Consider the following 72,089-nt stretch of genomic DNA (forward strand, 5'->3'; position numbering starts at 1 on the left):
AAATGGATTTAACAGTGGCTGGATAGGAGATACCAGAGAGTAGTGGTGGATAACTGTTTGTCAGGTTGGAAGCCGGTGACTAGTGGTGTGCCTCAGGGATCTGTACTGGGTCCAATGTTGTTTGTCAAATATATTAATGATCTGGATGATGGGGTAGTAAATTGGATTCGTAAGTATGCAGGTGATACTAAGATAGGTGGCATTGTGGATAATGAAGTAGGTTTTTCAAAGCTTGCAGAGAGATTTGGGTCAGCTGGAAGAGTGGGCTGAAAGATGACAGATGGAGTTTAATGCTGAAAAGTGTGAGGTGCTATATTTTGGTAGGACTAATCAAAATAGGACATACATGGTAAATGGTAGGGCATTGAAGAATGCAGTAGAACAGAGGTATCTAGGAGTAATGGTGCATAGTTCCCTGAAGGTGGAATCTCATGTGGATAGGATGGTGAAGAAATCTTTTGGTATGCTGGCCTTTATAAGTCAGAGCATTGAGTATAGGAGTTGGGATGTAACGTTAAAATTGTACAAGGCATTAGTGAGGCCAAATTTGGAGTATTGTGTACAGTTCTGGTCACCGAACTATAGGAAAAATGCCAACAAAATAGAGAGAGCACAGAGGAGATTCACTAGAATGTTACCTGGGTTTCATCTCCTAAGTTACAGAGAAAGGTTGAACGAGTTAGGTCTTTATTCTTTGAGCGTAGAAGGTTAAGGCGGACTCGATAGAGGTATTTAACATTATGAGGGGGATAGATAGTGTTGACGTGGATAGGCTTTTTCCATTGAAAGTAGGAGAGATTCAAACAAGAGGACATGAGTTGAGATTTAAGGGGCAAAAGTTTAGGGGTAACACGAGGGGACGCTTCTTTACTCAGAGAGTGTTAGCTGTGTGGAACGAGCTTCCAATATAAGTGGTAGAGGCAGGTTCAAATTTGTCATTTAAAAAAAAAATTGGATAGGTATATGGACAGGAAAGGAATGGAGGGTTATGGGCTGAGTGCAGGTAGATGGGACTGGGTGAGAGTAAGCGTTCGGCACAGACTAAAAGGGCCGAGATGGCCTGTTTCCGTGCTGTAATGGTTATATGGTTATATGGCACTGTTTTAAGGTGCTTGGGAGTAGGTACAGAGGAGATGTCAGGGTAACTTTTTTACACAGAGACTGGTGAGTGTGTGGAATAGGCTGCTGGAAAAGGTGATGGAGGCAGATATGATAGGGTCTTTTAAGGGGCTCCTGGATAGGTACATGGAGCTCAGCAAAATACAGGGCTACGGGAAACCCCAGGTACTTTTCAGGTAAGGACATGTTCGGCAGAGAACTGTGGGCCGAAGGGCCTGTATTGTGCTGTAGGTTTTCTACGTTTCTATGTTAAAGAGTTTGTAAAGAATAACAAAAAGAAAAGGGCCTATTTTACTCAAACAGTCAAATGTTCACAAGGTGCAGCTCATCTTGAACTTCTCTGCTACTCATGCGCTGGGCCTTTGGTCAGCGTGAAAGCACACACCATCTCCGAGCGTTGCTCCCAATCCATCTCGAATGAGCTGGTCTACCACTGAATCGAATGCTATGACCGGTTCTCCCCAGCGTCTTCTCTCTCCATCTCCCACCGAGCACAAGCCCAAGACCTACCTTATTGTCCCTCACCAAGAAAACCTCCCACTAATTGGATGACACACATTCCACAACATCACTTATCTTCATCAATAACCCAAACAGACTGAAAGCAGAACAAACTGCTCCTACAGAACAGATAAATGAAATACCAGCAGCATAACAGTAAAGATGTGAACCAGGGTACTACAATAGAGACCAGAATTGCAGATTGCTTATAATTAGAAAAAGGGAAAATTATAATTAATTGAAAAGGAATGCTCAGAAAAACCCATTACACTGGCATTTTGCTGACAAGTAGATCACTTCTATGGCTAAGCAATGCTTATGCAGGAAATGCTTCAAAATTGCTTTTATTTGCCTCAGTGTTATCAATAGACTTTGAATTTGACTTTCTAGTGATAATAACGAAGTAATGGATAGTATAAAGGGTTGTCAGGTCGAACATCAGAGGCAACAACGTAGATGCAGCAGAAGAACCACCGGACAAACTGAGAAAGAGCACAAATTGCTTTCCATCCAATGACATCATGAGGTAAAGGACTTTTCCTTGCAGTTTATCTTTATATTCAGACTATTATAGAGGAGTTTTATGAAAAATAGTGGATCATAGTGCACTAACTTTGAAATACCCAGAGTGGACACACACTGGCTAACACGATAGTTGAATGACAGGACTGTAGGGTGATCCCTACGTTACTCTGCTGGGGTGTAAACAGTGCAGGGAACTGCAGAGCTTTACTATTATTTTTTGTTATTAACATCTAATAAAACGTCTGTAACCACAAGATTTGCATCTGATTCCTGACTTCTGAAGAACCTTCTATATTGTATGATCACCAGATCCAACAGGAAGTACAAGAGATCAAAAATAATCCTTACTCACGACAGAAGAGGCAAGAGGAGTAGGAGAGTAGGAGTCTGACCAAGTCAGCTTATCTGCATTTGTCTTCCTCAAACAGGGTGTTTTTTGGTGGAATATGACTGAGAGCAATGACATTATTTGAAAAACTTAGCAGTCACTGCAATCAGTTTACCACAGATTGATTTCCACGGTAATTTGTGAGGAACGTGGATATTCTCTCTGTGACTGTGTGCATTTCCTCTGGGTGCTCCACTGCCCTCCTATATTCCAAAGATGTACGGGTTAGGGTTAGTGAGTATTTGGTGCCAGAAACGTGGTGACACACTTCCCGACTGTGCTGCGTAATTCTTTTTGATCTGATATGATGCCAAACGATGCATTTCACTGTATGTTTTGATGTACCTGTGACAAAGAGAACAAATCTTTAATCTTTAAAATTTTTAATGTAGGAGTTGATTCAACTGTGCCATACACTACAGCCGTGTAGATTTGAGCACATTGGAGCCTTGGGGAGCATTCAGTATTTAGGTAATACACCAGAGGAACATGCTACTCTAAACTGTCATAATTTCCAGCCCCTGGCAGCTTTCAGGACGGGATGGAGAGCTGTATCCATGCTGTGGCAAATTCATCTCCTTTGGGAGAAAGCAGGAAGTAGAGTTGATCTTAGAGTAGGTGCAAAGGTTGGCACATCATGATGGGCTGAAGGGCTGTAAGGTGCTGTGAAGATCTATGTTCTATGCTGGTCTATGTTCTTTCAGAAATATGCAGCAGGTTCAGGGGATGTTGCTCATGTAATTGCACTGTGAACTGGTCTGATAACTCGTAAATTGCCAGACTTCAGTGGAGTTCACAAAACAGCTTTATCTCACTAATGTTATTAATGTTCTCAATCCTCTAGACATTGACTCTGAGTATTGGTGGCTGTCTGGGGTAAAGCACCACTTCTCTGCCCCTCGATCTGGAGCTTTGTTCAGGCTGCTGGCAAAAAAACAAAAGTCTGCAATAGTGGGAGATCTCAACGTCTGGTAATAAAACCAAGTGCAACATCAGTGTAGCGACGCAACAGATCAGCTGCCTAGGCTGTTCAGGAGACACATTTCCATCTTCATCATATGAATCAATTCTTCATATTGGGTTACTGATCTGAAACATTAATAGATTCTCCTTCCTCAGATGCAGACTGACAGTCTGAGCATTTCCAGGTTTTCAATGCCATAATGATAGAAAAACTTCATCAAAAGGCAGCTTTCATACAGTTAGTAAATCTGCTCTTTATGGGATTGCAGGTCAGATCTGCATCAAGTGATTTGAGATGGAATTTATGATTATGATTTTTCTCTCTCGCAGCAACACACCGGGAGATTTATTGAAAGAGAAGCTGGATCAGCTGCAGTGTCACTTCACGTGGAGACCACAGAAGGAAACAATTGACTTGGACGATATGAGGTTCAGATTGCAATATTCTCTGACATGGCGTGTAAAATATAAAGCTGCATTGCACAACCAACTTGCTTTTGTAAACTGTCTGCAGGGTCATTTTGAAGAAGCCATTGAAAACTTAAAGGAAGCTGAAAAGATTCTGAGGGAGAACCACAAAGATGATTTTGAAAGAAAAAGCATCATCACTTATGGAAACTTTGCCTGGGTGCATTACCACATGGGACAACTGACCGAGGCCCGGTCCTATCTCGACAAGCTGGAGGTGATCTGTAAACCGCTCAGTGACGGCCCTCGCTATACAGCAATGATCCCTGAGGTGTACGGGGAGAAGGGATGGTCATTGTTGGGTTCTGGTGCTGAATTCTACGAGGAGTCAAAGGAATGCTTTGCAAAGGCTCTGGAGCAAGATGCTGACAACACCGAGTGGATAATGGGATATGCAAGGGCACTGTCTCGTCTGGAATCACTTTCTGGAACCCCAGAGAGTCGTGATCAGAGTCAGTCAGTGAAGCATTTCCGACGGGTACTGGAGCTTGATCCAGATGATGCTGTGGCCATGATGCTGTTGGCTCTAAAACTGCAGAGGCTAAGGCAAAATGTGGAAGCTTACAAATTGGTTGAAAAGGTATTGCAGAAGACCTCTGATCTTCCACATGTGCTTCGCTATGTTGGAAAATATTATAGACAAAGGGGATATGTGGTGAAAGCAATCAAGCTCTTGAAACAAGCATTAGAATTAACTCCACACTCTGGTTTCGTACACCACCAACTTGGATTGTGCTACAGAAGGAAGCTGAAATATACTCATAGCAGATCTCCTCGCAAACCTGAATTTCAGCAGAGAGCTGAGTTGATCAAACTATGCAAGTATCACTTTGAAAAGTCTTTTGAGCACCGTCAAAGGTCAGCTATTAAACCACAACTGGACTTTGCAGACATCTGCATAACAAGTGGGGAGTATTCCAGAGCAGAGGAGATTTACGGTAGATTGGTGGGGTTAGAGGACATTCGATCAGAGAATATACAGAACATATGTCTGGAAGCTGGGTTATTTGAATTAAACCAGAAAAAATCTGAAACAAATGCTGTTTCCCTCTTCCTGAAAGGAGCAAAAATTGAATGTAACTCAATAGAACGGGAAAAATGTTGCATCAATTTGGAAAGGTGGGCAGATAGGAAACTTATTATAAATGCACATGACAGCAAGGCTCTTGGTATTAAAGCATTTCTGTATCAGCTGGATGGGATCAGAGATAAAGCGACTGAATACTTTGAGAAGGCCTTGGAGTTTGATCCTGGCAATGAGGAATATGTGAGTGCTCTTTCTCAGTTACGTGTCTGAGCACCACTGGGATGTTTAAAAGATGTATTTCCATCTGATCTGAGGATAGGTTTGGTGGGGTGTCGCTGTACTAGTTATATCCTCTTAGCACCTTCTCTTACTCATTAGTGTTTGATTTGCAAAAATGGTCCCTTTGTAACTAGACCCAATTATTGTGTTTCTTTTAAAAATATTAATTCCTCAAGTACCCTGAGCAAACTGAATTTAGTTGTGCTTCTCTGGACTCTGGAAAGATGGAATTTGGGAAACTGCAGCAAGCGGATTTAAATGAAAAATCAAAAAATTTTCCACATTGGTTTGTTTGACCCATTAACCATTGAATGTACTTTACTTTTTAAATATATTGGGTTTGATTTTATCTTAAGGATCTTTGTAAAATATCCTCTCAGGATATGTTTGTTAATTAAAGCTTCAAAGCAGAAGCTGGTCTTGTCTTGACAAAATTGAAAGAATATGAGCAACAAATCCTGAACAGCATGATTCCAAGCAGCTGAGTGTCGTGTTGGTGTGTCTTGGAAGAGGGAATGACTGGAAAGTGACCGTGGAGGGGCTTCGGGGATCTTAGAGTTTTCATTCATAATAATTAACAACCAAGGACAATGTATCTGGAAAACTCCGAACAAGCTTGGGTGGCCTGACTGAGCAGATGCATGAACGTCAGTGAGTCAGACCCGCGGGTAGAATTTTAAAAGAAGACAGCTTTATGGAGCGGGTGTCAGAGTAGAGGAACCAGATTAGGAGGGCTTTGGCTCAATGGGCTTTCAGCAATAACGGGTCGAGGTGAGGTAAGTTACTTGTGAAGAATAGGAATAGGAAGTATGTCTGCGAGGCCAGTATTCTGTACTTGGTGTTGGATATTGGTTGTCCGGGAGACTCCCAGCCTCCCAGACGGCCACATCTGCACCAGGTACGTCGAACTGCAGCTCCTTAGGGACCAGATTAGGGAATTGGAGATGCTGCTCGATGATCTTCATCTGGTCAGGAAAAGCGAGGAGGTGAAATGTAGGAGCTATAGGCAAGTAGTCATTCCAGGGCCTCGGGAGGCTGATGTGGGTAATGGTCAGGAGAGCGAGGGGAAAGAGTCAGATACTAGAGAGTACCCCTGTGGCTGTCCCCCTTAACAATAAACATTCCTGCTTGAGTACTGTTGGGGGGGGGGGGGCAGGAAGGTGACCTACCTGGCGGAAGCAACAGTGGCCGTGCCTCTGGCACAGAGTCTGGCCCTTTGGCTCAAAAGGGTAGGGAAAGGAAAAGGATAGCAGCAGTGATAGGGAACTCTATAGTTAGGGGTCAGACAAGTGATTCTGTGGACGCAGGAAAGAAACACGGACGGTAGTTTGCCTCCCAGGTGCCACCATCCAGGATGTTTCTGACAGTATCTACAATATCCTGAAGTGGGAAGGTGAGCAGCCAGAGCCCATGGTACATACAGGTGCCAACGACATAGGTAGGAAAAGGGAGGAGGTCCTAAAAGCAGACTACAGGGACTTAGGAAAGATGCTGAGAAGCAAGACCACAAGGGTAGTAATCTCAGAATTATTACCTGTGCCATGCAACATTGAGTAGAGGAATAGAGTGCGGTGGAGGATAAATGCGTGGCTGAGGGATTGAAGCAGGGGGCAGGGATTCAGATTTGTTGATCATTGGGATCTCTTTTAGGGCAGGCATGACCTGTACAATAAGGATGCGTTGCACTTGAATCCGAGGGGGACCAATATCCTGGCAGGGAGGTTTGCTAAGGCTATTGGGGAGATTTTAAACTAGAACTGTTGGGGCTTGTAACCAGACTAAAGAGATAGAGGAAGAGGCAGTTGGCTCACAAATAGAGAAAGCTTGGACACTGCGAGAAGGAGGATAGGCAGGTGACAGAGAAGGGATATCTTCAGACTGATGGTTTGAGTTGTGTCTATTTAATGCAATGAGTATATTGAACAAAGTGGATGAGCTTAGAGAGTGGATCAACACTTGGAGCTAAGATGTTGTGGCCATTACAGAGACTTGGATGGCTCAGGGCCAGGAATGGTTACTTCGAGTGCAAGGCTTTAGATCTTTCAGAAAGGACAGGGAGGGAGGCAAAAGAGGTCGGACTGTGGCACTGTTAAGCAGAGATAATGTCACAGCTGCAGTAAAGGAAGAAGTCATGCAGGGATTGTCTACTGAGTCTCTGTGGGTGGAAGTTAGAAACAGGAAGGGGTCAATAGCTCTACTGGGTCTTTTTTATAGACCACCCAATAGTAACGGACATCAAGGAGCAGATAGGGAGCCAGATTCCGGAATGGTGCAATAATAACAGGGTGTCATGATAAGGGATTTTCATTTCCCCAATATTGATTGGCATCTCCCTAGAGCGAGGGGTTTAGATGGAGTGGAGTTTCTTATGTGTGTTCAGGAAGGTTTCATGACACAATATGTAGATTGTCTACAAGATGATTGTCTACACATTGTCTACAATATGTAGATTGTCTACAAGACGATTGTCTACACATTGTCTACAATATGTAGATTGTCTACAACCCTACAAGAGGAAAGGCTGTACTTGATCTAGTATTGGGAACTGAATCTTGTCAGGTGTCAGGTCTCTAGGTGGGAGAGCATTTTGGAGATAGTTATCAGAATTCTATCTCCTTTACCATAGCATTGGAGAGGGATAGGAGCAGAAAATTAGAAAAGCATTTAATTGGAGTAAGGGGAAATATGAAGATATCGGCAGGAACTTGGAAGTATTAATTGGAAACAGATGTTCTCAGGGAAATGTACAGTAGGAATGTGGCAAATGTTCAGGAGATATTTGCATGGAGTTCTGCATTGGTATGTTCCAATGAGACAGGGGAAGGATGGTAGGGTACAGGAACCATGGCGTACAAAGGATGTTGAAAATCTAGTCAAGAAGAAAAGAAAAGCAGGATTAAGGAAAACCCCAAGGCATCTACAAGTATGTGAAGATCAAGAGGATAAGATGTGAGAGAATAAGACCAATTGTGTGACAGTGAAAAAGTGAGACTGGAACCGAAGGAGGAAGCAGAGATACTTAATGAATACTTTGCTTCAGTATTCACTATGGAAAAGGACCTTGGCGATTGTAGGGATGACTTACAGCGGACTGAAAAGTTTGAGCATATAAACATCAAGAAAGAGAATTTGCTGGAGCTTTTGAAAAGCATCAAGTTGGATAAGTCACCGGGACCTGATGAGGTATACCTCAGGCTACTGTGGGAGGCGAGGGAGAAGTTTGCTGAGCCTGTGGCAATGACCTCTGGTTCATCAGTAGGGTCGGGAGAGGTTCCAGAGGATTGGAGGGTGACAGATGTTGTTCCCTTATTCAAGAGAGGCAGTAGAGATAGCCCAGGAAAGTATACACCAGTAAGTCTTACTTCAGTGATTGGTAAGTTGATAGAGGAGATCCTGAGATGCAGGATTTATGAACACTTGGAGAGGCATAATATGATTAGGAATAGTCAGCATGTCTTAGTCAAAGGCACGTCACTCCTTACAAGCCTGACTGAACTTTTTGAGGATGTGACTGAACACATTGATGATGGTAGAGCAGTAGATGCAGTGTATATGGATTTCAGCAAGCCATTTGAAAAAGTACCCCATGCAAGGCTTATTGAGAAAGTAGGGAGGCATGGGATCCAAGGGGACATTGCTGTTTGGATCCAGAACTGGCTTGCACACAGAAGACAAAGATTGGTTGTAGATATGTCATATTTTGCATGGAGGTTGGTGACTAGTGGTGTGCCTCAGGGATCTGGTCTGGGACCCCTTCTCTTTGTGATTTTTATAACTGACCTGGATGAGGAATTGGAGGGATGAGTTAGTAAAGTTACTGATGACAAATAAGTTGAGGGTGTTGTCGATAGTGTGAATGGCTGTCAGAGGTTACAGCAGGACATCGATAGGATGCAAAACTTGGCTGAGAAGCGTGAGGTGGTTCATTTTGGTAGGTCAACTATGATGGCAGAATATAGTATTAATGGTAAGACTCTTGGCATTGTGGAGGAGTAGAGGGATCTTAGAGTCTAAGTCCATAGGACACTGTTACGTACCCCGTAACTGGGTTGCCAAACCAGCAGAAATGGATCACTCAGTTGGAGTCTGGATTACTAGAACTAAGAAAGTTTTATTAAAGAAACAAGCAACACAGTAGTCGAAAGGATAATAAATGCAACAGTTCAGCAATGATAAACACACATGTGCACAGAATTAAGATAACAGGATCAATCAAGCTCTATCGTTGTCTAGGGGTAAATGACCAAATTTCAAAGTGACACAAAAGTTCAGTCCAATTTAGTTCAGTTCGCAGTACTCGTTGCAATGGCGATGGACAACGTCGAGGGGGAGGGAGAGAGAGAGAGAGAGAGAGAGAGAGAACGGGAACGACTGATCATTCAGAACGGCTTCCACTCACAGACCGGCGATATTGCTCACAAGCAGCTTCCGGGCGGGTCCTTTGTGATGTCACCTGAGGTCACCGACTGTGACCCCTCCTCCAGATGCGGTCGATCCTCTGCAGTGAACCCGGCACCCAAGCGAGGGTGGACACACACCGGGTTCCCGCTGATCGTACCTTTCCACCCTGTGCGTTTAAGGTCCGGTACTTCCCACCGACTCGTGAGAGGCGCACCGCTTCCAGGGTCTCGTTACCTCGGGTGTCGTGTGTGTCCTGCCTTAGCGAACCTGTCCCTTTTTATCCCCCTGCTAGGGTATCGCCTGTCCATCACTTCAAACAGTTCAGGGTTCAAAGGGGGGAGCCGCTCCAGACAGCTCTCTCTCCCGCCCCTTCATTACACATCTCCAGATCGCCTGTCCATCACTTCAAACAGTTCAGGATTCAAAGGGGGAGCCGCTCTGGACAGCTCTCTCTCCCGTCCCTTCATTACAAATCTCCAGATGCTGCTTCATTGTTCCTTATCTCTCCTTCCCCTGAGGACAGGTGGCAGACCAACTGCTGATGCCACTGATGCTAACCCAGGCCAGCAAACATCTGAATTTTATGTGTATTCTCATCACAACACTAAAGCTGCTGTGCAGGTTGACTGTATTTATTAAGAAGGCATACGGTGTATTGGCCTTCATCAACTGTGGGATTGAGTTTAAGAGCCAAGAGGGAATGTTACAGCTGTATAGGACCCCAGTCAGACCCCACTTGGAATACTGTGTTCAGTTCTGGTCACGTCACTATAGGAGGGATGTGGAAACTATAGCAGGGGTACAGAGGAGATTTGCAAGGATATTGCCTAGATTGGGGAGCATGCCTTATGAGAATAGGTTGAGTGATCTTGGTCTTTTCTCCTTGGAGTGACAGAGAAGGAGATGTGATCTGATGGAGGTGTATAAGATGATAAGAGGCACTGATCATGTGGATAGTCAGAGGCTTTTTCCCAGGGCTGAAATAGCTAACATGAGAGGGCACAGTTTTAAGGTGTTTGGAAGTACGTACAGAGGAAATATCAGGGTTAAGTTTTTTTTGCCAAGAGTGGTGAGTGTGTGGAATGGGCTGCCAGCGATAATGGTGGAGGCGGATATGATAGGGTCTTTTAAGAGACTCCTGGATAGGTACATGGAGCTTAGAAAAATAGAGAGCTATGGGTAACCCTAAGCAATCTTTAAAGTAAATAAATGTATGCCACAGCATTGTGGGCCGAAGGGCCTGTATTGTGCTGTAGGTTTTCTAAGTTTCTTTGTGCCACTGGACTCATAATGGAACAAGAAGATGGAAGGGTATCGTGCAAGGATGATGCCTTTGATCTGACCAACGGTGTTGGTATAGTGATAGCCAAAAGACATTCCTGTGATGTGCATGGGCTTGGCTGCTGATAAAGTGATAATTTTGTAAGTAGACTATGGAAATCAGATATAACTATGGATTAAATGAGCTATTGTCCCATAAAATTTGCAGGGGTGGGGAAGAATAAGAAGGGAGATGCAGAAAACAGAAAAGAGAGCGTGTGACCACCAGCTCAGGATCAATCATCTGAAATTTCAAAGAGAGAAAGTGTCATTGCCAATTAACTGGACACTTGTTCCTCAGTCACCATGGTAGCATGGTTCGCACAGCTGGGGCATCGGAGTTCAGAGTTTCATTCTGATGCTGTCTATAAGAAATTTTTCTGTTCCTCCTCGTGAATATGTGAGTTTCCTCCGGATGCTCATCTTTTCCTCCCACATACCAAAGTCAAACCTATTAGTAGGTTGATTTGTCATTGCAAACTGTCCTGATATTAGGCTAGGGTTATATAGGTGGGTTCTGGGTGGTGAGTCTCATTGGGCCAGTACAGGCTGTTCCATGCTGTATGTCTAAATAAAATAAATAAAATAAAATTACACTTCATCTACTTGTGCACAAGCAGAACAGCATGTCTCCTGTCACCACACAGTTCTGAAGTCGGAACAGAGAAACGTCATTTTTATACAGAATTGACTAGCAGGCACAGATGTTGACCATTCCCAGTGACGAAACATTTTAATTCCGATTCCCATTCCCATTGTGACATCTCAGTCCATGTTCTCCTCTTGAGGCCACCCTCAGGATGGAGGAGCAACACCTTACATTCCATCTGGGCAGCCTCCAACCTGATGGCATGAATATCAATCTCTGGAGAGAAAAAAATTCCCACCCCTTCCCTCTTCTTCTATTCCCCACGCTGGCCTCTTACCTCTTCTCACCTCTCTATCACTTCCCACTGGGTCCCCTCCTACTCCCTTTTCTCCTCTGGTCCACTCTCCGATCCGATCGGGTTCCTTTCTCTGTAGCCCTTTATTTTTCCTACCTTCCTGATTCACTGACCACCTTCTAACTGTTCCCCCTTCCCTACCCCCACCTGTTCTTAAATCTGGCATCTTTCCCCTTCCTTTCCAGACATGGAGAAGGGTGTAACACCTGTATAGCACTGGTCTTATCACATGTGACTAGTCACGACACTCCTTGAGAAAATCAAATTACACTCAGTGCCACTAGGTCATCAGAAGAGTCCAGGTATCGAAAGGAGGCAGTGAATAGAAACCACACACTTTTGGATAAAAATGTTTTGTTTCTAAGACAAAAACAATGCGCACAAAATATTTGCACGAGCAAGAACAATTCAAAATTTCAGTGTTTTGCTTAGGTTGCAAATCTTAGATGCCAAACCAAAACAAATTTCTTTTTAATTAAAATCAGTGAGATACATTAATTACTCCAATCTCTCTAAATAACTAGATCTAGTGTTATTCCATATTTACAGATTTACAGACTAAACTTTCCTTTTTACTTATCCCTGGTTAGTTTGAAAACCAAATATAATTCCTATTCTCAAGTATAGTTAATTCCAGTTTCAGTTCCAGGCAGTATATCTACAAGTTAAAATTCAAATTCTAAAATTACTTATGCACAGTTTAACTCCTTTCATGATATCACAACTTTTAAACAAAGTAAATCTCATTTAGTAACTTACAAAGTCTTTGCAAAAATAATCAGTTCTTGCAGAAAATCAAATTCTGATTCTTCGAATGAAAATAAACTTATACATCCAACCCTTCTCCCTAACATGTTCATTCATCTCACTTTGATTCACCTTCCAAAGTTATGCTTGAGACAATTTACAACAACCAAATAAACTATTAGTTGAAGGAAACTGGAGCACCCAACCACAATGCTGCAATGCTAGCCCTTAACACTCCTTGCAGGTAGGTAGGAAGTATGGGGACGTGGTAGATTTACACAGACCCAAGGGGACCAGGCTCAGTCAATGAGCTGAACTGGTCGACCTGTCTGAAGAACCACCTAACATCATGCCTATAGCACTAAAGTTGGCAAGGGTTCTGTATTTTGTCCATATTGACACTTGTCCATAAGAGACACAGGCGGCCGGGCCTCAAATCATTGGACCAAACCAATTTTTTAAAGAGACATGACCAGCAATTGAAAGCACTCAGTGTAACTGTCAGTCTCTCCACCCATAACACACCAGTCACTGCAGTTCTTCAACAAACCTTCAGAATCCCTCATCATAGAAGGTTGGAAATTTTGTGGGACAGTGTAATAATAATGGACAATTGCCTAAAATTTGAGTAAGACACAAAATGCTGCAGGAACTCAGCAGGCCAGGCAGCATCTGTGGAAAAAAATTACAGTTGTTGGCACGTGGCCAAGTGGTTAAGGCGTTGGACTAGTGACCTGAAGTTCGCGAGTTCGAGCCTCAGCTGAGATAGCGTGCTGTGTCCTTGAGCAATGCACTTAACCACACATTGTTCCTGCAGGTTTATAGCCCAGAGGTGGCGGTTGGTGTAGTATGGGCAAGACAAGACAAGACAGTCGACATTTTGGGCTGAGTCCATTCAGGAAGATTGGATAAAAAAAATGAGGAATAGATTTAAAATGTTGGGGGAGGGAAGTGAGAAGCAAAAGGTGATAGGTGAAACGGGAATGTGAAGGGGTGAAGTGAAGAGCTGGGAAGTTGATTGGTGAAAGAGATACTGGGCTGGAGATTGTGGAATCTGATATGTGAGGTTAGAAGGCCACAGAAGAATGTAAAGGGGAGAGGAGTATCAGAGGGAGGTGATGGGCTGGCAAGAAGATACGATGAGAGAAGGAAAAAGGGGTGTGACCGGTGACGGAGAGGCTGGTGGGCGTTGGGGGAGGGGAGGCATTACCAGAAGTTCGAGAAATCGATGTTCATGCCATCCGGTTGGAGGCTACGCAGACGGAATATAAGGTGTTGTTCCTCCAACAATAGTGTGGCCTCATTGCGACAGAAGGCGAAGCCATTGATTGACAAATCGGAATGGGAATGGGAAGTGGAATTAAAATGGGTGGCTGCTGGGAGATTCCGCTTCTGGCAGACGAAACGTAGGTCCTTGGCAAAAAGGTCTCCCAATCTACATCGGGCCTCACCGATATGCAGGACATCACTTTGGGACCACTGGGCACAGTATATGACCCCTATAGACTCAGGGGTGAAGTTTCGCTTCACCTGGAAGGACTGTTTGGGGAGCTGAATGGTAGTGAGGGAGGAAACATAGGGGCATGTGCAGCACTTGTTCTGCTTGCAAGGATAAATACCAGAAGGGAGATCAGTGGGGAGGGATGAACGAACAAGGAGTCGTGTAGGGTGTGATCCCTGTGGAAAGTAGAAAGTGGGGGTGAGGGAAAAATTTGCTTGGTGGTGGGATCCCATAGGAGATGGTGGAAATCCCGTAGAATTACGTGCTGGATGTGGAGGCTGGTCAGACGGTAGGTGAGGACAAGAAGAATCCTATCCCTGGTTGGGTGGCAGGAGGATGGGGTAAGAGCAGAGATGCGTGAAATGGAAGAGATGAGGTTGAGGGCAGCATTGATAGTGGAGGAAGGGAAACCCCTTTCTTTGAAAAAGGAACACACCTCCTTCATTCTAGAATGAAAAGTCTCAGCCTGAGAGCAGATGCAGTGGAGACGGAGGAACTGAGTGAAGGGATGGCGTTTTTACAAGTAATAGGGTGGGAAGAGTTGTAGTCCAGGTAGCTGTGAGAGTTCATAGACATCAGTAGATAAGCTGTCTCCAGAGACAGAGACGGTGAGATTGAGAAAGGGAAAGGAGGTATCAGATTTATAACAGACATCAGTAGATTAGCTGTCTCAAATCTGGATGGTTTGACCCTACATTATGGAAAGCATGATCCAATTTCTAAGTAAACTAGAAAAAATTCTTGTAATCAAAGGATAGGACATAAAGTACAATAAGGCCATTTGGCCCGTTGAGCCTGCATCACTATTCGATCATGGCTGATTCATTATCAATCTCAACCCCATTCTCCTGCCTTCTGCCCACAACAGTTGACACCTTTACCAATTAAGTACCTATTAACTTCAGCTTTCTATATACACAATGACATGGCCTCCATGGCCATCTGTGATGCAGCCTGTCAGAATGCTCTCTATGGTACACCTATAGAAGTTTTGACTGTATTTGTTGACATGCTGAATCTCTCAAACTCTTAATAAAGTATAGCTGCTGTCTTGTCTTCTTTATAACTGCATCGATATGTTGGGACCAGCTTAGGTCCTCAGACATCTTGACACCCAGGAACTTGAAACTGCTCACTCTCTGCACTTCGGATCCCTCTATGAGGATTGGAATGTGTTCCTTCGTCTCATTCTTCCTGAAGTCCATAATCAGCTCTTTCGTCTCACTGATGTTGAGTGCAAGGTTGTTGCTATGACACCACTCCACTAGCTGGCATATCTCCTCCATCTGAGATTCTACCAACAATGCTTGTATCATCAGCAAATTTATAGATGATATTTGAGCTATGCTTAGCCACACAGTCATGGGTATAGAGAGAATAGAGCAGTGGGCTAAGCACACACACCTGAGGTGCACCAGTGTTGATCATTAGTGAGGAAGAGATATTCTCACCAATCTGCACAGATTGTCGTCTTCCGGTTAGGAAGCTGAGGATCCATTTGCAGAGGAAAGTAAGAGCGGGAAAAGGGAAAGGGAAGTGGAGAAGGAGGTGTCGGGGGAGCGTTGGGGGCATTACCAGAAATTTGAGAATTTGATGTTCACGTCATCAGATTGGAGGCTACCCAAACCAAATATCAGGTGACCTTATCACGACAGTGGAGAAGGCAACGGATGACCATATGGGAAGTGGAACTGAAGTGGCTGGCCACTGGGAGATCCTGCTTGTTCTGGCAGACAGAGCGTAGGTGCTTCGCGAAACCGTCCCCCAATCTATGTCGGGACTCACTGATGTACAGGAGGCTGCACTCGGAGCACCGAACACAGTAAATGACCTCAGCAGACTCTCAGGTGAAGTGTCAGCTTACCTGGAAGGACTGTTTAGGGCCCTGAATGGTAGTGAGTGAGGAGGTGTACAGGCAGGTGTAGCACTTGTTCCGCTTGCAAGGATAAGTTCCAGAAGGGAGATCAGTGGGGTGGGACGAATAGACAAGGGAGTAGCATAGGGAAGAATCCCTAGGCAAAACAGAAGGTGGGGAGAGGGAAAGATGTGCTAGCTGGCGGGAACCATTGGAGGTGGCGAAAGTTTCGAAGAGTTATGTGCTGGGACACGAAGGCTGGTGGGCTGGTAGGTGAGGACAAGAGGAGCCCTATCTCTGGTAGGGTGGCGGGACAATGGGGTAAGAGCAGACGTGCTGCATGACCTCACAAACAAGTCTCTGGATCCGGACAGTTCTGCATCAGCACACACTGTAGTCTCTGGTCCCCAAAGGCAACAAAATTCAACTGCACTGTGCCATTATGCGTGCATACAGTGGAATGTTATGAGTAGAATTATTTGGGAACAAATATGATTTATTCCGGGTTAAATCTATTTCATCTCATAACCTTGAAAAATATTGTGCTATGCAATGGAATTTCTTGGTATATGAACGATAGAGGCAAGCCATTTTTTTTCAGAACTGCTGTTTGTCACACATTAACTACATTCTTGAGATCACTGTAGTCCTTACTGCACTGTGTTAAGATACTGTGGAGTGCCTCTGCCACCTCACTACACTGTCCTCTAGGGTGATGGAGTGTGTGCGGTTTAATGTAGTACAATCTTGTTTACCCAGTTCAGATTTCAACTTGAAGACCTGCAAGGCTGTATCCAAGAAACCAGGGGTCCTTGCTGGCTCTGAGAACATCACTGATACCAATATCTCTGTCTTCCTTCCACAGAACTCTGGGAAGCAGAAAAGCAGGGAAGCACAAGTAGTTAAAACACAGTCTGAGATGACTGCCAGGTATGAAGAGTGAGCAGTAAAAGATCAGCCTACCAGGTCTGGTCTGATGGGCGAAGTTGTTTATTACTGTTGCTATCCCAGCCGTCCTTTGTTATTGGATACTGAGAGCTCTGCATCAGCCTCCATTGTTGTTTCAGTGGCATCATTTCTTGGAAAAAGCTGGTTTTCTTTCTAGGATACGTTTCTATTCACCATCAGGAAATTGCTGTCAATCTGTTAGAGCAGGAAATCAGAACACAGGACACACTTCTCCATCGACTCAACATTAAAAGTCCATCTGAAGCTGTGAAAGAAATTCAAAGAACATTATTTGAAATGAACATAATGAGTTACAGAACACTGTAAATTCTCCTGTATTGAAATTTTATTTCTTAACCATTGCATGGAAGCTTGATTACGGAAGTTTGCCGAATGCATTGCTGTTACTGTATTTGGTGCACAGTGCTGGTATTGTGCATTCATAGACACATCATTAAAGGCAGATCAGGCTGCTTGTGTCGAAAGTAAAGCAGAGTTATTATTTCAGACCAATAAGCTTTCATTGCAAGAAATTATCTCCCAGTTAAACAGATTACAGCCCAGTCACCTGTTTCAGACAGATAAACATACCAGTACTTTCTGTTGTTATTTAGACATCTAGTATCTGCAAAACTTTCTGAAGCATTTTGGATGCTTAGTGGTGAGAGTAAGACGTCAGACAATCTCAGTGTCACTCAGACAAAAACAGGCCTCTGGCCCATCATTGAGTTGCTGCCATGTGATTGGCCGATCAGATATTTGCATTAACGAGCAGGTGTACAGGTGTACATAATAAAGTGTACAACTGGATGTATAGGGTAATAACGTAAACATAAAATACAAGTAACTTCCATTTGGGCTCTGTATATGTACAAGTTGAAATTTATTCATGTGTTGTTTAACGTTAGGACGATACAATAACTCTCAGCTTTGTCACAAGTAATGATGTGAAGAAAAATATTCACATGTGAAGTGATGAATTTCATGAATTTTCTTCACTAACACATCACAAAAAGAGATTTGTTGAAAGAGAAGCTTGATCAGCTTCAGTGTCACTTCACATGGGGCCCTCAGAAGGAAAACATTGACTTGGAAGATGTGATGTACAGATTGCAAGATGCTATAAATCTTGGTGTGAAATATCATGCACATGTCACAACCAACTTGCTTTCATAAATTGTCTGCAGGGAAACAATAAAGAAGCCATTCAGAACTTAAATGAAACCCTCACCATACCACATTTCGCCGGAAAGCAAAGTTGTTCGATCAATGCAAGTATCACTTTGGAAAGGCATTTGAGCACCGTCCGATATCAGCTATTAAACCACAACTGGCTTTTGTAGTTATATGTGTAAGAAATGGAGAATATTCCAAAGCAAAGGAGATCTACAGTAATCTTCTGAAATCTTCAGTAATCTTCCGTTAAATGTAATGTGATCTGTGTGACGAAGACCCATCACTGACTACGCACGGCACATGGCGCACTCGGTAAAACACTCATCCCCAGCAGTAATAGTGACTGGGTCTGAAACAGAGCTGCTGCATGGAGCTGTCTCATCTGGAGGCAGCAGCTACCTGCACAGGTGTGCTGATGGTGGAGGATACCATCTTTAATTGGATAATTGAGTTAATTAGCTTTTGGTTGGTCTAGGGGGAGGGGCTTAGCAGTTATAAGCCTCAAGTTACCAAGGCTTTGGGGTTAGTTTTCTTTGGTGTTTAGTCTGAGGGTGGCTATATATATATAGTTCTTTCTCTGTGTTTGTCTTGTTTTGAGGTAAATAAAAGTGCTTCAATTTATTTTTGCCACTCAAGCCATCTGGTTATTTTTCTTAAACAATTGACCCACAGTTTTTTTTTGACAATCTGTTTCCAGACTTTCAGACACCTGGAAAAGGCAACTGTGACCATTCAGCATAAGGAGTTTGGATCTGATCCCAGGTTTGTGATGTGGGAACTTTAGCTTGATCCTGGGATCAGAGACCACTGGAGTGGGATGAGCCCACAGAATATGAGCGCTCAGTTTGACATCCCAGAATCTGATAATAACTTGAAACAAATCCTGTGGTGTTACGGCATTTAAGACTAGGGAGCTGATTGGGAGTGAGGAAAGCGAGAATTACATGAAGGGGTGTGTCCGCCGAACAGATGACATGATTTCTGTGTTCTCCAGTGGGGAACTGATTTTTCCCAGTCATTTGACTGATATAATAAAATTTACGGCTGTCGCTGAGGGGTATAGTGAGCTGAGCCGATAAGACCGTAAGACCATAAAATGTAGGAACAGAATTAGGCCGTTTGACCCATCGAGTCTGCTCTGTCATTCAATTATGATTGATCCTTTTTCCCCTCCTCATTGCCATTCCCCGAGCTTACTCCTGTAACCTTTGATGCTGTGGTAAGATGAAGCATGAGAGTAAACTGGTGGGAGACATATAACTGATAGCAAATATGGAGAAGTGATAAAAGATAGTGAAACACCCTGCTTTCCTTGGCTGCATAAGTCTTGGGAAGACAATCTCCGGTCCCGCCCAACTCGTGAGATTCAGAAGGTTTATCCCACCCCAAACCCCAGTTTGTGTGGATCCTGTGTAATTTGCTACTCTGTTACAAATTGGTGCCATGAATTTATAGACAATACATTGCATATGACTGAAGGAATTATATTTATGAATCTTAACCTGACTAAAGGGTTAGGAAAGAATAACAGAAAGAAAAGTGCCCATTCTTATTAAGCAGTCAAATGTGTACATGTTGGAGCTCATCTTGAACTGCTCTGTTGCGAACACGCGCTGGGCCTTCGGTCAGTGTGAAAGCCCTCACCACCCTCCAGACGTCGATCGCTATCTATCTCGAGCAAACGAGCCTACCACTGGATCGTATGCTATGTCCGGACTCCGAGCATCTTCTCTCTCCATCACCCACCGGCGCTACATAGGCCAGCCTATCTGCGGGTCTCCTGACTCTGAGAGGCCTCCTTATCCCATCATCTACGTCTTCAGTTTCAGACACTCCTTGGGATACTTCTCAGGCAGAACCAACTGGGAACGCCAAGGCCAGTCCAGAGCCAATGTGACCTGGTATAGGATCTGGTTCATCAACTGCAGTGTGGGCCATTCCCTCAGTAGTAGAGACACTGCAGGGTGTTTCATCTTTTTTGTTTGGCTCATGTCCCCTCTTGCAGTCACTGACCAAACAGTACCAATACAAGGGTCATCTCGCTGACCAGCTGCCACTTCCCCAGGGCTCAATTCTGACAACTGCTTCGTCTTCAGAGCAGTCAGGTTCCAGTAAGCTTGTGGAATGGCACCATCAGAACCTCCCAAATGACCTACCGCTCGATTCTGCCCTTGCCTTTCCTATGCCTTCCCCGTGATGGAAAACTGGCACATGGCTTTCACTCCAATGCCAGGAAGCATTCCCACTCTCCGTCCCTGTCCAGTCCGTCATGCGCTCATTGGGACAACGCTTCACCTCACTGTTTCTACTTCCCAGTCGGTACTTCAGGATGAAATCATAGGCAGACAACACCGCCAACCACCAATGGCCTGTGGCATCAATTTCGTCAAGGTCAGGATATAAGTTAATGGGCTGCTGTCCAGCCTTACCTCAAATAGGCACTATATAAATATTCACTTAACTTATGCACCACTGCCCATTTCAATGCCAGGAACTCCAACTTGTCGATGGGATCGTTTTTCTCTGAGGGTGACAGACTCTGGCTGACAAATGCAACAGGTCGCAACCCTGTGCCCTGATCCAGATACAGGACACTGCCTAAGCACTCTCTGCTGGCATCTGTATGCGAAAGCTTACACAGGCGCTTTTTTCAGCAGATCCTTCAGCAACTGAAAGGCATCTTCATATTTCTCATCCCATCTTACCTGAAAAGTCTCTGAAGGGCTAAAGTAATCTTTACCATCCACTCCTTTCTTCCTCCCTTCCTTCCCCAGTGGAGGGTAATGGCACAGAAGCTGATTTAAAGGGTGACTCACTTTGGAGTAGTCTATCACGAACCTCCGATAGTACCCACAGAAGCCACGGAACGAACACAAGGCACTAACAGTCTGGGGCTTTAGCCATGTGGACACCGCCTCTACATTAGCTGGATCAGTAGCTATGCCATTCTGTGCCCAACATATAGTTGACAGAGTTCTTGCAGAACTGGCACTTGTCCAGGGAAATCTTTAACCCTTCAGATTTCAAGCGGCCCAGCACTTTCAGTAGCCTTGCCTCATGTTCCTCCAAGGTGGACCCAAACACTATGAGGTCATCCAGATACACCAATACCTCAGGCAATTTCGTATCCCCAACTGTTTTCACCATGACACACTGGAAAGTCCCAGGGGCTCCAGCTATGACCTGGGGCATCCTTTCACAATGGAAGAATGGCAGTGGACATATAAATGCCGTCTTCTCTTTGTCAGCCACACTCATGGGGATCTGATAATACCCACTCCTCATGTCCAGTACACTCAACCACTTCATATCATTCAGTAAGGCCTGCTCATCCTTGATTCTCAGGTCTATATACTGGTTGAGGACAGTACCCCTGTTCAGAGTCCGATAGTCCACACACATCTGTACCTTACCATTCTTTTTCCTGGCCAGCACTATTGGCGATGCGTAAGGGCTTCTGGACTCAGTGATAATCCCAGCTTTCTTCAACTTCTGCAGATGCTGCCAACGTCCTTCACCTCTGCATGGGGCCAGTCGCCGTGATCTTTCTCAGAATGGGGTGTCCTCAGTCACCTGGATGCTGTGGCGAGCGCTCTTGGAAAAACCCATATCAGACTCGTCAGTAAAAAGACATCTTCCAGCTTCAACATTTTCTCTATCAAACTCTTCTTCCAAACTCCAGGTACTGCGGAATTCCCAAATCCGAATGACTCGGCAGTCAACTTTCCTCTTTCTGGAAAGCGTTTCTCCCCGGCTTGTGTCACAAGGACTCTGGACATTACCATCACTGGGAAGAGGTGCGCCACTGGCATCCCCCGCCTGTGGATGACCTCTCGCTCCAAGGTGTTCCTGACACTCACTGTCATCCTGTTCACCTGTACAACTGAGAGCTTCTGCAATTCGGGCCTCACCAGTACCTCAGCAGGTAAGCCTGGCTCCGCTTCGTGGTTTTCTGGAGCTTCCACCAAAAGAACCTCAGCCTCAGGCATTCCGGGAAATTCGGGGCTTCCCATCGCTCTCGCTACTTTCCCAGGTGAACCACGCAGTCCCTCGTTCACGCACATCATCCATCCCAGTGCGGCCACGCACTTCCTCAAAAGCAGCTCGAAACACGGGGTGAATGGACAATGTTGTCAGAAAGCTTTCTCCAACTTTCTCCTTGCAGGCTCCCAGAAGCTTCCTCACAATAGGAATATTCATCCCCACAAGCACTGAAGCTTCGTCCTTCTCGACTGGGTCCAGACAAACCAACAAGAACCCAAGGACCTCAGCAACTCCCACATCTGACCCTGAAAACTCCGGCTTCAATGACAAGTAAATATCGTACAGATAGTCATCCGTACTAAGACCCCAGATCTCTAGCGCACTGAGTGGCGTCAATGGTAAATGTGTCAAAAACCGGTTGTAAAATGAACGGAACAGCGGAGTAACTGAGAGACAGTGTCAAGTTATGGCTCGAGTATAAATACCCTCAATCTTTAGCGATACGCTGGAGCTTGGCCCCACAAAGCTTTCAGAAATAGGGCGTTTTTCTTTAGGGTGCTCCTTGATGTTTTGCTGGGAATGTGTTCTCCCTGAAATGCCAGGCCATTCCCTCACTGGCTCTCTCTCGTAGGAACCTGGGGGTCTCACTCTTTGAGGGTTTTCCGGTAGTTCACACTCCCTCCTGACGCGTCCCTTTTCACCACAGTTATAACAGACAATACCGGTCACTTCCCTTCTCGCGGGACCCAATTCACTTGCACCCCTCTGTCCCCTCAGGGTGTCCAACTCCCCGTCGGCTTTATTGTGCGGAGTGACCGCACCTGCCGATAAAAACCGGGACATCTCGGTTCTAAACTCTGCCACGAGCTCCTTTACCACTCCCCAGGGTGGGTTATTAGTGGTCACCTCAGCCAACTGTACCTGTTGACAGAGGCCTCCCGCACCTCCATCGCATTCTCCTCCTCCCTTACCTCTCTGATCAGCTGGGCAAATCAGGGTGGGGAGTGCGCGCGTCTTACGAGACATTTGGAGATGCCAAGCGATCAGGTCTGGTGCCTGGGTGCAATCTTAACGGATTCACCGCAGCCATTTGAAAGGACACCCCCTCCCTACACCGCAAGCAACTCAGCTGCCTCTCTAGCCGGAAAATGTAGGCAGAAAGTTTCCCTACTTCTCCTCAAACATGTTCTGAAATCCTGTCGTGAGCTCCGTTGAGCTTCTTGTTACGCCAAGCACATTTTCTAGCGCTTGCAGGTAGCCAGCAGAGATAACAAAGGGGGTATTGTCTTTGCAGATCTCACTACGTTAGCAGCCAAACCCTTCAAACTTTCAACTAATCGCTGTCTTTTTATGGTATCGGATCGCTTCCACACATCCAGCATCTGAGAGGTCTGGTTTGCCCAGGTCTCATACTCTTCTTTGCCCTCGGGGGTGGCCTTCACCCCTCAGAACATTCTCAGCTTTCGATAGCTAGGTCCCTCAGCCTGTGCACTGGGGCATTTGCTCGCCAGGGAGGTAAGGGCTGATAGTAATTCAGAATTCTCACTCCTCGCTGGGGGACTCGTTAGACATCTCAAATCAGAACACTCCTTCCCCTCGCTCTGCAGGAAGGAGAGCAACCTGTCTTTGACGTCCCCCCCCCCCCCCGCCCCCCGCTCCGGGAGACCCAGCTTGTGATTCGGTACGCTCACCTACATTCCCCTCATTCTGGAAAGTATGGACAGCCCACGATCACCCCCTCTCCCGGGACCCAAAAAGTACCAGGCGGTTCAACTGTCGTTATGTCAGTGCTAGTCTGAACTAGAACAAAATCTTTGCCCACAATTTTATCAAACCTCCGCTCAATCCCTGTAGCATCCATAACCACGTATCGTAATCACCTTACCGGACAATAGTTTTACCCAGACATAAACACACAACCCACCAGATCAACGCTCAGGGCAATTACAAATCATCCAACGAACTCGATCCTGGACGCGCCCCCACAATGAAACACACTGGTTTCCTTGGCTGCGTAAGTCGAGGGTGGAACCTCAATTCCACCAAACTCCTGAGGTTGAGACGGCTCATTGCACCCTAAACCGCGGTTTGTGTGGACGCTGTGTAATTTGCTACCTGTTACAAATTAGTGCCACGAAATAACAGAAAGTACACTGCATACCATTAAAAAAATTATACTTATGAATCTTAACTTAACTCAAGTGATTGTAAGGATGACTTACAGCAGATTGACATATAGACATTAAGAAAGAGAATGTGCTGGCGCTTTAGGAAAGTATCAAGTTAGACCAGTCGAGATATACCCCAGTCTACTATGGGAGGCGAGGGAGGAGACTGCTGAGCCTCCGAGGATGATCCTTGCATCATCAATGAGAACGGGAGAGGTTCTGGAGGATTGGAGGGTTGCAGATATTGTTCCCTTATTCAAGAAAGGGAGTAGCGATAGCCCAGGAAACTATAGACCAGTGAGACTTACTTCAGTGGTTGGAAAGTTGTTGGAAAAGATCATGAGAGGCACAATTTAAGAACATTTGAAGAGGCATAACATGATGAGGAATAGTCAGCATGGCTTTGTCAAGAGCAGGTCGTGCCTTACGTGCCTGAATGGATATTTTGAGGATGTGACTAAACACATTGATGAAGGTAGAGCAGTAGATGTAGTTTATATGGATTTCAGCAAGGCATTTGATAAGGTACCCAATGCAAGACTTATTAAGTAAGTAAGGACGTGTGGGATCCAAGGGAACCTTGCTTAGTGGATCCAGAATTGGCTTGCTCCCAGAAGGCAAAGCGTGGTTGTAGACGGGTCATATTCTGCATGGATGTCAGTCACCAGTGGTGTGCCTCAGGGATCTGTTCTGGGACCTCTTCTCTTAGTCATCTTGATAAATAACCTGGATGAGGATGTGAAGGGTTGGGTTAGTAAATTTGCTGATGACACAAAGGTTGAGGGTGTTGTGGATAGTGTGGAGGGCTGTCAGAGGTTACAGTGGGACATTGATAGGATGCAAAACTGGGCTGAGAAGTGGCAGATGGAGTTCAACCAGATAAATGTGGGGTGGTTCATTTTGATAGGTCAAATATGATGGCAGAATATAGTATTAATGGTAAGACTCTTGGCAGTGTGGAGAATCAGAGGGATCTTGGGGTATGAGCCCATAGGACACTCAAAGCTGCTGCGCAGGCTGACTTTGTGGTTAAGAAAGCATACTTTGTATTAGCCTTCATCAACCGTGGGATTAGGTTTAAGAGCTGAGAGGTAATATTATAGCTGTATAGGACCCTGGACAGACCCCACTTGGAGTAGTGTGCTCAGTTCTGGTCACCTCACTACAGGAAGGATGTGGAAATTATAGAAACTGTGCAGAGGAAATTTACAAAGATGTTGCCTGGATTGGGGAGCATTTCCTATGAGAATAGATTGAGTGAACTCGGTCTTTTCTCCTTGGAGAGATGCAGGACGAGAGGTGACCTGATGGAGAGGAATAAGATGATGAGAGGCGTTGATCATGTCAATAATCAGAGACTTTCTCCCAGGGCAGAAATGGCTGACACGAGAGGGCAAGATATCCTGAAGTGGGAGGGTGAGGAGCCAGAGGTCGTGGTACGTATAGGTACCAATGACATAGGAAGGAAAAGGGAAGAGGTCCTGAAAGGAGAATATAGGGAGTTAGGAAGGGAGTTGAGAAGAAGGACCGCAAAGGTAGTAATCTCGGGATTACTGCCTGTGCCTCACGACAGTGAGAGTAGGAATGGAATGAGGTGGAGAATAAATGCGTGGCTGAGGGATTGGAGCAGGGGGCAGAGATTCAAGCTTCTGGATCATTGGGACCTCTTTTGGTGCAGGTGTGACCTGTACAAAAAGGACGGGTTGCACTTGAATCCTATGGGGACCAATATCCTGGCGGGGAGATCTGCGAAGGCTACTGGGGAGACTTTAAACTAGAATGTTTGGGGTGTGTGAATCAAATTGAAGAGACTCGGAGAGAGGTGGTTAGTTCACAAATAGAGAAAGCTACTAGACAGTGTGTGAGGGAGGATAGGCAGGAGACAGAGAACGGGAGCACTCAGACTGAAGATGCAGGGGAGAAGGATGAAAAAGATAACAAAGTTGCTTGCACCATTAGGGATAGACAGAGAGTAAGAGGTGAAGAGTTTCTTAAATGCATCTATTTTAATGCTAGGAGCATTAAGAAAGGTGAATGAGCTTAGGCCATGGATTGATACCTGGAAATATGATGTTGTAGCTATTAGTGAAACATGGTTGCAGGAGGGGTGAGATTGGCAACTAAATATTCCCGGATTTTGTTGTTTCAGGTGTGACAGAATCGGAGGAGCAAGAGGGGGAGATGTTGCATTGCTTGTCAGAGAATATATTACAGCGGTACTTTAGCAGGATAGATTAGAGGACTTATCTAGGGAGGCTATTTGGGTGGAATTGAGAAATGGGAAAGGTGTAGTAATACTTCTAGGGGTGTATTATAGACCACCTAATGGGGAGTGAGAATTGGAGGAGCAAATTTGTAAGGAGATAGCAGATATTTGTAGTAACCACAGGGTTGTGATTGTGGGAAATTTTAATTTTCCACACATGGACTGGGAAACCCATTCTGTAAAAGGGCTGGATGGTTTGGAGTTTGTAAAATATGTGCAGGATAGTTTTTTGCAGCAGTACATAGAGGTACCAACTAGAGAAGGGGCAGTGTTGGATCATCTGTTAGGGAATGAGATTGGTCAGGTGACGGAGGTATGTGTTGGGGAGCACTTCGGGTCCAGTGATCACAATCCCATTAGTTTCAATATAAATATGGAGAAGGATAGGACTGGACCCAGGGTTGAGATTTTTGATTGGAGAAAGGTTAACTTTGAAGAGATGTGAAAGGATTTAGGAGTGGATTGGGACAATTTGTTTTATGGGAAGGATGTAATAGAGAAATGGAGGTCATTTAAAGGTGATATTTTGTGTGCGCAGAATCTTTATGTTCCTGTTAGCTTGAAAGGAAAGGTTAAAAGTTTGAGAGAGCCATAGTTTTCAAAGGATATTGGAAACTTAGTTTGGAAAAAGAGAGAGATCTACAAAAAATATAGGCAGCCTGGAGTAAATGAGGTGCTCGAGGAATATAAAGAATGTAAAGAGAATCTTAACAAAGAGATTAGAAAAGCTAAAAGAAGATATGAGGTTGCTTTGGCAAGTAAGGTGAAAATAAATCCAAAGGGTTTTTTATAGTTACATTAATAGCAAAAGGATAGTGAGGGATAAAATTGATCCCTCAGAGGATCAGACTGAACGGCTATGTGCAGAGCCACAAGTGATGGGGGAGATTTTGAACAATTTCTTTTCTTCGGTATTCACTAAGGAGAAGGATATTGAATTGTGTAAGGTAAGGGAAACAAGTAGGGTAGTTATGGAAACTATGATGATTAAAGAAGAGGAAATACTGCTGCTTTTAAGGAATATAAAAGTGGATAAGTCTCCGGGTCCTGACAGGATATTCCCTTGGACCTTGAGGGAAGTTAGTGAAGAAATAGCAGGGGCTCTGACAGAAATATTTCAAATGTCTTTAGAAACGGGGATGGTGCCAGAGGAGCCGGAGGATTGGCATATTGCTCACATGGTTCTATTGTTTAAAAAGGGTTATAAGAGTAAACCTAGCAATTATCGGCCGGTACGTTTGACGTCAGTGGTGGTTAAATTAATGGAAAGTATTCTTGGAGATGGTATATATAATTATCTGGATAGACAGTGGCTGATTAGGAACAGTCAACATGGATTTGTATGTGGAAGGTCATGTTTGACAAATCTTATTGAATTTTTTGAAGAGGTTACTAAGAAAGTTGACGAGGGTAAATGGTGGATGTTGCCTATATGGACTTCAGTAAGGCCTTTTACAAGGTTCAACATGGAAGGTTAGTTAGGAAGGTTCAATCGTTAGGTATTAATATTGAAGTAGTAAAATGGATTCAACAGTGGCTGGATGGGAGATGCCAGAGAGTAGTGGTGGATAACTGTTTGTCAGGTTGGAAGCCAGTGACTAGTGGTGTGCCTCAGGGATCTGTACTGGGTCTAGTGTTGTTTCTCATATACATTAATGATCTGGATAATGGAGTAGTAAATTGGATTAGTAAGTATGCAGATGATACCAAGATAGGTGACGTTCTGGATAATGATGTTGGTTTTCAAAGCTTGCAGAGAGATTTGGGTCAGTTGGAAGAGTGGGCTGAAAGATGGCAGATGGAGTTTAATGCTGAAAAGTGTCAGGTGCTACATTTTGGTAGGACTAATCAAGGTAGGACATACATGGTAAATGGTAGGGCATTGAAGAACGCAGTAGAACAGAGGTATCTAGGAGTAATGGTGCATAGTTCCCTGAAGATGGAATCCCATGTGGATAGGGTGGTGAAGAAAGCTTTTGGTATGCTGGTCTTTATAAATCAGAGCATTGAGTATAGGAGTTGGGATGTAATGTTAAAATTGTACAAGGCATTGATGAGGCCAAATTTGGAGTACTGTGTACAGTTCTGGTCACCGAATTATAGGAAAGATGTTAACAAAATAGAGTGAGTACAGAGGATATTTACTAGAACGTTACCTGGGTTTCACTTCCGAAGTTACAGAGAAAGGTTGAACAAGTTAGGTCTTTATTCTTTGGAGCATAGAAGGTTGAGGGGGAACTTGATAGAGGTATTTAAAATTATTATGGGGATAGATAGAGTTGATGTAGATAGGCTTTTTCCATTGAGAGTAGGGGAGATTCAAACAAGAGGACATGAGTTGAGATTTAAGGGGCAAACATTTAGGGGTAACACAAGGGGAACTTCTTTACTCAGAGAGTGGTAGTGTGTGGAACGAGCTTCCTGTAGAAGTGGTAGTGCAGGTTCAAATTTGTCATTTAAAAAAAGATTGGATAGGTATATGGACAGGAAAGGAATGGAGGGTTATGGGCTGAGTGCAGGTAGATGGGACTGGGTGAGAGTAAGCGTTTGGGACGGACTAGAAGGGCCGAGATGGCCTTTTTCCATGCTGTAATTGTTGTAGGGTTATATGGCACTGTTTTAAGGTGCTTGCGAGTAGGTACAGAGGAGATGTCAGGGTAAATTTTTTACGCAGAGACTGCTGAGTGTGTGGAATATGCTGCTGGCAATGGTGATGGAGGCAGATGAGATAGAATCTTTTAAGTGGCTCCTGGATAGGTACGTGGAGTTCAGCAAAAAAGAGGGCTATGGGAAACCCTAGGTAGTTTTCAGGTAAGGACATGTTTGGCACAGCATTGTGGACCAAAGGGCTTGAATTGTGCTGTAGCTTTTCTATGTTCTATGTTAAAGTGTTAGTAAAGAATAACAAAAAAACAGGGCCTATTCTAGTTAAACAGTCAAATGTTCACAAGGTGCAGCTCATCTTGAACTTCTCTGTTACTCACGCGCTGGGCCTTTGGTCAGCGTGAAAGCACACACCATCTCCGAGTCTCGCTCACAATCCATCTCGAACAAACTAGTCTACCACTGGATCGAATGTTATGACCGGTTCTCCCCAGTGTCTTCTCTCTCCATCTCCCACCGAGCACAAGCCCAAGACCTACCTTATTGTCCCTCACCAAGAAAACCTCCCACTAATTGGATGACACACATTCCACAACATCACTTATCTTCATCAATAACCCAAACAGACTGAAAGCAGAAGAAACTGCTCCTACAGAACAGATAAATGAAATACCAGCAGCATAACAGTAAAGATGTGAACCAGGGTACTACAATTGTGACCAGAAATGCAGATTGCTTATAATTAGAAAAAGGGAAAATTATAATTAATTGAAAAGGAATGCTCAGGACAACCCATTGCACTGGCATTTTGCTGACAAGTAGATCACTTCTATGGCTAAGCAATGCTTCTGCAGGAAATGCTTCAAAATTGCTTTTATTTGCCTCAGTGTTATCAATAGACTTTGAATTTGACTTTCTAGTGATAATATCGAAGCAATGGATAGTATAAAGGGTTGTCAGGTCGAACATCAGAGGCAACAATGTAGACACAGCAGAAGAACCACCGGACAAACTGAGAAAGAGCACAAATTGCTTTCCATCCAATAACATCATGAGGTAAAGGACTTTTCCTTGCAGTTTATCTTTATATTCAGACTATTATAGAGGAGTTTTATGAAAAATAGTGGATCATAGTGCACTAACTTTGAAATACCCAGAGTGGACACACACTGGCTAACACTGTAGTTGAATGACAGGACTGTAGGGGGATCCCTACTTTACTCTGCTGGGGTGTAAACAGTGCAGGGAACTGCTGTACTTTACTATCATTTTTTGTTATTGACAGTTAATAAAAAGTCTGTAACCACAAGATTTGCATCTGATTCCTGACTTCTGAAGAACCTTCTGTATTGTATGATCACCAGATCCAACAGGAAGTACAAGTGATCAAAATTAATCCTTACTCACGACAGGAGGGAGAAGAGGAGTAGGAGAGTAGGAGTCTGACCAAGTCGACTTACCTGCACTTGTCTTCCTCAAACAGGGGTCTTTGGTGGAATACAACTGAGAACAATGACATTATTTGAAAAACTTAGCAGTCAGTGCAATCAGTTTACCACAGATTGATTTCCACGGTAATTTGTAAGGAATGTGGACATTCTCTCTGTGACTGTGTGCATTTCCTCTGGGTGCTCTACTGCCCTCCTATATTCCAAAGATGTATGGCTTAGGGTTAGCGAGTATTTGGTGCCAGAAACGTGCTGACACACTTGCCGACTGTCCTGCACAATTCTTTTTGATCTGATATGATGCCAAATGATGCATTTCACTGTATGTTTTGATGTACCTGTGACAAAGAGAACTAATCTTTAATCTTTAAAATTTTTAAAAATAGGAGTTGATTCAACTCTGCCATACACTACAGCCGTGTAGATTTGAGCACATTGGAGTCTTGAGGTGTATTCAGTATTTAGGTAATACACCAGAGGAACATGCTACTCTAAACTGTCATAATTTCCAGCCCATAGCGGCTTTCAGGACAGGATGGAGAGCTGTATCCATGATTCATCTCCTTTGGGAGAAAGCAGGAAGCAGAGTTGATCTTGGAGTAGGTTTAAAGTTCTGCACATCATGATGGGCTGAAGGGCTTGTAACGTACTGTGAAGATCTATGTTCTATGCTGGTCTATGTTCTTTCAGAAATGTACAGCAGGATCAAGGGATGTTGCTCATGTAATTGCACTGTGAACTGGTCTGATAACTAAAAAACTGCCAGACTTCAGTGGACTTCTCAAAACAGCTTTATCTCACTAATGTTATTGATGTTCTCAATCCTCTAGACATTGACTCTGAGTATTGGTGGCTGCCTGGGGAAAAGCACCATTTCTCTGCCCCTAGATCAGGCTGCTGGCAAAAAAAACAAAAGTCTGCAATAGTGGGAGAGCTCAACGTCTGGTAATAAAACCAAGTGCAACATCAGTGTAGCGACGCAACAGATCAGCTGTCTAGGCCAGCGGCCCAACCACCGGGCCGCAGAGCATGCACTATCGGGCCGCGAGGAAGCGATATGATTTGGCGATATGAGTCAGCTGCACCTTTCCTCATTCCCTGTCACGGCCACTGATCAGCCATTACGCATGCGAGGTCATGACCCAAGTGTCATCTGCGTCAGGGTGGGAAGGAGATCAACTCCTCGAGCTGGTAAATGACAACGGGGTGAAAAGTATGTTTGACATAATATCTCTGTAGGCATTTTGGATCAAAGTCAAGGCTAAATATCCTGAGATAGCTACGAAAGCACTGAAAACGTTGCTTTCATTTCCAACATTTTTCCGCAATGAATGCAACGAAAATTAAATTGCGGAATAGACTGGACATAAGGAACCCCCTTCGAGTATCAATGTCTCCCATCACCCCTCGATAGGATCATGTAGTTGCAGGGAAACAAGTCCAGGGCTCCCACTGATTCAGCGATATTGGTGTGTTGCAATGATTTTATATATTTATGCGGGAAAAATATGTGCTGTGTGTTTAATATCCAAATGATACTTAAAATGTTATGATGCTATTGACTTATAAGTGACCCTATAACAATTACAGCACGGAAACAGGCTATCTCGGCCCTTCTAGTCCATGCCGAACACTACTCTCACCTAGTCCCGCCGACCAGCACACAGCCCATAACCTTCCATTCCTTTCCTGTCCATATATCTAACCAATTTTTCTTTAAATGATAATATCGAACCTGCCTCTACCACTTCTACTGGAAGTTCGTTCAACACTTACTTCAAGCTCCCCTGTCCTCCCCTGATAATTGACTTATTACTGTATTCATGCGAGGAAAATATGCGCTGTGTGTTTAAAATTAAATTCGTTAGATAAACCCTTTTAGAAACAAAATTGAGTGTATTACCCACTTATCGCCTATATCCCAGTAGTGAATAACACCCACCCCCATGAACAGAATCGCCGAAAAGGATTTGCTGGGGCGGGCGGGACGGGAATCAGCAGGTTACGACGTGCATGCGCACTGGTGCCCGCGCAAGGCTTCATGGCCATTGTAGTCTTTCTGGGTAAACAACGCAATTGACTGCTACTCTTGTCCGTTGGCAACCCTACCCCCACCCCACCCCCCGGTCGGCCGGTCCGCAAGAATATTGTCAATATTAAACCGGTCCGCAATGCAAAAAAGATTGGGGACCTCTGGTCTAGGCTGTTCAGGAGAACCATTTACATCTTCATAACATGAATGAATTTTTCACATTAGGTTACTGATCTGAAACATTAATAGATTCTCCTTCCTCAGATGCAGACTGACGTGCTGAGCATTTCCAGGCTTTCAATGCCATAATTATAGAAAAACTTCATCAAAAGGCTGCTTTCATACAGTTAGTAAATCTTCTCTTTTTGGGATTGTAGGTCAGATCTGCATCAAGTGATCTGAGATGGAATTCATGATTATGATTTTTCTCTCTCACAGCAACACACCGGAAGATTTATTGAAAGAGAAGCTCAATCAGCTGCAGTGTCACTTCACGTGGAGGCCACAGAAGGAAACTATTGACTTGGATGATATGATGTTCAGATTGCAATATTCTCTGACGTGGGGTGTAAAATATCAAGCTGCATCGTACAACCAACTTGCTTTTGTAAACTGTCTGCAGGGTCATTTTGAAGAAGCCATTGAAAACTTAAAGGAAGCTGAAAAGATTCTGAGGGAGAACCACAAAGTTGAATTTGAAAGAAGAAGCAGCATCACCTATGGAAACTTTGCCTGGGTGCATTACCACATGGGACAGCTGACCGAGGCCCAGTCCTATCTCGATAAGCTGGAAATGATCTGTAAACTGCTCAGTGATGCCCTTGCTATACAGCAATGATCCCTGAGGTGTACGGGGAGAAGGGATGGTCATTGCTGAGTTCTGCTGCTGAATACTACGAGGATGCAAAGGAATGCTTTGCAAAGGCGCTGGAACAAGATCCTGACAACACCGAGTAGATAATGGGATATGTGACTGTACTGTCTCGGCTGTAAGCATTTTCTGGAACCCCAGAGAGTTGTGATCAGAGTCAGTCAGTGACGTATTTCCGACGAGTACTGGAGCTTGATCCAGGTGATGCTGTGGCCATGGTGCTGTTGGCTCTAAAACTGCAGAGGCTAAGGCAAAATGAGGAAGCAAATGAATTAGTTGAATAAGCATTGCAGAAGACCTCTGATCTTCCATATGTGCTTCACTATGCTGGAAAATATTATAGACAAAGGGGATATGTGAAGAAAGCAATCGAGCTCTTGAAACAAGCATTAGAATTAACTCCACACTCTTGGTTCTTACACCATCAACTTGGATCGTGCTACAGAATTAAACTGGAATGCCTTCGCAATCCTGAGTTTCAGCAGAGAGCTGAGTTGATCAATCTATGCAAGTATCACTTTGAAAAGGCTTTTGAGCACCGTCGAAGGTCAGTTGTTCAACCACAACTGGACTTTGCACATATCTGCATAACAAGTGGAGAGTATTCTAGAGCAGAAGAGATTTACCATAGATTGGTGGAGTTAATGGATATTCGTCGAGAAGATATGCAGAGCATACGTCTGGAAACTGGGTTATTTGAACTGTACCAGAAAAAATCTGAAACAAATGCTGTTCGCCTCTTCCTGAAAGGGGTGAAAATTGAATGTAACTCAAGAGAACGGGAAAAATGTCATATGAATTTGGAGAAGTGGGCAGATAGGAAACTTATTATAAATGCACATGACAACAATGCTCTTGGTATTAAAACATTTCTGTATCAGCTGGATGGGATCAAGGATAAAGCGACTGAATACTTTGAGAAGGCCTTGGAGTTTGATCCTGGCGATGAGGAATATGTGAATGCTCTTTCTCAGTTACGTAGCTGAGCACCACTGAGATGTTTAAAAGATGCATTTCCATCTGATCTGAGGATAGGTTTGGTGGGTTGTTGCTTTACTAGTTATATCCTCTTAGCACCTTCTCTTACTCATCAGTGTTCCATTTGCAAAAATGGTCCCTTTGTAACTAGACCGAATTATTGTGTTTCATTTAAAAATATTAATTCCTCAGGTACTCTGAGCAAACTGAATTTAACTGTGCTTTTCTGGACTCCGGAAAGATTGGATTTGGGATACTGCAGCAAGTGGATTTAAATGAAAGATCAAAAAATTTTCCACATTGGTTTGTTTGACCTATTAACCATTGAAAGTATTTTACTTTTCAAATATATCGAGTTTGATTTTATCTTAAGGATCTTTGTAAAATATCCTCTAAGGATATGTTTGGTAATTAAAGCAGAAGTTGGTCTTGTCCTGACAAAATCGAAAGAATATGAGCAACAAATCCTGAACAGCATGATTCCAAGCAGCTGAGTGTCGTGTTGGAGTGTCTTGGAAGGGAGAATGACTGGAAAGTGACAGTAAAGGGACTTTGGGGATCATCAATGAAATTTCAAAAAGATAATGTTTTTAACAACAAAAAAGGAATAGCGTTTTCATTCATAATAATTAACAGCCGAGGACAATGTATCTGGAAAGCTCCAAACAAGCTTGAGTGTGCCTGACTGAGCAGATGCATGAACGTCAGTGAGTTAGACCTGCGGGTAGAATTTTAAAAGAAGACAGCTTTATAGAGCGGGTGTCAGAGTAGAGGAACCAGGTTAGGAGGGCTTTGGCTCAATGGGGTTTCAGCGATAACGGGTCGAGGCGAGGTAAGTTACTTGTGAAGAATAGAAATAGGAAGAATGTCTGCGAGGCCAGTGTTCTGTACTTTGTGTTGGATGTGGGAAACAGGAAAGAAACACGGACGGTAGTTTGCCTCCCAGGTGCCAGGGTCCAGGATGTTTCTGACAGTGGCTACAATATCTTGAGGTGGGAAAGTGAATAGCCAGAGGTTGTGGTACATATTGGAACCAACGACATAGGTAGGAAAAGGAGAGGAGGTCCTGAAAAGAGGCTATAGAGAGTTAGGAAAGATGCTAAGAAGCAGAACTACAAGGGTAGTAACTACCTTTGCCATGTGACATTGAGTAGCGGAATAGAGGGAGGTGGAGGATAAATGTGTGGCTGAGGGATTGGAGCAGGGGGGCAGGGATTCAGATTTGTTGATCATTGGGATCTCTTTTAGGGCAGGCATGACCTGTTCAATAAGGATGGGTTGCACTTGAATCCGAGTGGGACCAATATTCTGGCAGGGAGGTTTGCTAAGGCTATTGGGAAGATTTTAAACTAGAACTGCTGCGAGTGGAAACCAAACTGAAGAGACACAGGAAGGAACGGTTGGCTCACAAATAGAGAAAGCTTGGAAACAGTGTGAGAGGGAGGATAAGCAGGTGACAGAGAAGGGATACACTCAGACTGATGGTTTGACATGTTTCTATTTTAGTGCAAGGAGTATCATGAACAAAGCGGATGAGCTTAGAGCGTGGATCAGCACTTGGAGCTATGATATTGTGGCCATTACAGAGACTTGGATGGCTCAGGGGCAGGAATTGTTACTTTGAGTTCCAGGCTTTAGATCTTTCAGAAAGGACAGGGAGGGGGGCAAAAGAGGTGGGGGTGCGGCACTGCCGATCAGAGACAGTGTCACAGCTGCAGAAAAGGAAGAAGTCATGGAGGGATTGTCTACTGAGTCTCTGTGGGAGGAAGTTAGAAACAGGAAGGGGTCAATAGCTCTACTGGGTCTTTTTTATAGACCACCCAATAGTAACAGGGACATCAAGGAGCAGATGGGGAGACATATTCCTGGAAAGGTGCAATAATAAGTGAGTGAGTACGTGGAATGGGCTGCCGGCGACGAAGGTGAGGGCGGTTACCATAAAGTCTTTTAAGAGGCTCCTGGGTAGGTACATGAAACTTAGAAATATAGAGAGTTAAGGGTAACCCTAAGTAATTTTTAAAGTAAGTAAATGTACGGCACAGCATTGTGGGCCGAAGGGCCTGTATTGTGCTGTAGGTTTTCTATGTTTCTGTGTGCCAAAGGACTCATAATGGAACAAGAAGATGGAAGGGTATAGTGCAAGGATCATGCCTTTGACCTGACCAACGGTGTTGGTATCGTGATAGACAAAAGACATTCCTGTGATGTGCAAGGGTTTGGTGCTGAGAAGGTGATAATCCTGTAAGTACTCTATGGAAATCAGATATGGCTATAGATTAAATGAGCTATTGTCCCATAAAATTTGCAGGGGTGGGGAAGAATGAGAAGGGAGATGCAGAAAAGAGAAAAGACAGCATATGACCACCAGCTCGGGATCAATCACCTGAAATTTCAAAGACAGAAGGTGTCGTTTGCTATTAACTGGACACTTGTTCCTCAGTCACCAAAGTAGCATAGTGTTTCACACAGCTGCGGCATCGGAGTGCAGAATTTCATTCTGATGCTGTCTAGAAGGAGATTTTCTGTTCTTCCTTCTGGGGAGAAAAAATTTCCCACCCCCTTCCTCTTCTTCTATTCCCCACTTTGGCCTCTTACCTCTTCCCACCCCTGGGTCCCCTCCTACTCCCCTTTCTCCTCTGGTCCACTCTCCTCTCCTGTTGGGTTCCTTCTGCCACAGCCCTTTAACTTTGCTGCCTTCATGGATTCACTGATCACCTTCTAACTGTCCCCCTTCCCTACCCCCACCTGTTCTTAAATCTGGCATCTTTCCTCTTCCTTTCCAGACATGAAGAAAGATGTAACACCTGTGTAGCACTTGTCTTATCACGTGTGACTAGTTGCCACACTCCTTGAGAAAATCAAATTACACTCAGTGCCACTAGGCCATGAGAAGAATCCAGGTATCCAAAGGAGGCAGTGAATAGAAGTCACACACTTTTGGAAATAAGGTTTTGTTTCTGAGACAAAAAAAAAATACGTACAAAATATTTGCATGAGCAAGAACAATTCAAAATTCCAATGTTTTGCTTAGGTTGCAAATCTTAGATGCCAAACAAAACAAATTCCTTTTTAACTAAAATCAGTGAGATTCCTTTATTACTCCAATCTCTCTAACTACTTAGATTTAGTGTTATTCCCTATTTACAAATTTACAGACTAAACTTTCCTTTTTACTTATCCCTGGTTAGTTATAAAACCAAATATAATCCTATTCTCAAGTATGTCATATATATTTGTTTGTCATATATATTAATGATCTGGATGATGGGGTGGTAAATTGGATTAGTAAGTATGCAGATGATACTAAGATAGGTGGTGTTATGAATAATGAAGTGGGTTTTCAAAGCTTGCAGAGAGATTTAGGCCAGTTGGAAGAGTGGGCTGAAAGATGGCAGATGGAGCTTAATGCTGAAAAGTGTCAGGTGCTACATTTTGGTAGGACTAATCAAAATAGGACATACATGGTAAATGGTAGGGCATTGAGGAATGCAGTAGAACAGAGGGATCTAGGAATAATGGTGCATTGTTCCCTGAAGGTGGAATCTCATGTGGTTAGGGTGGTGAAGAAAGCTTTTGGTATGCTGGCCTTTATAAATCAAAGCATTGAGTATGGGAGTTGGGATGTAATGTTAAATTTGTACAAGGGATTGGTGAGGCCAAATTTGGAGTATTGTGTACAGTTCTGGTCACCGAATTATAGGAAAGATGTCAACAAAATAGAGAGAGTACAGAGAAGATTTACTAGAATGTTACCTGGGTTTCATCTCCTAAGTTACAGAGAAAGGTTGAACAAGTTAGGTCTTTATTCTTTGGAGCGTAGAAGGTTGAGGGGTGACTTGATAGAGGTATTTAAAATTATGAGGGGGATAGATAGAGTTGACGTGGATAGGCTTTTTCCATTGAGAGTAGGGGAGATTCAAACAAGAGGACATGAGTTGAGATTTAAGGGGCAAATGTTTAGGGGTAACATGAGGAGGAACTTCTTTACTCAGAGAGTGGTAGCTGTGTGGAACGAGCTTCCAGTAGAAGTGGTAGAGGCAAGTTCAAATTTGTCATTTAAAAAAATATTGGATAGGTATATGGACAGGAAAGGAATGAAGGGTTATGGGCTGAGTGCAGGTAGATGGGACTAGGTGAGAGTAAGCGTTTGGCATAGACTAGAAGGGCTGAGATGGCCTGTTTCTGTGCTGTAAATGTTATAGGGTTATATGGTTATATGGCACTGTTTTAAGGTGCTTGGGAGTAGGTACAAAGGAGACGTCGGGGTAATGGAGGACACTTTCTTCATTCTTGAATGAAAAGCCTCAGCCTGACAGTAGATGCGGCGGAGACGGAGGGATTGAGAGAAGGGATGGTGTTTTTACAAGTAATGGGGTGGGAAGAGTTGTAGTCCAGGTAGCTGTGGGAGTCCGTGGGTTTATCATAGACATCAGTAGATCAGTTGTCTCCAGAGACAGAGACGGTGAGCTTGAGAAAGGGGAAGGAGGTATCAGATTTATAACAGACTAATGTAGGTTAGCTGTCTCAAATTTGGATGGTTTGACCCTACGTTGCGGACTGCATGATCTAGTTTCTAAGTAAACTAGAAAAAATTGTTGCAAGCAAAGGACAAGACATGGGAGTAGAATTAGGCCATTTGGCCCATTGAACCTGCATCACTATTCGATCATGGCTGATTCATGATTCCTCCCACCCCATTCTCCTGCCTTCTGCCCATAATATTTGACACCTTTACAAATTAAGTACCTATCAACCTCCATATATATATACCAGGTGTCCCCCGCTTTTCGAACGTTTGCTTTACAAAACCTCACTGTTACGAAAGACCTACATTAGTACCCTGTTTTCGCTTTCAGAAGGTGTTTTCACTGTTACGAAAAAAATCAGCGCACGAAAAAATCAGCGCACGATAAACGGCAGCACGTGCCCCGAGCAGCCGCTCTGCCCCAGATTCGGAACGGCATTGCTTCAACACGATGCATTGAGCAGCCGTTAGCAAGATGAGTTCTAAGGTGTCGGAAAAGCCTGAAAGAGCTCATAAGGGTGTTACATTTAGCATAAAACTAGACATAATTAAGCGTTTCGATTGTGGTGAACGAAGTAAGGACAACATGAGATTGGCTTGTGGAAGTTGATGAAGATGATGTTGAAGAGGTTTTGGCATCCCATGACCAAGAACTGGTAGATGAAGAGCTGATGCAATCGGCAATCGCCTCTGATCTGAGCGGACATTTACGTGCCGGGCAGCATCTAATTAATTAGCATGTTTATTTCGGCATTTTTCTTAAAGATGTGCTGTGTGTCTCCCGGCTACTGCTGCGTTCTTCACGGCAATGTATCAGGTTGGCGGCCCGGAGGGTGGGGGCCACTGCACCACCCCAACCTGCGACAACTCAGTCTAACACACCATCATCGGTGTGCTCGGCGCTGTTTTCCCGATTCCGGTAAGTGATACTACACTGTACATACATTATTTCTACTTTATATAGGCTGTGTATTTTTATGTGTTATTTGGTAGATTTGGCAGCTTCATAGTTTAAAGGTTACTGGAGAGTGTGTTTATGCCAATAGCGCTTACGTGAGATTTTCTGCCGAGAGCGCTTGTGTGAGATTTTTGCTACGGAGATCTGTGCAGGCAATCGTTTTAGAGAATTATTTCTACTTTATATAGGCTGTGTATTTATCATATCATTGCTGCTTTTACTATATGTTACTGTTATTTTAGGTTTTATGTGTTATTTACCATGATTTGGTAGGTTATTTTTGGGTCTGCGAATGCTCACAAAATTTTCCCATATAAGTAAATGCTAATTGCTTCTTCGTTTTACGACATTCCGGCTTACAAACCGTTTCATAGGAACACTCTACCTTCGGATGGCGGGGGAAACCTGTACACAATGACTTGGCCTCCCTGGCCATCTGTGATGCTGCCTGTCAGAATGCCCTCTACGGTACATCTATACAACTCTTGAGGGAATTTGTTGACAAACTCTTAATAAAGTATAGCTTGCCTTCTTTATAACTGCATCGATATGCTGGGACCAGGTTCGGTCCTCAGAGATCTTGACACCCAGGAACTTGAAACTGCTCACTCTCTCCACTTCGGATCCCTCTATGAGGATTGGAATGTGTTCCTTCATCTCATTCTTCCTGAAGTCCATAATCAGCTCTTTCGTCTCACTGATGTTGAGTGCAAGGTTGTTGCTCTGACACCACTCCACTAGTTGGCATATCACTACCATCTGAGATTCTACAAACAATGGTTGTATCATCAGCAAATCCATAGATGGTATTTGAGCTATGCTTAACCACACAGTCATGGGTATAGAGAGAATAGAGCAGTGGGCTAAGCACACACGCCTGAGGTGCACCAGTGTTGATCATTAGTGAGGAAGAGATATTCTCACCAATCCGCACAGATTCTCGTCTTCCGGTTAGGAAGATGAGGATCCATTTGCAGAGGGAAGTAAGAGCGGGAAAAGGGAAAGGGAAGTGGAGAAGGAGGTGTGGGGGGGAGCGTTGGGGGACATTACCAGAAATTTGAGAATTTGATGTTCACGTCATCAGATTGGAGGCTACCCAAACGGGATATAAAGTGACCTTATCACGACGGTGGAGAAGGCAATGGCTGACCATATGGGAAATGGAACTGAAGTGGCTGGCCACTGGGAGATCCCGCTTGTTCTGGCAGGCAGAGCGTAGGTGCTCGGCAAAACGGTCTCCCAATCTATGTCGGGACTCACTGATGTACAGGAGGCCGCACTGGGAGAACCCAACACAGTAAATGATCTCAACAGACTCCCAGATGAAGTGTCGGCTCACCTGGAAGGACTGTTTATGGCCCTGAATGGTAGTGAGTGAGGAGGTGTAGGGGCAGGTGTAGCACTCATTCCTCTTGCGAGGATAAGTTCCAGAAGGGGGATCAGTAGGGAGGGATGAATAGACAAGGGACTAGCGTAGGGAATAATCCTTGCGCAAAACAGAAGGTTGGGGGAGAGAAAGATGTGCTAGATGATGGAAACTGTTCGAGCTGGCGAACATTTCGAAGAATTATGTGCTGGACATGAAGCCTGGTGGGCTGGTAGGTGAGGACAAGAGGAACCCTATCTCTGGTAGGGTGGCAGGACAATGGGATAAGAGCAGATGTGCTGCATGACCTCACAAACAATTCTCTGGATCCAGAAGGTTCTGCACCAGCACACACTGTAGTCCCTTGTCCCCAAAGGCAACAAAATTCAGCTGTACTGAGCCATTACCTGTATGCATGCATGCAGTGGAATGTTATGAGTAGAATTATTTGAGGACGGGGAACATCGAATCAGACCATGACAGATATCCCACCTCTCCCGGAAGTTCCGGCAGTCTCCCGCATATCGATAGTGGCTCCCTGACGCCTGGAAATTATATACAATATCCCGGAAATAGATTTCTTTGAGCGGGAGAGGGGCAGCGAGCATCCTGATTGGTCTCTCTTCCTGCTAAGAGTGGTCCCCAATCACTGGGCTGCGAGGAAACAATATGATTTGGCAATATGAGTCAGCTGCACCTTTCCTCATTCCCTGTCACGCACTGTTGAATTTTAACGCACGCGAGGTCATCAGTGACCCAAGACGTGCAAGGGAATGGGTCCGTGACCCATTTGTGAATGTCCTCGGTGAATCATCCATGTCAGTGCGGGAAAAAGATCAACTCCTTGAGCTTGCAAATGACACCGGGCTGAAAAGTACGTTTGACATAAGATCTCTGCCGGCATTCTGGATCAAAGGCAAGGCTGAATATCCTGAGATAGCCACAAAAGCACTGAAAATGTTGCTTCTGTTACATGCTCAAGGAGATCTGTTTTTTTTTGTGAGAATGCTGTAACGGTCTTTTGGAGGTCACCTGATGTGATTTTCCCGCTGTTGTGAGGTCACGTGATGACATGTGCCCCGTGACTATACAAGGGTTGACTCAGGTGATGCAGGGGGATTTTGAATTTGTAGATTTCCAGGTAGAATGTGTTGTGCCTCCGTTTCTGTTGCGTGTTTGTTTTGGTGACGCAGTCTCATTTTTCAAACGGTTGTACGTTCTGTTGAAAGATTCCGTATTACTTGGACTGGGAATTTGTGGCTGGAAGTGCCAATATACTCAATTCCGGCAGTTTTGAAGGGAGAGTGAAGAATTCGTCGAAGTGAAGGATCGAGAGAAGTCGACATCGGTTGGCAGTTTAATAAAGGATCGACCTTATTGAGTCTTCGTTGAAGAGAAGCTGCATTGAGATAACTCTTGCAATAGAGCAATGAGTTCATGCAAAGGCTCTCTCTCTCTAGAAGGAATTTAAGGTCAGTCGAATTAAACTGTTTATTTTTGGCATCAGGAATCCAGTGGACAGAACCGGCAGTAAAGGTGGGTCGGTGAAGAAATCGTTCTCTAGAGAAGTCTCTCCCAATTGAGTGTGTAAAACTGCTGGACTTTCGAAGTTATCGCTTTAAGAACTATATCTGACTGTATCGCTTTAAGAACTGCTTCTGCATTTAACTCTTTAAGAACCAGAGACAAGTGGAGTTGATGAACGGCTGCGTACCTGATTAACCTCTGGTCAAAGTTTTCCTTTGTTTTTTTCTTCTTATCGCTTATACGTGTTTAATAAATGTTTGGTTGTTTTTATAAAACCAGTCTCGATTAATATTCATTGTTGCCGGTTACGTAACACTTCCATTTCCAACATATTTCTGCGAAGCGGAGTTTTCTGCAATGAATGCAACGAAAACGAAATTGTGGAATATACTGGACATAAGGAACCCCCTTCGAGTATCGCTGTCTCCTATCACCCCTCGATTGGACCGTCTTGTTGCAGGAAAACAAGCCCAGGGCTCCCATTGATTCAGCGATATTGGTGTGTTGCAATGCTTTTATATGCTCATACGAGGAAAATATGCGCTGTGTGTTTAATATCCAAATGTTACTTAAAATGTTATGATGCTATTGACTTATAAGTGAATTACAATTCAGTGGTCCCCAACCTCCGGGCCGCAAAGAGTACAGCGGTGGCCGGAACGCACCCAGCACATCTTTAACAAAAAAGCCGAAATAAACAGCTAATTAATTAGGTGCCGCCCGGCAATTGCCGATTGTGTCGTCTCTGATCTGGGCTGACATTTACGTGCCGGGCGGCACCTGATCAATTAGCTTGTTTATTTCGGCTTTTTTCTTAAAGATGTGCTGGGTGCGTTCCGGCTACTGCTGTACTGCTGCATTCTTCACAGCCCGGAGTTTTGGGACAACTGTTGTAATTGACTTATCACTACATTCATGCGAGGAAAATGTGCGCTGTGTGTTTAATATTAAATTCATTAGATAAACCCCTTTAGAAATGAAATTGAGTGTATTAGACACTTAAAAGTGAATTATAGTTGATTTATCACCTATATTCCGGTCGCATTTAACAACCCATCCCCCACCCCAGGTCGGCCGGTCCGCAAGAATATTGTCAATATTAAACCGGTCTGCGGTGCAAAAAAGGTTGGGGACCCCTAATTTAAGCTAGCTGGCTGGCTGCCAAGGAGCTACACTATTGATGTCCTACATGATGAGGCCAAACTCCCTGCTTAAAGTTCTAATAGAATAAACATGATAATATAATATAAGTACATATTTTAATGTCACATTTGCTGCATATACCCAACTTGATTTAAAGATTAGACAAAATCACTAAACAAAGTACTACATACACCCTTGGAGGTCGACGGGGGGGGGTGTGATATGGGGTTGCGGGGGGTCGGGGGTGCTACCTCCCTGAAATGAGTTTTTGCAGGGTGGGATATCTGCCATGAGAGGCCTGTGTCGGGCATTTTCATGCCTTACAAGGCACAGCTTGGAAGTCTGTGAGGGGCACCAGTCCTCGCACAGACACTAGAGCAACGTGTGGTTAAATGCCTTTCTCAAGGACACAAGCACGCTGCCACAGCTGAGGCTCAAACTAGCGACCTTCAGATCACCAGACGAATGCATTAACCACTTGGCCACGTGCCCAACACAAATATGATTTATTCCAGGTTAAATCTACTTCATTTCATAACCTTGAAAAATATTGTGCTATGCAATGGAATTTCTTGGCATATGAACGATAGAGGCAAGCCATTTTTTTCATAACTGCTGTTTGTCACATATTAACTACACTCATGAGATCACTGTAGGCCTGACTGCACTGTGTTAAGGTACTGTGGACTGCCTCTGCCACCTCACTACACTGTCCTCTAGGGGTCGATACACTGCCCTCTGGGGTGATGGAGTGTGTGCAGTTTAATGTAGAACAATCTTGTTTATCCAGTTCAGATTTCAACTTAGAGACCTGCAAAGCTGTATCCAAGAAACCAGGGGCCCTTGCTGGCTCTGAAAACATCACTGCTAACAATGTCTCTGTCTTCCTTCCACAGAACTCTGTGAAGGGGAAAAGCAGGGAAACACAAATAGTTAAAAAACAGTCTGAGATGACTGCCAGGTATGAAGAGTGGGCAGATAAAAGATCAGCCAATCAGGTTGGGTCTGATGGGCCAAGCTATTTATCACTGTTGCTATCCCAGCCTGCCTTTGTTATTGGATCCCGAGAGCTCTACGTCAGCCTGCAGTGTTGTTTTAGTGAGATCATTTCTCGGAAAAAGCTGGTTTTGTTTTCTACGATAAGTTTCGATTCAGCATCAGGGAATTGCTGCCCTTCTGTTAGAGCAGGAAATCAAAACATAGGACACTCATTCTCGATTGACTCAGCATTAAAGGGCCATCTGAAGCTGTGAAAGAAATTCAAAGAACATTATTTCGAATGAACATAATGAGGTACGGAACACTGTAAATTCTCCTGTATTTAAGCTTTATTTTTTAACCATTGCATGGAAGCTTGATTACAGAAGTATGCCGAACGCATTGCTGTTACTGTATTTGGTGCACAGTGGTGGTATTGTGCATTCATAGGCACGTCATTAAAGGCAGATCAGGCTGCTTGTGTTGAAAGTAAAGCAGAGTTATTATTTCAGGCCAATAAGCTTTCATTGCAAGAAATTATCTCCCAGTTAAACAGATTACAGCCCAGTCCCTTGTTTCAACAACTTCAGACAGATAAACATATCCAGTACTTTCTGTTGTTATTTAGACATCTAGTATCTGCAACACTTTCTGTACCATTTTGGATGCTTAGCAGTGCCAGGACTGGTGAGAGTAAAGGCTGATTTATACTTGTGCATACTAGCTTACGCCGCATCCTATGCAAGTGGGCTACGTCGTTGTGAGCATTTATACTTGTGTGTTGGTGTGCCTGCGTCACTCTGCAATTCACTGCCAAAACACTAGCTGGTGGGGTTTCTATGCCATTGTGTTGAGCTTCTGCATGTTGAAACTCAACACGAAGAAACTCAAACTTCAAATAATGGCGACTGAAACTGAAGGAGGGTGAATTTTCTGTGCTTGTCCAGCCTCTGAGTGACATGGACGAGGAAATGCATTTCAAATATTTTCGGATGTTGGCAGGTAGATTTGACAATTTGGTTCATCGTCTCTAACCATTTATTTCGCATCAGTGTATGCACAGTATACTCAGAGACTGGCAATCACCATTCGAGTTTTAGCTTCAGGTGGAAGTCAACAGGCTGTAGCAGATAGCTACAAACTGGCGTCAAGCACAGGGTCCTTCATAATTTTAGAGGTCTGTAAAGCTTTATGGAAAGCATTGCAGCCAGAGTTCCATCCCTGCCCTTCAGTCGCCTAATGGGAAGCTATTGCAGCGTAGGAGGAAATACGATGCTACCAAGCAGACCAATCACAGTTGTTGTGGTCTGCGACGCCGCAACGCATAGTTATATTTTGGGAGAAGTGCACGTTAGGCTACGGCATAGGGTTGGTGTTCAGTACAGCGTAGGGTGTGCTGCAACGCCGTACGTACGGCGAACATTTGACGCACAAGTATAAATCAGCCTTTAGATGTCAATCTCAGCGTCACACAGATGAAAGTAGGCCTTTCGCCCATCATTTTCACGTTGACCATCAAGTATCCATCTATACTCATCCCATTGACCAACAACTTTTCTGCAGGTTTCTACACCTCAATGATTCAAATGTTAACTGTTGTGAGGATACTGTCTTCCCCACTCATTTCTAGCAATGTGTTCAGCTTAGAAACAGCATCCATTGACAGACTTTCAAAGCTTTTTATCCTTTACTCTATATCTACACCAGATAGTTACACATGATTCTGACTTGGGATATATTTTCTATAATCTACCCTAACTGTGTCCATCATAATTTTGTATTCTTCCTTTTCCTTCAAGGACAACCAACCTAGCTTATCAAGTCTCTTCTCAGACTTCTTCATGCATGGAGCAGATCTCATTGTGACATTATACACTATATAATGTCAAGCATCTCCTCTTCGTCTGGCACAAGCAGAGCTACTTGGTTAAACATTTTAATTCCGATTCCCATTCCCCATTCAGCTGTGCCGATCCGTGACCTCCTCTTGGGCTGAAATGAGGCCACCCAATAGAGTGGAAGAGCAACACCATACATTCCGTCTGGGTAGCCTCCAATCTGATGGCATGAATATTGATTTCTCCTTCCGGTAAACAAATCCCTCCCCCACCTCTAATCCCCACCTTTTACCTTTTCTCATGTGCCCTGCTCCTTCCCTTTCTCCTGTAGCCCACTCTCCTCTCCTCTCAGATTTCCTCTTCTCTAGCCCTTTACCTTTCCCACCCGCCTAGCTTCACCTATTACTTTCCAGCTAGCCTCCTTCCCGCACCACCCCCCCCCCACCCCCGCAAATTTTTATTCTAGTTATCTTCCCTCTTCTCAGCTCTGGAGTTGGGGTCCTCAGCCCAAAACATTCACTATCTATTCATTTCCCTAGATGCTGCTTGACCTGCTGAGTTCCTCCAGAATTTTGTGTATGTTCCTTTGAATTTCCAGAATCTGCAGATTTTCTCATGTTTATTATGCACTCAGTGACCACGTAGTTCGGTATCTCTTGTGGCTGCCGAGTAGATATTCATGGTCTTCTGATGCTGCTGCCTATCTAATTCAAGCTTTGAAGCATTGTGCTTATAGAGATGCTGTTCAGCAGACCACTCTTGTTTGAGTTACGATTGTTTGAGTTACCATTGCTTTCCTGGCAGCTTGAACTAGCGTGGCCATTTTTCTTCGACCATTCTCATTAACAAGGCATTTTTGCCCACAGAACATTGGGTTTTTGTTTTTGTGGTTTTTTTGGCATCATTCTCTGTAAACTCTGAGACTTGTGTGTGAAAATCCCAGGAGACCAGCAGTTTCTGAGATACTCAAACCACCCCATCTAGCACCGACAATTATTCCATGGTCAAAGTCATTAGCTATTCTATTGTTTGGTCTGAACAACAACTGAAGCTCTTGACCATGTCTGCATGCTTTTATGCATTGAATTGCTGAAACATGAGTGGCCGTTTAGATATTGGCATTAACAAGCAGGTGTACAGGTGTGCATAATAAAGTGTACAACTGGATTTATATGGTAATAATGCAAATATAAAATAAAAGTAACTTCTATTTGGGCTCAGTAGATGTACAACTTGAAATTTATTCATGTGTTGTTTAAAGTTCAGAGGACACGATAACTCCCGGCTTTGTTACAAGTAACGATGTGAAGAAAAATGATCATGTATGAAGTGCTGAATTTCGTGAATGTTCTTCACTTGCAGCAACACACAAAGAGATTTGTTGAAAGAGAAGCTCGATCAGCTTCAGTGTCACTTCACATGGGGCCCTCAGAAGGAAACCATTGACTTGGAAGATGTGATGTACAGATTGCAAGATGCTATAAGTCTCGGTGTGAAATACCAAGCCACGTGTCACAACCAACTCGCTTTCGTAAATTGTCTGCAGGGCATGAATAAAGAAGCCATTCAGAACTTAAATGAAGCTGAAGAGATTTTGAAGGACAACCACAAAGATGAATTTGAAAGAAGCATCATAATCACCTATGGAAACTTTGCCTGGGTGCATTACCACATGGGACAACTGACCGAGGCCCAGTCCTACCTGGACAAGCTGGAGATGATTTGTAAACCGCTCAGTGATGGCCCTCACTATACAGCAATGATACCCGAAGTGTACGGGGAGAAGGGATGGTCGTTGCTGAGGTCAGCTAGTCAGTACTATGAAGAAGCAAAGGAGTGCTTTAAGAAGGCTCTGGTGGAAGATCCTGATAATACGGAGTGGATTATGGGGTATGCAACTGCTCTGTCTCGCCTGGAATTATTTTCTGGTACCCCAGAAAATCGGAAACAGTGTCAGTCAGTGAAGCATCTGAGACGGGTGTTGGAGCTTGATCCAGATGATTCCATGGCAATGGTGCTGTTGGCTCTAAAACTGCAACAGCTCAAGCAAAAAGAGACAGCAACTGAATTAGTTGAACGAGCATTGCAGAAAACCCCTGATTTCCCATATGTGCTTCGTTATGCAGCAAAATTTTATAGATTAGAAGAAGACGTGGAGAAAGCCATTGGGCTGTTGAAGAAAGCATTAGAAATAACTCCACTCTCTGCATTTTTGCACGATCAAATTGCTATGTGCTACAGAATTAAATTAGATGAACTGATCAACAATCCTCGTAGCAGAAACCCTCGCAATCCCGCATTTCGCCAGAAAGCAAAGTTGTTCAATCAATGCAAGTATCACTTTGGAAAGGCATTTCAGCACCGTCCTAAAACCGCTATTAAGTCACAACTGGATTTTGCACGTGTCTGTGTAAGAAATGGAGAGAATTCCAAAGCTAAGGAGATCTACAGTAATCTTTTGAAATTAGATGATATTCGTCCAGAAAATTTGCAGAGAATATGTCTATATGCTGGGACATTTGAAATGTACCAGAGAAGGCGCGAATCAAATGCCATCAGCCTATTCCTTAAAGGACTGAAGGTTGAATACGACTCAAGTGAACGAAAAAAGTGTCATGATAAATTGGAGAAGTGGACAGAAAAAAATCTTTGCAAGGATCCACATGATAGTAAGGCTCTTGGTATGAAAGGGCTACTGTATCAGCTGAATGGGAACAAGGCTAAAGCTATTGAATACTTCGAGAAGGCCTTGGAGTTTGATCATGAGAATGAGGAATATCTGAGTGCTCTTTATGAATTACGTCTTTCCATTGAGGAACATAATGACACTTGAAAGTTACTTGCTTCGGCTTGATCTGAGGATGTTTGTCTCACTAGTCTCTCGTAGTATATTCCTGTAGCACTTTCTTCACTGAGATTTTTATTTACTTTTTAAATTTTATTTTGAGATACAGTGCAGAACAGGCCCTTCCAGCACAATTAGCCACACTACCCAGCAAACAGTTATTTCACACAGGCGAAATCACGGGGCAATTTAAATTGACCAATTAAGCCACGAACTGTACGTCTTTGGACAGTGGAAGAAAACTGGAGGACCAGGAGGAAACTCAGAGAGAATATACAAACTCCTTACAGACGGTGCCAGAATTGAACTCTGAACTCCGAACGACCTGAGCTGTAATAGTGTCGCACAAACCGTGTTGCTACCATAGCAACCCTTTATGAAAGTGTGATTTTCAAATAGTAATTTTGTAATTATCCTTTCCAGTCCTTGTGCTTCATTGAAGTTTACTGACTCCAGTATTCAGAAACAAAAGTGGGTTTCGGGGATTAAAGTCGAAAGGAACCAACTCTGAAAATCATGATGAGTCTTCTTATGAGATTCCTTGACTGCAGGTGACACGAAGGTTGGTGGTGTTATGGATTGCACAGAAGTGGCCATAGGTTAAAAGGGACCTTTTCAGGATGCCGAGCTGGGCTGAGAAGTGGTAGATGGAGTTCAATCTGCAAAAGTGTGAAGTGATTCACTTCGGAAGGTCAAATTTGAAAGCAGAGTAGAAGGTTAATAGCAGGATTCTTAGCGGTGTGGAAGAAGAGAGGGATCTTGTGGTCCATGTCCATAGAGCCCTCAAAGTTGCCATTCAGGTTGATGGGGTTGTTAAGGTGTATAGTGTGTTGGCCTCCATTATTGGGTTATTGCGTTCAAAAGTCATGCAGTAAATTTGCAGCTCCATAAAACCCTGGCTGGGTCAAACTTGGAATATTGTGTTCAGTTCTGGTTGCCTCATTATAGGATGGATGTGGAAGCTTTACTAAGGATGCAGAGGACATTGAGAAGTAGCTGGATATAAGTCAATGAGACAATAAGAGGGATAGATTGAGCTGATAGCCAGAGAGTTCTCCCCCCCCACAGGGAAAAAATGGGTAATACAAGGGGGCATAATGTTAAGTTGATTGGAGGAAAGTATAGGGGTCATGTCAGAGGAAAATTTCTTACACAGAGTAGTAGGTACTGCCAGGGGTGGTGGTAGGGACATTTATTAAAACACTTAGATAGACACAAGGATGACAGAAGAATGTAGAGCTATGTAAGAGGGAAGAATAGATTGATCTTAGAATAGGTTCAAAGGTCAGCACAACATTGTGGGCTGAAGGACCTGTGCTGTGCTTTAAAGTTCTATGTTCTATGTTTAAATGTTAATTGTATTTTAGTTTTCAATTTGTATCTTGTACCTTATCAATCAACTGGAATTTTTGAATAGTGATTTTTGAGATAAGACTGAATTTCGAAAACACAGTCAAGATTCCATCCAAAGACACGCCTGAGAGCTAAAATCTTAAATGGCAAGTCTGTCTTAAACAAGTTACAGAAACACCAGCAGAATATTTAGTTCAGCCTGCTGGTGACACTCAAGAATGTCAAATTAATGGACTTTCCAAAGGTAGTATAATAAAAGGGGTTAAAAATAGAGGGGCTGAAGGTTTCAGTCTCAGGCCAAGCAATTCATGGCCAAGAACAATGTTTCAAGTCTGTCATCCAGGCTTGGAATGCAAACACTCTCATATTGGAACTAGAGGTGAAAAGCAGGGTATGTAAAACACCAGGACAGGCATGTTTCTATAAAGACGAATGAGAGAGATTGTAAGGGATCTTTGGATGATGAGAGACATTGTAGATTTAGTTAGAAAAAAGGAGAAAGGGGGCATATGTAAGGTATAGGAAGATGAAATTGCACAGAGCCTTAAAAGAAAGCTGAAAAGTAAAGGAACATAAAGAAAACAAGAAATTAAAAGTCCAAAATGGATATGGAATTTTCTTGCAGAGTAGTATTAAAGAGTATTCCAAGGAATTTTAATGTACCTCAAAAACAAATGGATAACAATCGAGAGGGTAGGACCGCTCAAGGATAAGAAAGGTAATTTCTTATACTACATTCCTAGACTCAATAGAAATGGGTGAGGTATCAAACAAGTAATTTGCATTGGTATTCATAAAGAGAAGGAAATGGAGGATAATGAGAATGATACCAGACATTCTATACCTAGGGCATTTTGAGATCAAGAAGATGATGATGTTGGGGCTCTTGAAGAATATAAGGGGGATAAGTCACCAGGGCCTGATGGGATCTATTGCTGGCTATTCAGAGAATGAAGGAAAAAAGAGTGCTGAGATTTTGAAAACTATCTTTGTATTGTCTATGACCACAGGTGATGTCCCGGATGACAGGACAGCGATTAATTTAATTCCTGAAGAAGGTTCGGTATGGTAGGCACGCGAGCTGAGCAGTCCGAGTAAAGCTATTACAGCACCAGTGTCCTAAGTTCAGTTCTGCCACTGTCTGGAAGGACTGTAGGTTCTCCCCATGACTGCCTGAATTTCCGCGGGGGGGCTCTGGTTTCCTCCCACATTCCAAACTCGCATAGGTCGTGGTTACACGGGAATCATTTGTGGTGCGGACTCATTGGGCCAGAAGGGTCTGTAAACATGATGTATCTCTAAGTTAAAATAAAGAAAAGGAAATGGGTGAAAAAACAGAAACTTATAAATTGGTGAGACTCACATAGCAGTAGGGAAGCTGTTGGAGAGGATCATTAAGAATAGGATTTACTCACATTTGAAAAAACATAAACTTATTAGGGACATTCAGCATGGCTTTGTGTGGAGCAGATCATGTCTTACAAACTTGATTGAGTTTTTTGAGGAGATGACAAAGTGATTGTTGAGGGCAGGACAGGAAATGTTTAAATGAACTACAATAAGGCATTTTTACAAGATCACTTATGGAAGGTTGATCAGGAAGATGAAGGCTAGTGGTTTGAATTCAGAATTGGCTTGCCTATTGAAGATAGAGTTTACTGATGGAAGAGTGTTATTCTGGACAAAAGTCTGTGACTAGTAGCGTTCCACAGGAAACACATATAAAATGCTGGAGGAACTCAGCAGGCAGTGGAGGAGGCCATGGATAGACAGATCAGAATGTGAATGGGAAGTAGAATTGAAATGGGTGGCCACTGGGTGATCCCACACTTAGGTTGGAGGAACAACACCTTATATTCGTTTGGGTAGCCTCCAACCTGATGGCATGAACATTGATTTCTCAGACTTCCAGTAATGCCCCCCCCAACCCCACCCCCCTTCTTCACCATTTCCCATCCCCTTTTTCCTCTCTCATCTTATCTCCTTGCCTGCCCATCGCCTCTCTCTGGTGCTCCTCTACATCTGTTATTTGTGATGCCCTCTCCCTCTCCTCGTAAACCAGATTCATGGGGCGTAGTAAGCAGTTATTCGTATATAAGTAATTACTTAAAATATGAGCAGATAATTTGAGACCTTGAAGGACAATTATGGACATAAGAGTTTGGTTAACCTTGATTCAGCAATGTAACCCATTTCTCTATTCATTTTCTCTATTATAAGATACGGATTTTACTTCACCTATGATGACCCTGTCTGTCTGTTTGTTTTTATCTTGTCTGTTCTGTTATTGGCAAAACAATAAAAATAAAGTTAAAAAAATACGAGCAGATAATTAATTGTTAAGCTGCAAAGTAAATTAAAGTTAAACAATCAAATCCAACAGTCTCCCCTGCTTTGATTCTAAATGACACATTTAGGATCATTACATCTGAAAATTCAGAGGCACGTATCTACATGAAGTATAGAATAATCAAAAACTACTTAAGTTATGAAATATCAAATGGTATATATTCTTCAAAGTATTCATAGGATTATGTCATGACAGATTGGTAGGCATACTTAAATGAGTTTGAAATAATCCATTAATGGTCCTATACAAATAAAAGAAAGATGTAAACTATGATAAAGCAAATTAGTATAAATATTAGTAAGGGAGTTAATAAGTAGAGAAAATTGGCAAATAAAAGACAACAACTAATACTAGAATAAACCTCATCATGTCTTCTGGATGGTTAGGGATTTCTTCACTGTAGCCCGGCAGTATATCACTCAGTCAAGAGTTTACTAGTACGTTAGCCACAGCAAGAAGCAAAAAGCTTGCCACTGCAAGTGAGCTAAGGTGAAAACAGGGCCCACTCACCAGGAATCAAAGTGTGTCCTCCTTCTGTTGGATCATTCTAAGCAGCAGAAGCCTGTTGAGAAGCAGTTGGCACAGCCTGGGTTAATTTCACACAATATTTAACTAAACTGTCTGTCAGAAAGTATTTTACTATATTAGACTCTCTGAAATTGAGGGCTCCCGGTAGTGACATAGGACACACTGCTAACCACCTCAAATGGACTTAGTTTAGTTTTCTTGTTAGGGGTTGCTCTGATGCTACACAAGACCATAGGAAGAACTGTATGTAGTCCACGGTACTCCTTTCTCATGATAGTTAGTCAGTTGTTATTTGATCGTTCCATTCATTCATTTGACTTGCTTTGATGACTCTGGGTGATGTGGACAATGAAAAGATCATTCAAAGTTCATCAGTCAACAAATTCCTGACAAACAGTCCCAGTGAAATATGTTCCTTGGTCAGTGTCAATGTGACATGGCAATCTCATCTAGTAATATAGTCCTTGATCAGAGTGTGTGTGTGTGTGTGTGTGTGTGTGTCTTTCCTTGCTAGAATAGCTTCCACTCATCTAGAAAACATATCTATTATTACCAGTAAGTCTGAGTATCCTTGACACTTTGGTTAAAAAAATATAGTCCACTTGTAAATGGACCAGGTGGGGCAGGAGCACTTAATTGTGGTAGTTTTTCCACTGCTCCAGGCAAGTCATGCATTTTTCAATCATTTGTTGAGTCTGGTTCCCTAACCGCCAATTCCACCACCACTGGGTGAATCTGTCAATCATCTTTTTCACTATGATGTGTCCTAGAGAGAGTATCTGCTGTGTCAGATAAGGAAGGAATGTAGTTGGAGCTTTTTGTCTATGACTAATGCCTTACCTCCATACTTCATCACCATTTAACTTCCCACTATCTTCCATCCACTTTTCCTGCTTAGAGCATTGAGCTTGCATCTCTTGAATATCTTGTATTTTCGTCTGGGATACAGCATTCAAATCTGTTTCCATAATGTCAGTTGTCAAGTTCACTGTACGTGTTTTTGGCACTTTTTACTCCTTCCCGTGATGTCCTTCTTTGCAATTTCATCACAAAGGCATCACCACAACTTTCCATTATAGCCATTTTGGAGTAGCTTTTAGATTATGAAGACACGCAGTCCTCTTTTATTGTCATTTAGTAATGCATGCATTAAGAAATGATACAATATTTCCTCCGATGTGATATCACTAAACACAGGACAGACCAAGACTGAAAAAACTAACAAAACCACATAATTATAACGTATAGTTACAACAGTGCAACAATACCATAACTTGATGAAGAACAGTCCATGGCACGGTAAAAAGTTCAAAGTCTCTCAAATGTCCCACATCTCACGCAGACGGGAGAAGGAAGAAAACTCTCCTTGCCATGTCCAACCACAGTCCGACTCTGAGTCATCCGAAAACTTCGAGCCTCCGATCAGCCTCCGACACTGAGTACCGAGCACCATCTCTAACCGAACGATTCAACCTCAATCTCGGTCACCAGCAGCAGGCAAAGCTGGGGATTTTGGGGCCTTCCCTCTGAAGATTCTCGATCGCCCAGTAACAGCGGCAGCGAACCTGTGTTTCAGAAATTTCTCCAGATGTTCCTCTGTGCTTTCATGTCTGCCTCCATCAAATCAGAATTGTCCACGGCCCCTATTTAACGGATACAATATCATTTTCACCGGAGAGCTGCGTGCGCACGGCGCGCTGCTATCTCCTCCTCCCGCCATTTTGATACAGCAAATTCTGACAGTAGTTGTATAACATCCTTAAGTTCTTGTAACACACATCAAAGTTGCTGGTGAACGCAGCAGGCCAAGCAGCGTCTGTAGGAAGAGGTGCAGTCGACGTTTCAGGCCGAGACCCTTCGTCAGGACTAACTGAAGGAAGAGTGAGTTAGGAATTTGAAAGTTGGAGGGGGAGGGGGAGATCCAAAATGATAGGAGAAGACAGGAGGGGGAGGGATGGAGCCAAGAGGTGGACAGGTGATAGGCAAAAGGGGATACGAGAGGATCATGGGACAGGAGGTCCGGGAAGAAAGACGGGGGGGGGGGGACCCAGAGGATGGGCAAGATGTATATTCAGAGGGACAGAGGGAGAAAAAGGAGAGCGAGAGAAAGAATGTGTGCATAAGAATAAGTAACAGATGGGGTACGAGGGGGAGGCAGGGCCCCAGCGGAAGCCAGAGAAGTCGATGTTCATGCCATCAGGCCGGAGGCCACCCAGAGGGAATACAAGGCGTTGTTCCTCCAACCTGAGTGCGGCTTCATCTCTGCAGTAGAGCAGGCCGCGGACAGACATGTCAGAGTGGGAATGGGATGCGGAATTAAAATGTGTGGCCACTGGGAGATCCTGCTTTCTCTGGCGGACAGAGCGTAGATGTTCAGCAAAGCGGTCTCCCAGTCTGTGTCGGGTCTCACCAATATATAAAAGGCCACATCGGGAGCACCGGACATCGTATATCACCCCAGTCGACTCACAGGCGAAGTGTTGCCTCACCCGGAAGGACTGTTTGGGGCCCTGAATGGTGGTAAGGGCGAAAGTGTAAGGGCATGTGTAGCACTTGTTCCGCTTACACGGATAAGTGCTAGGAGGGAGATCAGTGGGGAGGGATGGGGGGGACGAATGGACAAGGGAGTTGTGTAGGGAGTGATCCCTGTGGAATGCAGAGGGGGGGGAGGGAAAGATGTGCTTAGTGGTGGGATCCCGTTGGAGGTGGCGGAAGTTACGGAGAATAATATGTTGGACCCGGGGGCTTAAATTCTTGTACTAGTTGGCCATTTTTCATTGTGGTTCCTACAGCCATAAGAAATCCTCTTTGTCTACATGAGTTTTCAAAATCATGAACAGCTCCAAAAGAATATCGAGGATCCGTGTTGAGATTAGCTGATTATCCTTCTGCCAACTTACAGACATCAATCAAGGCTTTTAGTTCCGCCTGTTGCACAGAGGTACAGTGTATACTGGGGGTGGACATTGAACATTTAAAATTTGACCAAGCACAATGCCAGAAACAGCCCTGACTGCCAGATAGGCTGCCTGCACTGCTTGCAAACACGGACCCCACGCTAACGTTATATTATCCAAGTTAGCAGAGTAATAAACAACAGGATGCTGTGGGTCTCCACGTTCTTGAGTTAAGACTACCATGATTCTTGTTGACGCACAGGGTAAATGGTCTACCTGTATCAGGGAATTGTAATACAGGTGCCACCTTTGCAGTTTGAAAAGCTTTCAGTTATCCTCCATAAGGAATCACAGGGACATCTGAGCATTTACAGCCCATCAGCAGTTTGTTGAATGGCTGAGCAATTTTGTCCCATGATCCATTGTAGTTGCACAAACCTAGAAATGACCAGATTTGCTGAACTGTTGTAGGAGACGTTGCTGACTAGACAGCTTTTGTACAACCCTCAGTGGTTTCACACTTACCTTGGGAAATTTTCTGTCCGAAGTAAGTTACTTCCTCTGTTGCATTTGTGCCTTGTCTAGATTTATAATCAAGCAAATCAAGCACATCATGTTCACGCCAGTCTACAACTTCAGATGCTATCAGGACATCATCCACATATTGTATTATAGTCGAAACAGGGGCTGGTAAGTATCTCAGATGTTGTCTCAAAGCCATGTGCTTGACAGTGAGGCTGTTATGGAGCCTTTGTAGTAGCCTTATACACTGGTATGTCATAAGGAGGGTGTTGATGAGGCGGACCCAAATGCAGGACACAGACACTGAAATACTAGGAACAGGACTAGGTGAGTCAAGCAAGCAAGAGAAGTTGGGAGGAAATGACGCTGGACAAGACACAGGCCCTGGACAAGGCTAGGATACAGAGCCTGGGCTAGGACTGGACAAGAAACATGGAACCCAGACAAGGAACTAGGAACAAGGAGCCTGGACTAGTGACAAGGAACTCCGGAACCAGAACCTGGACAACGACCCGGAACCTGGGTCTTGGTTGGGACTCGAAACCGGAACCCGGGTCTAGGCTAGGACTTGGGACTAGGATCTTGGCAAGGACAGGACGTGGTACAGAACAGGATGAGAACGTAAAGCCTTGACTTGGACAGGATGAGTTTCTTGGATGTGGCTTGGACAGGACGAGGTTCTTGGACATGGCTTGGACAGGATGAGGTTCTTGGACGTGGCTTGGACAGAACAAGGTTCTTGGACATGGCTTGGACAAGACGAAAGACTCCTGGACAGGACGAGGAACTCCTGGACAGGATGAGGAAACCCCAGCGCCAAGCTGGGGGAGGTATTCCTGGGCTGGGCGAGGCACATGGACAGGACGAGAACACTAAGCCTTGACTTGGTCGAGGGAGACAGGAATGCAGAGCCTTGGTCAAGGGAGAACAGGAACATGGAACACAGAGCTGGGACCCCTCCTTGGGAACAGGACGTAGGGCCAGGACTCATACACAGAATGCTGAACAGGACGAGACAGTTCCCAACACTAGGTAGCGGCAAACAGCCGGACCTACCTAATGAAGGCGTGGCCACAGAGACAGTTCCCAACGCAAGGTAGTGGCTAACGGCCGGACCTACCTAGCAAAGCCATGGACACAGAGACAATTGCAAACAATGAAAGGCAGTTCCTTATCTAGGCACAGCAAGGCTCCGGTCTTGGTCCGGCAGTAGAACTTGACAGTGATACAGGTGAGGTTGCAGGCAAGTCTCCAGGCCAAGGCTTCAGGCAGAGGTTGCAGGCAAGGCTTCAGGCAGAAGGTGAAGGGAAGGGAAGGGAACAGTCCAGCAACTGAAGCCGAACCCAGGAGCTGTTTATGTAGCCAGCCCAAGATGAGAATCAAGCGCCTCAATTAAGGCACACACAGGACAAGGGAAAACTGGAAAACCTGGAATAAGGATTGATGGACCGGACTGTGAACTGGAATGCAAACTTCACTTACCAGACCATGACATGGTATCAACTGTGAAAGCCAAGCACAGTTGACATTCGGGCGCCAGTGGTATGGACCGGAATCTATTGGCCATATCAATAACTGTAAACCACTTGGAAATGGCTTCAGGGCATTGAAAATTGTTGATGGATCTGCCACTAGAAGGGTTAGCTTATCATACATTGATAGTAATGATTTTATCGTCAGTCCTGTGGGTCTTCAATCCCTTCTTCTTTATTGGAGCAAGCTGTGACATAGCTAACAATCTCACTTGCATCATCAGGGAGCACTACCGAGCCAATACCCTGTCCATTCTTTCCTCCTGAATTCCTTGGAGTTCAGACAGTGTCACTATATTGGGAAACTGTACAATGTAAGCTGAAATTCCTCGGAGTTTGGATGGTGTTGCTGTACCCAGGGACTGTATGACATGGGCCGTGTTTCCCAGGGCAAAGCACCAGGAGTAGTGTCACTGGTGGCATCACCAGAAGTGTCCCTGGCAGAACAACCCACTTGAAGTCCCCATTCAGTGTCTCCATATTATTTCAGTTTGCTTCTGAGCTCCATACAATGCACGTTGAATTTATGTTTTTTTTCCACTCAATTGCCTAATGCACAGATTTGTTCTTTAGACTTTTTTATTGTCTATATTATACTGTAGTTTTGTAGTTTAACACAAGTTTTGTGTCTCTTTTCCAATCAATAAGTAAAAGACTTGACTTGCTCTGTTCATTCTTTTATTCACTCGCACATGCGATCAAACCAAGCATATGGTCTTATCCCTAAAGTACTAGCAGCCATTCCCGATGTTTCCTCTCTCTCAAGCATTTTCAGGATCTTAATGAATGTAACATTGTTGGCATTTTTCATCTGGACTATTGATTAATTTTATAAAACTGTGATGTTTTATTCAGGTAAGAGCTCGTCGTAGGTTTCACGACTTTGGCCATTGTTTTGATTTGATCTTAATTCATATGTACCTTTATTACTTTGACCACAATCTCAAAATATTAAAATAGATTGGGTAGTCCTGGAAACAAAATAGATTGTCCAGGAAACAAATAGACTGCACAACTGAAATAGATTGCCATGCGACTGAAATAGATTGTCCTGCAACCAAAACCTTTTACAGATCTGTTTTTTTTTCAAAATAGCAACACAGTAGTCCTCAATCCTAACTTTCATCCAATGAAATTGAAGCTAGAACATGTGTTTTTCGCTCAGACAATTTGGAACAGAAGAACTTCTTACCCCTTTTACTGCTCACCAAAAAATTCCACTTTGTCTACGATTGTTCCAAGTCTTAAACTTCACAATGCTTGCTGACTATGCCAATGTCTGGACGTAGACCACCTGCCTTTCACCAATAAACCAGTGAACCATGCTTGCTGTATTCCACACTACCAACGCCCAACAGGGTCTTGTGATCACAAGAAAAATGACAAAGGCAATCACTTGCTGTTAGACTGCACACCACCTTCATGCACCAACTCCGATGCCACTGCACCACATTCCTCACAAAGTCCAGCCAGCTCCCACAGTTTCTCCACCAACAAGCAGCCCGCTGAAGGGATAGACCTGCTATACTTTAGCTCCAGCGGGGTTCAAAGGTTCAAAAGTTCAAAGCATCATTTATTGTCGAAGTATGTATGCATTGTACCATTCTGAGATTCATCATCTCCGGGTAGACACGAAACAAAGAAAACCACCTGAAATTTTTCAAAAGAGAAACATCAAACCCAAAACCGCACAAAAAAAAGAAGGGCAACATGATCATCAACACCCAATCCCCTCCCTCATAAAAACAAAAGACTAACTAAATGAAACAAGACACAGAGGCCTACTCTCTGGCATCAGAGAGATCCATCCCGTCAGCGATTCAAACGGTAGGCAGTCAGCGCTGAATGGTCGCTCACCGTTTGGATTCACCTCAGTGTTCCAAGGCCCCCTCCACCCACGCAAATAAAACTTAGTAAAACACAAGAGCGTCATTCCCCCAAAACCTCCTCCCTCTGCACAAAAAAAAACTAGCAAATTGCGCCACATAGAAAGAACAAGTGAAGACACAGAATATAAGAGCGTAAAAATGAAAGAGTCCACAGTGCATTGCATCAACGCAGAACCTTGGTAACATCTTCCAACACCATAGAGAGAGAGAGAGCGAGAGAAAGACCACTCGATTGCAGAGGCCTGCCCACCAGTTATAGTGCGCGATACGACCCACAGATTCCTTCTCTGGCATCAGAGAGATCTGTCACATCAGCCACTTAAAAGGCAAGCAGTCAGCACTGAACACTTGCTCACTTTCCGCATTCACATCGATGTTTCAATCTTCCTCAACACTTCGATCGGCGAGAAATGGAGCTCGCACCATCCCCATGTTTCTTCACCACGAGGCTCACACTTGCTTCTTGGAATCTCCTCAGGGATATCAGAGAGCTAGGTCAATCAATCGATCTCCAAACTGTAAATCACAGGCTCTAACTGTTCCAGTAACACATATAAGCTGAAAAAGCAGATGTAAAAGAGGTGAAATAAACAGCTTTGCGGACAATCTGGAAGATGTCGATTGAGGAAGCATTATACACTGGTACCAAGCTGGGTCTAGAGAGCATTAAAAATAGTTAAAGACAATTTACGTTTAAAGAAGGCTTTGATTGGCCCCATAGTAGCTGCCGCATCCAAATCCATCGCCATATTACCGGACATGTAGTATCTCAACGGAATCTAAATGCTCCAGCGGAAAGCTTCATCACTACAAAGAAACACCCTCATCTCATTGTTACTGCCAGGAAGGAGGTAGAGAAGCCTGAAGGACTCAGGGACAGCTCCTTCCTTACTGCCAGCAAATTGCTAAATGGACATTGAACCCATGAACGCTAACTCATTCATTTTTCTGCTTTTGCACTATTTTTAATTTAACTATTCAATGTACTTACTGTAATCGATTGATTGATTTATTTATCTCTCTATATTTATCATGTATTGCATTGTACTGCTGCCACTAGGTTAACAAATTTCACGACATATGCCGGTGATATTAAATCTGATTCTAATATTATTTTAAAAATCATTAGCTTTGATGATTAAACTTAAAGATGAAATCAAAGTAACATACATAGTCAGAGAGCTTCTGCACATAGCCTATCAATCCTGCTTCCACTTTTAGGCACCCTTTTTATTATTTTCTTGCCCTTTTTGTTCTTCTTATATTCTCTTCAGCTCTTCACTACCGAACCCTACCTACACACACCCCTCAAAATGATTCTACCACTCGTCTCCACACACAGAGCAATGTACAGTGCACAATTAATCTACCAACCCACATAACTTTGGGAAGTCATTAGAAACCAGAGATCTTGAAGGAAACCCATACAGTCACAGGGAGAACATGCAAACACTGTATGTTGAAGTTTCAGCCCAGTTCTCTGGCACTGTGAGGCAGTGGTTCTACTTGCTGTTCTACTGAGTCAAATTTATTCGCCTTACTTGTCAACACCTGCACGCTGAAGACAACTGCACACATATTTCAACTAAAAGCCCTCCAAGGATGCATCAGAGTAACCAGGAATCACTTCAGACATGAAGTCCATCAAAGCTGCTGATGCTTCAACCACCTTTCTAGAAAGCTTTTCAGATGCAGCCTTGCAACAAGAAAGACTACTTGTTATCAGGGAAGCATTACAGCAACAATAAGTACAAGTAAAAAACCATAAGACGTAAGTGCAGAATCAGGCAATTGACACAACTGTGAGAAGTGGTAAGTCGGCAGAATTTAGATCAACCAATCAGGTAAGGTCTTATAGCCATCTGCTTTAACTCTGTTAGTAAACCATACAGCATTTGGAATTGGCTCAGCGTTGGGAAAGAAAACTGCATTTTAGTTTCACTTCCTAGTTTTCAACTCTCTTCACATTCAGAAATCAGAAAAGAAACTGCTGAGGTGGAAAAACAAAAATCATTGAATATCCTTTATGATCCAATCCAAATCAAAGGTGCAACTGAAGCTGTAAAGGAAATTAAAGGTGTCTCTATTCAATTCCGAAAATGAGGTAAATAATATTGCAACCTGTTTGGCATTTAAGTTTACTGAACAGCTAAAGCATAATAAGGGGCTTGCATAAATTATGAGGAATAAGTTATTCTTTTTACACAGTCATGAGACATTGATTAACGTTGCTGTTATGGGTTTTGAGGTGGCTGCTAAGATCAGTGGGGTGAATCACACTCTGCCACAGATAAGGGAGAAAGTACTTGACAGTGGAGGTGGACTCTGGGTAATTTGTGAGGTGCTGCGCTCCTTCTGCCACTGGCAAAGAGGTTCTGTGTGCTCTGACTGCATGGACTCAATTTTCTCGGGACCAATCAGAATAATCAGGGTCAGGGAGTTGTCAGCAGGTTCCAGCATCTGGCATGAGGAACAAAGGGCCAGTGACCCACTAGGTACATGGCCTGGTGAGTCCAGAGTTTAAGGCCTAGTGCTCGGGTTCTCGTCATTGGTGAGCCTGCCATTTGAGGCCTGGACTTCGAATCTTCATTCATCATCATCGGTGAGTTGTTTTCAAAGATCAAAGCCCAAATGGAAATCAGAAGGCAAGGTAGATGGCCACGGCCCGGAGTCTGCGAATCTCAGCGAGTCCACTGGAGAAGTCGAAGACACAATGTCTGCGAGTCCTAGTCCACTGGAGGCTGGAGACCAAAGACTGCCTGTCCTGGGGTTAGAGGACTGTGTATGGGTGTAGGTGGGCACATGGGAGGGAGAAACAGAGCTTATTTTACTAGTATTGTTTTTCCACTTGCCATGTTCTGTGTTGTTCTGCTGAACATTGTGGGCATGCTATGCCAACGCCAGTATGTGTGGCAACACTTGATGGATGCCACCAGCACATCCCTGTGTGTTTTGGTAATTAATGTAAACAATGGATTTTAAAGCATGTTCTGATGCACATGTGATAAATAAATCTGAATCATACCTCAGTTGATTCCCAAAAGACAGTGGGGCCATTGCAAACTTTCAAGGAGGCTTTGAGCATGTCATTAAATATTTTCCATTGTCCCGCTCTTAATCTATAGGCTTTGACAGAGTTCAGGATAAAACGTCCTTCAGGAACCCAGTGCAGGGACATGAGTAACTTGCATAATATAGCTGACCATGTTAGGACTACAGTTCGGGGGATTCTGACCTGGGAGAGGACAGCAACGTTGATTTATTTATTCTTGCAGTGAATTTGGAGAATTGTGTAAAGATGGGTTTGGTGGCATCGCTAAGTGATTTGAAGTTGCTCAATATAAATATTGCAGGTCTCAGAGACATAGAAGAGAGCAAGAATCACAGAAAGTGGAGAGTGCATGGAACACCCTGCCAGGGGTGATGGTCGAGGCAGATACATTAGGGGTATTTAAGAAACTCTTAGATAGGCACATGGATGATAGAAAATGAAGAACTACGTAGGAGAGAAAGGTGAAATTAATCTTAGAGGAGGTTACAATATTGAGGGCTGAGGGGCCCGTACTGTGCTGCAGTGCTCTATGTTCTATGTTCTGTAATCACTGCTGCTAAGCCACGGGTTTCATGCCAGATCTACGATTTTGAAGTCCAAGCACTCTTTTCCTCAAGTAACCTAAGACAAAAATGGCTTGCGGTTTGGCCACTGAGCACGCACAAATGCAAGCACTGTTGGCCAATTGCAGCTTGGCCATTGAGATACTGCTGATTTTGACGTGTACTTTGCTTTGAACGTAGAACATCGAACAGTACAGTACTAGAACATGCCTTTCAGTCCATGATGCTTTGCGTTGCAGATGCGGTTTAACCAGACCTTTATAAGACTGCAACACAATTTCCTGACTATTGAACGCAATACTGTGAATAATAAAGACAGATATCCCATATGCCTTTTCTTTCCGCCCTGTGCAGCCGCCTTCAAGCAGTTGTGGACTTGGACACCAAGATCCTTCTGTACATTAACATCAGACCTGCCATTAACTGTGCTCTGTCCTGTTACATTTGACCTTAAGAAGTACAACACCTCACACTTGGCTGGATTGAACTCCGCCTGTCATTTCTTGACTCATATCTGCAACTACTCCGTATCTTCTACAGCTGAGCAGTTTCTAAATGTTGAACAGTTTCTATTAGTTCTGAAGATTAGTTCCATTCCACTGGGAAGTTTGTTGGAGGTGACCTAGAACAATGCTAGGATAGAGACGGTGGCTCGTGAGCAATGCTAGGATAAATAGACACTGCAGCCTCTTGGGGGCCAACCAAAGGTGTTTTGTTTTCTTTATTAAATGGGCTTTTTTATCTTATGTCCATACAGGACTCCAATAACAACCAGTAGAGCAGGTCTACTGCATCAGTGAGCTGCTTATTGTTTGGAGTAGTCGTCCGGCAGTTTAGAGGAGGGGAGGCCAGTCACTGGGTCACGGGAGGAGAGTTGGCCCATCGGGCCTCAGGGGGAGGTGACCTGGGTGCAGGCTGTGTTGCTGCCTGCTACTCGAAGGCACCGGAGTTGGTGTGCGATTGCAGCGTGTAGAGAAACCATGAGTGACTGTATTGGATGTTTCTTTTGTGATCCGGAGACACAGTTGGCCATTGATTGCCGCAGGCTGTTTCCCTTGATTGGTGGTGAGACAGGAAGTGAGGCGGCACTGTCGCCTCTGTTGTAGCAATGACTAGAACTCAAGCAGTGGGCTTGCCTACTGCACAGTCCAGGTGAGGAGGAGACGTTGGAAGCGGTGTAGTGTGCTATCCGTGCTCGGTTGGGCTGTGGCTTCTCCTGTCGGTGCTGCCCTTCATTGTTGGAACAGTAGAATTACAAGCTGGATGCTGGGAATCATCAATTTGTGGGACTCGTCGCTCAGGGTCTTGGACTAAAAATGTGTTTTCTTGCGTGACTATGTTCTTGTTTTTCTCTCTCATTATTTTGAATGCGCATGTATATTTTTGCACCTTGGCCTCAGAGGAATGCTGTCTCGTTCAGCTGTATCCATAAATGGTTTGAATAATAATCCAATTTGATTTAATTTGATTGATAGAAGTGCTGGGGCAATTACACAACCTGCTTAAAACAAGCTTTCACTGGAATCATCGTTGATGTGGATGCTTTGGTTCAGATCATGGCCAGTAGACATCATGATGTTCATCCACTTAACACACATTTGCCCACACCTTTTCCACAGTGATCTCTTTCCTTATTCTCATTACCTCATTGAGTTCAACAATATCAGAACAGAAACCAATGCAACATGCCTGATCTACTTATGCTTTGTACATTTGGTATTGAAATGCCGACCCTCCTTACATGAACTGAGATGAATTTTCATGGATTTTGTTCTCTTGCAGCAACACACCAAGAGAATTGATGAAAGAGAAGCTCGATCAGCTGCAGTGTCACTTCACATGGGGACCCCAGAAAGAAAATGTTGACTTGGAAGATGTGATGTACAGATTGCAAGATTCTATCCAACTGAATTTGAAATATAAGGCCAGGTCCTACAACCAACTTGCTTTTGTAAACTGTCTGCAGGGCAAATGTGAGGAAGCAATTCAAAATTTAAAGGAAGCTGAAAAGATTCTGAGGGAGAACCACAAAGATGAATTTGAAAGAAGAAGCATCATCACCTATGGAAACTTTGCCTGGGTGCATTACCACATGGGACAGCTGACCGAGGCCCAGTCCTACCTGGACAAGCTGGAGGTGATCTGTGAACCGCACAGTGATGGCCCTCGCTATGCAGCAATGATACCGGAGGTGTATGGGGAGAAGGGGTGGTCTTTGCTGAGGTCAGCTAGTCAGTACTATGAAGAGGCAAAGGAATGTTTTGAAAAGGCTCTGGAGGAAGATCCTGATAACACAGAGTGGATGATGGGATGTGCCACTGTATTGTTTCGCCTGGAATCATTTGCTGATACACCAGAAAATCGTGAAGAGAGTCAGTCGATGAAGCATCTGCATCGTATACTGGAGCTTGATCCAGATGAGTCACTGGCCATGGTTCTGTTGGCCCTGAAATTTCAAGAGCTCAAGCAAAAGAAGAAAGCCAATGAATTAGTTGAACAAGCATTGCAAAAAACCCCTGATTATCCAAAAGTGCTTCGTAATGCTGCAAAATTTTACCGAAAAGAAAAAGATGTAGAAAAAGCAATCACTTTGTTGAAGAAATCATTAGAAATTTCCCCACGTTCTAGCGTCCTGCATGACCAATTAGGCATGTGCTACAGAAGCAAACTACTTGAATTGATTGGCAATCGTCTGAGCAAAGATCCTCAGAACCCTGAATTCCAACAAAAAGCAGAGTTGGTCAATCAATGCAAGTATCATTTTGGAAAGGCATTTGAGCACCGTCCAAAGTCAGCTATTAAATCACAACTGGATTTTGCAGACATCTGTCGAAGAAATGGAGAGTATTCTAAAGCGGAGGAGATCTATAGTGATCTGTTGAAATTAGTTGATATTCGCCCAGAAAACATACAGAGAATATGTTTAGAGGCTGGCTTATTTCAACTGTACCAGAGGAAGGCAGAATTCAAAGCCATCAGATTGTTACAGAAAGCCTTGAAGATTGAAACTCAGTCAAAGCTGTGGAAAAGGGGTTATGAGCATTTGGAGAAATGGGCAGACAGGAAACTTTGTAGGAATCCACATGACAGCATGGCACTTGGTGCCAAAGGGCTACTGCATCAGCTGGTCCACAACAAGTCCAAAGCTATTGAATGTTATGAAGAAGCCTTGCAGTTTGATCCTTGCAATGAAGAATATCTCAGTGCTCTCTGTGAACTACGCCTTTCCTTAGAGGACCGTAATGATATTGGAAAGGTGAAATGATTCCACTGGATCTGAGGACAGATTTGTAGGATTTCTTTACTAAATATATATTGTTTTTAAATGAGAGTTTTATTTGTGCATATATTATTTTAAAAGACAACCTTACTGTAACTACACCTAACCCCTGTGTGATTTCAAAGATAGTGACACTAACTAGTCCTGTGAACAAACTGATATTGGTTGCATTTCTTTCGACATTCGATTAAATCTGGAAAGAAAGAAAGCTGAATTTATGGAATTACAACAAACTCATTCAAATGAAAAATTTTGACAAATTTTCACATCGGATTGTTTAATGCATTATCTTATGAACATAATTGGGAATTGAAGTATGAAAGCAGAGTCTGTGTCTGACTCGACCAAATGAAAGGAATGAGCAAATACACATTCTTTGCAGTGTGTGTTCAGTGTGCTGGGATCGCTGGAAGATTGGAGGTGTGTAGGATTGTAAGCAAGCTTGGGTGAATAATGCCAAATTAGTGGAATTTCAGAGGGTGTCAAGAACAGAGGTGCGATTGAAGTTTATAATCACAGGCAGTGGATTTAGTGTCCAATGGCAGTGTATTTCCAAGTCTTCATTTGGAATGACAAATAATGTCAGCAGAAGTGAAATATGGATAACATAAAGGGTAATGCATTTCCCTGACCTGACCAGGTTCAGACAATGATGTTCGCCTATCATTCCTGTAATTGAACAGTGCAAATATGACCATGTTTGGGATTGGGTAGAATATCATCACATAAACTTTGCAACGCATGGAAAGTATAATTTGGAAGTTTAAGATAAGTTAAATGTAGAGATGTGTGGCCAAGGTCTTGGGTCCAACCAACTAACAAAGAGAAAGAGAATGAAGGGAGAAGCTCTAGGAAGATCAGACACAACACACACAGACTCATCTAAAGTGCTGTGGCATGGAACCTGGGGCAGACCTATGGAATGTTTTAGCTCTACCCACAGTACAATAGACAATATAACACACATTGCCTCTGCTGATCATCACTTAGGTATCAATAGACAATAGACAATAGGTGCAGGAGTAGGCCATTCGGCTCTTTGAGCCAGCACCGCCATTCACTGTGATCATGGCTGATCATCGACAATCAGTATCCAGTTCCTGCCTTATCCCCATAACCTTTGATTCTGCTATCTTTAAGAGCTCTATCCATCTCTTTCTTGAAAGCATCCAGAGACTTGGCCTCCACAGCCTTCTGGGGCAGAGCCTTCCATATATCCACCACTCTCCGGGTGAAAAAGTTTTTCCTGAACTCTGTTCTAAATGGTCTACCCCTTATTCTTAAACTGTGGCCTCTGGTTCTAGACTCACCCATCAGCGGGAATATGCTTCCTGCCTCCAGCATGTCCAATCCCTTAATAATCTTATATGGTTCAATAAGATCCCCTCTCAGCCTTCTAAATTCCAGAGTATACAAGCCCAGTGGCTCCAATCTTTCGACATATGACAGTCCCGCCATCCCAGGAATTAACCCTGTGAACCTACACTGCACTCCCTCAATAACAAGAATGTCCTTCCTCAAATTTGGAGACCAAAACTGCACACAGTACTCTGGGTGTGGTCTCACCAGGGCCCTGTACAGCTGCAGAAGGACCTCTTTGCTCTTATACTCAATTCCCCTTGTTATGAAGGCCAGCATGCCATTAGCTTTCTTCACTGCCTGCTGTACTTGCATGCTTGCTTTCAGTGACTGATGCACAAGAACGCCTAGATCTCATTGTGAGATCGTCATCATCTAATTATGCTTGCCTTTAATAAAGTATTATTATGAACAGCATTACAGGTAAATGTCAATTATTGTGGATATAGACATTGCCAGGATAACTGGCAGTTTAATAACATCACTGTTATGATCACTATTCTCCAAAGGCCATTAATAAGATTGCCAATGAACATTAACTAATTGACCAAAATGAGATTGAAAATTGATGTTTCTTGAATTAATTTCTCAACATATTGATCTAGAAAAGGAACTCATACACATCAATGAATTCATTTTCCAACTTAATAGCAAACTTGATTTGTCCAGTCTAGATGTGGATTAAAGTCTCCTTTGCTTACTATATCAACCCTGCTATACACTCTACCTTCTTGACTCATGACTTGCTCTCTGATTAATTAACAGCTCTATTTCCATCTTTACTATCTCTATTTTTCCCTTTCAGGGTTCTTTTCAAGTCCCTGCCCTGGAGCTACATGCTGACCTTGGTTCTTTGCGGGACTGGGACCCACTCTCGGGATTCATAACCGGCATTGTTCAATATCAGTGGCTGTGTGCCCGGAGACCCGAGATCTTTGAGATCTTTGAGAGCTCGAAAAAAGCGACGTAACAGACTTTTAACATTGTAAACCAGCGAATTGTTTGTTATATCTCCCTGCTCGCTGGGAAAACGGAGACACCTCCTTCTCTATTATTAGGGAGAGAGAGAGTCTGTGGCATGTCGAATACTGGGTGAAACGCGAAGTCTTTGGGGTAACTGCAAGTCTGTGTCTTTGCTATTGCTTTGCTCACACTTGAGTGCTCAGTGGCAGTGCCAGTGCTTCTTTTTGCCGGTGGGGGAAGTGTGATTGTTACTTGCTGCCACTTACACGCGGGAAGGGGGAGCAGGAGGGGTAAATTTGGAGTTCTAACATTTAACTGTCGTTCATTCTTTGGGGCACTCCTCTGTTTTTGTGGATGTTTGTGAAGAAAAAGTATTTCCGGATGTATATTGCATACATGTCTCTGACATTAAATTGAACCTTTGAACCTTTGATATTCCTTGCAAGTGGTGTTACAGGTAGATAGCATTATAATGAAATCTTTTGGCACAATGACTTTCATAAATCAATGTATTGAGTACAGAAGCTGGGATGTTATTTGAGGGTGCATGAGATTTTGGTGAGGCCTAATTTGTATTGGTGACCTACCTACAGGAAAGATGACAATAATAATGAAAGAGAGCAGAGAAAATTTAGAAGGATGTTGCAGGCTTTCAGGACCTGAGTTAGGGGGAGAGGTTGAATAGCTTGTGACTTTATTTCCTACATCGTAGAAGACTGAGGAGAGTTTTGATGGAGTTATACAACATTACAAGGGGTATAGACAAGGTAAATGCAAGCAGGCATTTCCACTGAGGTTGGGTAAGACTACAGCTAGGTATCATGGGTTAAGTGTGAAAGGTGAAAGGGAACATGAGGGGGAATTTCTTCATTCAGATGTTGGAGAGAGTGTGGATTGAGCTACTGACGCAAGTGGTGGATGTGGGGTCAATTTCAACATTTAAAAGAAATTTGGGAGGGGTCAGTCGGCTATAGTCCCAGACATCCCACCCTGCAAAAACTCATTTCAGGAAGATAGCACCACCATTTCAGGGAGGTAGTACCCCACCCCCCCCGCAACTCCATATTCCCCCCCCCCCCGGTTGACCTCTAAGGTCACATGTATACGGGACATTTGATTATGAAAGAACACAACAATTTATTTGACACATATTGAAACTATTTACACACACATATACATATATTCCTTGTTGAGTATTTTGTTGGCGATCTCAATGCTAATGGAAATAGCTTTTCTATTTCTTTTGCAAACTTTCCTTGTACTGTGATGTGGCTCTGCTGAAAGGAACTGTGAAATACTTGAGCAGCCTTCCCTGCGATTAGCCTCCCTAATATGTTGTGGTCCCTAAAAGAAATAAGAGCATAAGGTGTATCCTTATTATAGTGTCTTATGTAATACTTTGTTTAGTGATTTTGTCTAATCTGTAAACCAATCTGTAATCTGTAAACTGGGTATATGCAGAAAATGTGACATTAAAATACAGTATGTACTTATATCTTATCATGGAGTCACTTTTTAATTCTATTACAACTTTAAGCACGTCTACAGGGAGTTTGGCCTCATCATGTAGGACATCAATAGAGTAGCTTCTTAGCAGCTAGCCAGCTAGTTTAAATAATGTTAGCTATGCTAATGAACGTATGACACCTGTTAAACTCACCTCAACGTGTCTTTTCCAGTCCTAATCCACCATGGGCAATAGAAAAGTCACTGTTGCAAACAGTGCAGCGAGCAACACTGTCATTATTTTGACCCCTATTAGGCAGGGGTATACTTTAGTGTAGTCTGGGGTGAAGTGCATTTTATATTTTCTTTTTTTTGAAACACTTTGCCATGGCGGTGCAGGACACGAAACTGAACTGATGGAGAGACAGAGGCCGACTGTAAAGCCCGCCCACAGAGAAAACTGATAGGTCTACTTAGCACAAAGAGAGACCAATCAGGATGCTCGCTCTTGCTCCCGCTCTCAACCTAGCTCCCGCTCTCGATCTTGCTCTCGCTCCCGTTCTCCCTCCTGCTCCCGCTCCCGATCCCTCTCTCCCTCTCCCTCTCCCTCTCCTTCTCATTTCCAGGATATTGTATATAATTTGCGGGCGTCAGGGAGCTGC

General features: G+C 43.7%; 3 protein-coding genes and 1 pseudogene across 5 annotated transcripts in view; all 4 read left to right on the plus strand.

Annotated features, from left to right (window-relative positions):
* The first annotated feature begins 3,791 nt into the window (after window positions 1-3,791).
* LOC140185944 (interferon-induced protein with tetratricopeptide repeats 5-like) lies at window positions 3,792-5,261 on the plus strand. The gene has a single exon (XM_072239741.1). It carries the CDS (start codon window positions 3,792-3,794, stop codon window positions 5,259-5,261), a length of 1,470 nt encoding a protein of 489 aa, XP_072095842.1.
* A 24,026-nt stretch (window positions 5,262-29,287) lies between these two features.
* On the plus strand, window positions 29,288-34,521 carry LOC140186013 (interferon-induced protein with tetratricopeptide repeats 1-like; annotated as a pseudogene).
* A 10,653-nt stretch (window positions 34,522-45,174) lies between these two features.
* LOC140185719 (interferon-induced protein with tetratricopeptide repeats 5-like) lies at window positions 45,175-53,500 on the plus strand. The gene is made up of 2 exons (XM_072239280.1): window positions 45,175-45,325; window positions 48,211-53,500. Exons 1-2 carry the CDS (start codon window positions 45,312-45,314, stop codon window positions 49,679-49,681), a joined length of 1,485 nt encoding a protein of 494 aa, XP_072095381.1. The 5' UTR covers window positions 45,175-45,311; the 3' UTR covers window positions 49,682-53,500.
* Window positions 53,501-62,694: 9,194 nt separating this feature from the next.
* The window catches only part of LOC140185718 (interferon-induced protein with tetratricopeptide repeats 5-like), a 33,957-nt gene continuing 24,562 nt past the window's right edge, over window positions 62,695-72,089 (plus strand). The window contains exons 1-2 of one of the 3 annotated variants that reach the window (XM_072239274.1): window positions 62,696-62,868; window positions 66,162-69,816. In XM_072239274.1, coding sequence (XP_072095375.1) covers window positions 62,864-62,868; window positions 66,162-67,644 — 1,488 coding nt within the window. In that variant the 5' untranslated portion in view covers window positions 62,696-62,863 and the 3' untranslated portion in view covers window positions 67,645-69,816. Of the gene's footprint in view, window positions 62,869-66,161; window positions 69,817-72,089 lie in introns of those variants that run through there. The other 2 variants (XM_072239278.1, XM_072239275.1) reach the window with 2 other exon arrangements.

Source organism: Mobula birostris, chromosome 21 (genome assembly GCF_030028105.1).
Source record: "Mobula birostris isolate sMobBir1 chromosome 21, sMobBir1.hap1, whole genome shotgun sequence".
NCBI classification, from domain to species: Eukaryota; Metazoa; Chordata; class Chondrichthyes; order Myliobatiformes; family Myliobatidae; genus Mobula; species Mobula birostris.

Bases quoted from the DNA above. Each gene is read 5' to 3' on its own strand.
- LOC140185944 (XM_072239741.1), top strand. From the start codon at position 3,792: ATGGAATTTATGATTATGATTTTTCTCTCTCGCAGCAACACACCGGGA.